At 48.0% G+C, this 58,463-nt stretch overlaps 1 protein-coding gene and 1 long non-coding RNA gene across 6 annotated transcripts; one reads left to right on the top strand and one right to left on the bottom strand.

Annotated features, from left to right (window-relative positions):
- The first annotated feature begins 1,034 nt into the window (after positions 1-1,034).
- On the top strand, positions 1,035-25,838 carry LOC114019999. 4 transcript variants are annotated; one of them, XR_006287699.1, is made up of 6 exons: positions 1,035-1,152; positions 1,706-1,858; positions 2,771-3,000; positions 3,796-3,906; positions 4,149-4,247; positions 4,594-4,792. It is a non-coding gene; the product is annotated as an uncharacterized LOC114019999 (long non-coding RNA). The 4 variants fall into 4 exon arrangements; XR_006287698.1 differs by lacking the exon at positions 1,035-1,152 and adding an exon at positions 1,194-1,247; XR_006287700.1 differs by lacking the exons at positions 1,035-1,152; positions 4,594-4,792 and adding exons at positions 17,216-17,258; positions 18,505-25,838 and having other exon boundaries at positions 1,317-1,858.
- Positions 22,338-42,112, bottom strand: CCR7 (C-C motif chemokine receptor 7). Of its 2 annotated transcripts, none has more exons than XM_007072702.4 (3): positions 41,966-42,112; positions 32,935-32,984; positions 22,338-29,511 (listed from the first exon to the last, which is right to left on the bottom strand). In XM_007072702.4, exons 1-3 carry the CDS (start codon positions 42,024-42,026, stop codon positions 28,444-28,446), a joined length of 1,179 nt encoding a protein of 392 aa, XP_007072764.3. In that variant the 5' UTR covers positions 42,027-42,112; the 3' UTR covers positions 22,338-28,443. The 2 variants fall into 2 exon arrangements, with proteins under 2 accessions (XP_007072764.3, XP_037743024.1); XM_037887096.2 differs by lacking the exon at positions 41,966-42,112 and adding an exon at positions 38,975-39,619.
- Positions 42,113-58,463: the final 16,351 nt, after the last annotated feature.

Raw genomic sequence — 58,463 nt, forward strand, 5'->3', positions numbered from 1 at the left:
CTGTGTTTTTGCCATCTCCATTTGGAAGGGGTGGGATCTTTACAGTCTGGCAGACCTCACCCTCAGGAAGATTTTGCTGCTATTCAGCCCATTTGGTAGGTTTTCTTACTTCCATCCCTATTCCTCCTAGCTGCACCATTAGTCTGTTGCAAACAAGTTACTTGGTCCTTTGGCAGTGTTGCTGTTTGTTAGGTCATGCAGCATCTTCATGTGAGAGTGCAACACTCCATATATCATTCATAAATAATATTCAGGCCCACCAGCTGGTTAGAGATGGTAAAATCCAGCCTCATGTGCAAGGCAAAAGGGGCAGTGTGTGCACTGATGTGTTAGCAGCATATTTCAGCATAGCTCACTGGATGTGAAGCACATACACCACGGTTTCTCATGTCAGCCCTCCAAGAATACAGCATTTTCCCTTCCATGGGGGTGAAGCCTTGGTTAGCGTTAAGGAAATTATGCTCTAAACATGGCCCCAACCCTATAGCCCCATGCTGTATCACGGCACACCTAATTCCTTAGCCACTGCACCATGCCACGCAGCTTTGCAGGGTTAGCTCCCGGGCGTCAGACCCTGCCACGGGGGCAAGTTATAGCGAGATCGCTCGGGTGACAACAGCTGGCTCCGGGGCCCAGAGCCAGGCCAGGCAGCTGCTGCAGCCAGTCACAGAGCTGGGCGAGCGGCCCATGGCTTCAGAGCCCCCTGTGAGCGTCCCACGCTCTCATAACCCCTGGGGATACCCCCCCCCAATGACTTGCTGGGCCAGGGGGCCATGCCCGTCCCCACTGCTGCTGCCCCCGCCCCGTCCTCCCTTCTCCAGGCTCTGCCAGGACCCCAGGGCGATGCCCAGCCCCGCAGCCTGCAGCGCCAGCTTGTGCCCTGAGCCCCCAGGCCAGGGCCCCCCCCCCTTGCTCCAGCCCATGAGCCCCCAGCACAGGCCAGGGCCCCCCCCCTTGCTCCAGCCAACCCTGCTCCAAGCGCCACCCCGCCCCCTTTAAAGCCTCCTGCGCCGGACGCCCCGCCCGGGCTGTTCCAACAAACCCCGCTCCCGGGGGGGGGGAGGAGCTTCCCCCCTTCTCCAGGGTGGGCGCGGCGCTGCGCGGTCACGTGGTTTTGTTGTGGCCCCGCCCCCCAGCTGTGTTTCTGGCCAGGTGTTTGCGCTGGGGACACATGGGGCCGGGGCCGGGGCCGGGGCCGGGCCCTGGCGGGGAGGAGGCGGAGACAAAGGCCGGCCCCGCTCCGGCAGGTGGGGGCTGGTTGGGGGGGCTCTTTGTGGGGTGCAGAGGCTCCCTGGGGGCGGGCTCTGGGGGGAGTCCAGGGGCTTCCTGGTGGCTGGTTAGCAGGTGGCCCCCGGGGGCTGGGCTGCTTGTCCACACCCAGCTGTCAAATGGGGGGTGGAGTTTGCACCGGTGCACCCCCGTTAAGCTGGTAACTTTTTATTTAAAAAAATAAGCTCTGTCCCCGCTTCGTCGTGGGCCCTCCCCCCCCCCGGCACTTGGCCAGGGCTCCTCTCCCTCTCCCTGGGACGTTGCCGGCCCCCACTCAGCCCTTGGCCATTCCCTGGGGCAGAGGCTTGTGCATGCGGCTTCCAGGGTCTGTTTTGTGGCAGGCTTTGGGGGCGGGGGTGGCGGTGCAGGTGTCTTTGTTATAAGGCGTTAATTCACCACATGTGACCCGTCCCCTTGGTAAGAATAACCAGCCCAGTCTGTTTTCCTTCCATCTACGATCGGGCTCTGGGCTCATCCCCGGCCCTGCCGGGGCGCTAAGCAAGGTGATCCCGGGAGTGTGAAGAGTCCAGAGCGCTGATGAGCCTCAGGAGATCAATTCCCAGCACTGCCAGAGACTCATCAAGTGAATGTGGGCAAGTCAGAGAATCCTAGACCTGTAGGGTTAAAAGAGACCACAAGGGCCATCTAGTGTGACACCCCCCCCCCCGCCTTACTCCCTTTGTGTCTCAGCTCCTCGTCTGTAAAATGGGGACAGTGACCTTTCTTTTCCCTACCCCATCTCATCCGTTTAGACTGTAAGGGCTTTGAGGCAGGGGCCGTCTCTTCCTAGGGATCTGTATGGCCCACAGCACAGTGGGGCTCTGCTATTGTATGGGCCTCGTAGGCATCGCTAGACGGCAAGTAACAGCCTGCACCCGTCACTGCCTCACTGCTCACCTGTGAAATGTGCGGTGCTTGTGTAACCCACACACCTCCTTGGTGGGGTGCTCTGTCCCATCTCGTGGCACCGAGACCACTTAGAGAGAGAGAGACAATGAGTCTGCTCTACAGCCTGAGCTAACAGCCAGCTGGCTATTAGCTCATGCACTAAACTCCAGAGGCCCCAGGTTCGATCCCACTTGCCGACAACCGGGGTCTGTCAGTGTTACGCTTGCCGTCAGTAGCTACATTGGGTGCCAGGGTCCCCAGCACTGGGGTTCAGCTCTTCAAGCCGCCCTTTATTGAGGGGCTTTTCAAAGCTTCAATAGAGCTTATTTAATCTGGCTCCGTTAACCCTCCTCACATGCACCGAAATCTGCTCCTCTGTTCCATGCACATGCTGACTTATTACTGGGTCACTCCTAAGCACTGGGCTGCTGGCAGCTTCCTGGGTTGGGAAGGGAAATGCCCCTTTAGGGGGGTGAAACCAAGCTTATGTGGAATTTGCAGACTTACCAGGAGAGTGGTGGGCAGTTCTATCAAAAACCCACCCCCTGCCTCTCACAGCAGAAGTGGGACTGTAAAGCAAATTGGCTTTTTCTTTAATTCTAACTTCTTTCAGTTGGGAAAGAGACCACACTTCTTAGCTGTCCCTTCCATGCTGGGAGTGCTGACTGCTCTGACTACACGGAATCTAGTACGTTTCATCGGATTTCCACTAATCACCTGAGGTGCAGAGGGCGGGAGGCTACAAAAGGACCCTGCTGAGCTGGTGTTAACAGGATTTCAACCTGTCTGGCGGTGTTCAGCCTGGAGTTCTGATAACCACGGAACTGCAAACTGTTCTCAGTGGTAAGCCCCATGTCCATGTCGCTACAGCCGTCCTTTAATCACCTGTCTGGTCTTCATCTTCATAATTCATAGCCAAGTGTTTCTTTTGCATCCTGTTGCTTCTGTTTCTGCCTGTTGTGGGAGTTTAAATTCTTTTCCCTGTTACTTTATATTTCACTTATGTCTAGAGGCTCCAGTTGCTAGGCCCTGTGGAAACACATCACTAGTCTCTTCCCGAAAGAGTTCAAAATCCGGACAGACAAAGAGTGGGAGAAATAACGAATATCCTCGCTTTACAGGCGAGGAAGGGAGACCCAGAGGCAGTAAGCGGCTTGCCTGAGGTTGCCCAGTGACAGAGCTGCAAATTAAACCCAGATCTCCTGAGTCCCCGTCAAGAGCCAGCACCCTGAGACCAGCCTCTTTCCCACCCTTTTATTTCTTCACATTCTGGTGGAGAAATTGTCGCAAACTTCTGAAGTGGGGAGATGACACTGGCTTGAGGTCCCCTCCAGAATGAGCAAGGGCCTTGCTCAGGATGCTTAGTGGCGTGTGGCTTCGTGTGCAACTTTGCGTGGTGTCACGGTTTAAAAAGTAAAGCTTCTGTGTAGCTGGGACTTGGGAAGGTCCTTGCTCCTGTATGGTTTCCTCTGTGCCCTTCAGGGTGCTGGCCACACGTTTCCTAGAGCTTGTCTATGTGGGGACATTGAAGGAAGATTAAGCTAAAGTGAATTAAGCCCACTTCACTTCTGAATGAGAGCGTCTACACAGGATGCTTTAACTGTAACTTCACGCCTTTCATTTGTCTTCTCTTTCCAGAAAGTCCCCATGTAGACAAGCACCAAGTCTCGGTCTCCTTTTTGCAGAACCGGACAGTGGACAACGTTTGTGCCGAGGTGGCTTGAAAACCAGTAGGACTTAAGAGCCTAGGTACTGGTGAAAATTTTACCCAATGTTGTTTAACTTATGAATGAAAAATAATGTACGTAATACAGCCAGAGCTTTACCAAACTCTTGGTGGGTGTAATAAATACAGAGGAAAACAAATGCTGCTTCTCTTTGCAAATGCTCTCTGGAAGGAATTGACAGCATCACTCTCCTTCCCCTTTACATGGATGTGCCAATGCCCATCGGAAACTGAAACTGAACTGCCTTGCGATGTTGCCTTTCAGCAAAAGCGGGAAGGATGCGGTTGCCCGGAAGCATCACATCAGTGGTGAATGTTGGAACCAAGAGAGAGACAAGGACCCCGAAGAATGGGAGTGTGGCAGGTAAGAGAGAGAGTGACCTTTTCCTTGGGTCCTTCGGGGCTACTGCCCTGGCTGAGAGGGTCAGCCACTCAATACAGGGTTCTCTCATGGATTGTTACACTTTGGGAGGTGGCGAGAGACTCTCCTGGGGCTGACCGGAGACCGCAACAAAGAGAGAAAGGGTCCCTAGGGTCATCCCATTGAAGTAGTAGTCCCTGTCCCTGGCTCTAGACGTTCCTACTAACTGAAATGCAATGGACCATAATCTGCTGTATCTAGGGTGTTGTAAGAGGCAGTGTGCTCAAAGTGTGACGCCTCCTGCATGTGGCTGCCATCTTTCCCATAATCCACACCCTCTTCCTCACAGGGCTGCCCGGCTCTTCGTGAACCTGATGAGTCCCTGCCCACAAAGGCGCACGCACGACGAGTTCACTGTTCTAATTCCAGATGGGCAGAGCCAAGGGCCAGGCTGCCAAGGGCGCTATTTACTGCGAATAAAATGGAGCAAACGCTGCCTCCTTTGATACCAGTGGGGCAGTGCTGGCCATGGAGATTGCAGGTTCCAGCATGAGTAGCGTATCTTTCTGCCTCGCTCGCGATGGACCATTGCCTAGTCCCTGAAGGCTGCACCCCCAGATTGTCTGTCCGTAAAGACATCTGTGGGCTGCACTGTGTCTGCCCCGATTCAAATAGGCTTAGAGCCCAGTCCGGCGGGGGTGGGGAAGGAAAAACACTCTTCATTGTTTTTCATGAGCTGGGATTATTTGGATTTCAGGTGTCACTTCCTGCCGACATGGGGCTTAACTGTTTTAATCACGCCCTTACCGCATAGGTGGTGATTGGGCCATGCCAAGTCACTTGCAGGTGGGAAGTGTGAAAACCGGTTTGCACAATTTACACCTTATCAGCCAGCTCTGAAGAGGCAGCTCCTCCCATCTCGAAGTTAGGTTTGTCTGTTTGCTTTTGGAGATAAGCCTCAGTCCCCAATAGCTATGAGAGAGTGAATGCAGTACTCACTGGAGAACAGCTTTACGATTTGTATTTAGCTAGTAGGGAAACCTGCATGATTTTGCCTCTTGGAGAAAAAAAACCAGGACAGGAGGAGAGAAAGAATAACACATAATTCTTAACTAGAATCCCCCCTCCCCAAACCCCGCAGTGCAAACATCCCTGTATTTTGGATTGGGCCCACATTGTGATACAGGTGAACGCTAGTGGCGAAATTTTAAAAAGGATATTAATACTGTGCAGGGGGACAGGATTTTCTTGCTGGGTTTGCACCACAGGAATGATAAACAAGCTATTGAGCTTGCCAGCGTGTCCCAGTGGTGCTCTAGCTGCGTGGCCGAGCAGTTACGTGTAGCTTGTGAATATACCATTTGTACCCAGTGGGATGTGGCCCCGCTGTCCCCCCAAGTTGGCAGCCAAACTTCTGTTTCCTTTTGAGAAAATGATGTCTCGAATAGAGACTGAGCCCTGGCGTGAACAAAAACCTTCTAGCACAACAGTTCTGCCCTTCCAAGGAAGTTGATCATGTTTATTGTCCAGGTGGAAGATGTTTTGTCTTGTCCATTCCCGTTCGCATACCCAACAAAACCCCAGTTCTTTTGCCTTGGGGAGGAAAATACTCTGACTCTTGTGCTGTTCTGAGCAGAGGGATTAGTGGAGGGTTATTTTGGGTCCAAAGACTAGTCCTGCTTTGCCTTTCCTGTTTGGCTTCTTGTCCTGCTGTCACGCTCGAGCAGGTGTTCATTCTCCAGCAGTTCGGGTGAAAAAGATTACAGTAAGATATTGGGCATCTCTGAACCTGTCTGCTCTGCTTGGGCACCAAGACTAGATCTTTGCGCTTCCTCCCTAGTGCTCAGACATCCCACAGGTTCATTATCATTAGGGTGGATCGCATCACACAGTGGAGATACAGTCAAAGTAGAAACAGTCTTTCTTCCCCCTCACTTGGCTCGTGGGGTGGTGGGTGAGGTCTCTATCTAAGCCCTATCTGAAGCCATAGCTTATGTCATGTGGGAAACTTGTTAACTTTGTGTGTTGTGGCAGCACTAGGAGCCCCAGTCGCAGACCTGGCCCCCGTTGTGCCAGGTGCTGTACAAAGACAGAACAAAAGAGCTCACGCTCTGTGTAAGACAGACAGGTGGGGGGAGTACAAGGGAACAGTTAGACCACAATGGTCAGCGTGGTGTTAGAGACAAGCTGCAGACACAGTGTCCTAAGCCATAATCCGTTCCCTGCTCTGCCTTCCCAGCATGCCTCACCTCCAGGTTTCCCATTGCTGGAGCACACACTAGAAAGCAAGAGGAGAGGGGAGGGTGGGTCACTGGTGGTAGAAACTGTTCCGTGTAACCTCTTGGAAGCTGCAAAGGGAGGCTGAACTCCTCACCCCGCTGTGTGTACATTGTTATTCGAGGGTTGCATGCAGTCAGGGTGGAGGGGGAGGTCAGTGAACAAAACAGTAAAACACTTGGGGTTGGGGTGGGTGGGGGAATATTTCTAGATGACAGACTTCACACACACACACACATTGTTTTGGCGGGTGGTGGGGTGTGGGCAGAGCGCCTTCCAGGGAGCTGTCCGCATAGGTGGAGTAGAGACGAACGGTAGCAGTTGTTTTTCTTCATTTGAACCTCTGCAAAAAGCCACAGCTAAAGGGCACCTCTTCTACGCAAGTGAGAGAGAGATTGTCAAAGCCAGCTGCCATGGAGAAGGGCGGTGTCAGTTTGCAGCAAACGTGATCATTTTCCCCTTAAAGCATAGTAAAGGAACACTCGGCAATACAGAACCAGCCCTTCTGATTTCATGAATGGCAGAGTCTATGTGTAGATGAGGAGCAGTATGGTACAGTACAACCCCAGCTGTGAGGATGGATCGTGGAAACATGGGAATCCTTCAGAGAGAGGGAGCTGTACTAGAAGCTTTGACAATAGTGGCTGCAGCTGAAGTTAAAGGCTTGCCAGCATTAGGCTCCATTGAAGTTGAGCATCTAAAACTAACTTCTAGTTTCTGCATATTGGACAAGAACTGCAGCTGCAGACTTTACAGCAGTGGTGGGCAACCTGCGGCCCATCAGGGTAAGCTGATTGTGGGCCGCGAGACATTTTGTGGACAGTCAGTGTCCACAGGCACGGCGCCCTGCAGCTCCCAGTGGCTGCGGTTCACCGTTCCCGGCCAATGGGAGCTGCAGGAAGCGGCAGTCACCACATCTGTGCGTCCTGCAGCTCCCATTGGCCGGGAATGGCGAACCGCGGCCACCGGGAGCTGCAGGGGGCCGTGCCTGTGGACATTGTCCACAAAATGTCTCGCGGCCCACAATCAGCTTACCCTGATGGGCCGCAGGTTGCCCACCACTGCTTTACAGGGACTGCATGTGTGAACATTAGCAGCTGGGAGGAGGGTCAGTTTTTATTAACTGGCTGCAAACTATCCTAATCTGGTAACTTTTTGCCAGCTGTATTCACAGTCTTTTGCCTAAGAAGATAGACATTGCTATGCTACACTGGATCTTACCAACAGTCTGTCTAGCCTGGTATCCTGTCTTTGACAGGAGACTTCACAGAAAGGTGCTAGAAACCTTATAATGGACAATTATGGTATCATCCACGTGTAGGAGAAGTTTTTTCCTGACCCCTATCAGTTAATGGCTGTCCTGTCCTGAAGCCTGAGGATTGTGTTTTCTAACCATGTTTTAAAATACTAACCAAGGTGTCTGTGGATGTTCTCTTCCATATAAACCTTTCTCACTGTTGAGTCCTGGATCAAGCTTTTGGCCTCAGGCAGCGAGTGCCATGGGCTAGCTATTTTTTTCATGCAGCTTATTTCTTTTACCAATTTTAAATTTGATACATTTCAAATTTGCTGACTGGCCCCTGGTGTTTCTCTGTTGCATTCCCCTCTTATTTGTTTCAGAGTAACAGCCGTGTTAGTCTGTATTCGCAAAAAGAAAAGGAGTACTTGTGGCACCTTAGAGACTAACCAATTTATTTGAGCATAAGCTTTCGTGAGCTACCTCTGAACTAAACAACCCCAGCCTTTCCACCCGTTCTTCATAGGAAAGTATCTCCAGGTTTTCTAATGTTTTTTGTTGACTATCTCTGAACTCCACCTATTTCAACTGTGTTTCCTTTTCTGAGAGCGGGTGTCCAGACCATAACACGGGAGCCCAGAGGAGGCGACCCTCTTGAATGGCATTATGTCGTGTTTTGGTGTTTTCCACCCCATCCCATCTGGAACAGCTGGAAGGATACGCCTTTACTTCAGATAATACTGGGAAGAGGGCAGCGCTGGGCTAGAGGGCTGTAGAATATATAGAAATTGAGAGCACCAAAGGTTACATTCAAGGCAACATGTTTTCAATGAGCTGCATAAAACTGTTGTTTAAGCCCGAATTGCAGCGCTAACCTCCCAAGCATAACACGATGCTTTAGAAAATCCAGCTGTTCCTTATCTCTGCCCAGGGGGTGTGTCACAGTCAGCTGATGCCTCCTGAGGAAAACCTTTATTTGTAGAACTCATTTGATCAGCAAGAGCTTTAATGTAAGTCAGATTCCTTCCCTCCATGATCACCAGTATAACCTAACTCTGACACCTTAGAAGATTCTGCCTTCAACTGAGGGACGCCACCAGAAGTGGATACGCTCTGAAGCTGCTGCAATGATGCTGGTTTTCTGCAGACTCTGTAGTGATCAGATGAACAAGGGGAGACTGAAGTCTCTAAAGTGACCTAGGGACCTGAACACTCCAGTTAATGGATGGTGACGTGTCTAAATCCCTGAGCCTGCTCCGAAAAATCTTGTCTGCCGAATGCAAGCAGAGCAGTCTGTGTAGGGACCACTTACCGACGTTTCCCACAAGGTGTCAGCATCCCTTAAAGAGAGCTCAGTCAGTGTTCCTGTCCCACAGCATGCAGGCTGTTTTACCCAAGCAGGCCTTCGCCTGGTCCCAGGGAAGCTTTCCAGGAGTTAATACCCTTGCATCTCTTTATTATCTAACACAGTGGGAAGGGAGCAAGTTGAAGAGAAGAATATGCCGTAGAAATGTTCATGCGGCTGTACATTCTGTAGCTGTCAGGATCCAAAGCAAGGTCCGTAGCCACGCGCTGACTGCTTTCCACGTGCAAAGAGCAGAGCAGTTGCATCAGCATGTGAGTTTTAAAGCATAAACTAGACACTGCTTGATGTGTTCTGTCTGTTCCTGGAACCGGACAGGTAACAGGCAGCCTTTTGCCCTACTCCTGAGACAGCAATTCAATAACTAGGTTGGGAAGTTGGCTACCCTGGTGGTAGCACTTGCTTCCAGAATTGTTGGGCCTCTTACACGAGTTACTGCACAGCGTGTTCTGAGTTTGTGCCCAGGTTTAGAAGCAGCTGCCTGCCACTGGTTTTTTTTTTTTTGCAGCTCTTTGCTTGTTTTAGCAGGCACTGCATTTGCTTGCTAATGCTCTGTTGAGCGTGAAAGACCATCCTGTCACTTGCATTTGTTTATTAGTTACAGTCTGATAAGCAAGCCCGATTGTTTTCCCTAACTAAGACACCCTCTCTACTCAGAACAGCAAACAGTTTGTGTGTGCGAGAGCAAAAGGCAATCCAAGGGTCTGCCTTGTTTCTAATGGCTTCTTATAGCAGCTCAACGTAATTGCCACTTAGAGACCATTGTCTGGTATTGTAATGTCTCCTAACAGGCTGATCGGGGATCTGAATTGGAGACTGCCCTTGGAATTCAGATCTTATGCAGTTAGCCAAGCTGTCCCTGTGTGGCTAGTGGCATGGTCCCGGTGATGTGGCTCTGGATAAGGATTTCACTTAGCATGAAGACAGCCCTGCATTGTAAGAGTGCAGAGAATGCTGAGCCAGGGCTAATGCTGCTTTCATTTCAAAGTGAACTCTGGGCTGGATCAACCAAAATCCTGGCAGTAGAACAGATAAGGACAAGGCCAGCAGCAGCATGTGCTTCCCCTGCAAACGCCTCAACCTGCACCTAGAGGGGGACATTTAATCTCCCTGGTCCTTTAGGGACCTTATCCTGCAAGGTGAATGGTGACCTCAACTCTTGTCAAAGTCCGTAGGAATTGAGCGTGCTGGGCATGTAGCAGGATTTGGCCTCTCTATGGCCCAGGGGAGGCACTCTGGCCTGCACTCCCCAGGGGTCACATCATAAATGGCCCGCTTTGGCCTTCAGATCTCGGCATTTATCTTCGGCCTCTCTGCTGAGCCTGCCAGTAAAGGGGCCAGCTATTAGTGCCACTTCGGGTGCGGACCCCTGTCCCAATGGGGGGCTGGACTGAAACCCCTCCCCGCCCCCATTCATCCCACATTGGCCATGGATGGGTTGGATTCCAACCTGTGCCTGACCTGAATGCCTGATATGGTGAAGAGCAAATTGTCACATGGGAATTTGCAGACAGCTTGGGAAATCTGTTGTCTGCACAGTGTATATAGTTGTATTCTGTCCAGTCAGTTTTCAGTCTTCTTCGCGGGACTCCTTAGACACAGTCTGCAGACAGAGCACGTGTTGAAAACCACTGCCCTAATCTGTGCATTTTATCTGTATTCTGTCTTCAGATAGCTTCCCTTCACAGGAAGAGTGACATGTTTCCATTTCAGCCGCTGGTCACTGCAGAATTATTGCAGTGGACAGCTTAGGCCATGACCCACATACCAGACACACGTCTGCGGGGCTTTATGGGGAAAGAATCCTTTTTATTAGTGATATAAAACGAATTAACTTGCAAGCGGGAGATCACCACTTCTGCTGGGCAGGGGTACACCCCCTGCCCTCCAAAACATTGGTGTGAGAGCCAAGGGATTAGCCAGAAAGCCTGGTGAATTGTTACAGACCTGAGGCGTCCTGCTTAATCACATCCTGTTTGTGTATCCACGCCCGCACCCCTGTGTATTGATCCCCGCCAAACAATTCTTGGATGACTGGAGGGAAATACATGGTGTTGCTGGCGTGTGACCGGTTTAAGTCTGTGCTGCAGTTTTGTCTGCTCCTGACAGACAATGGCTCTGCTGCAAGAAAGAAGCAGAAGCCTCCAGGCACCGTTTCTATCCCCCATGCCGGTCACTGGAGCTGCGGAGGGGACATTGGGGCGTTCCCTGCACCACGTTGATGCAGGAGCCTGGATTGCAATGCACAGCTCCTTCCCTGCTCTAGTCTAGGGGTGGCTGGGAGCTCTCTCGAGTCAGCATCTTCAGGCACAGTCCCAGCTGCTCGGGGAGAGGGCAGAAGTGGGTCAAATGAAGGGCCTCATTGTATTGGTGAGTTTCAAAGGGCGCATCTTGTCCAGTCCTCTTTGGCCAGAAGAACAATGGCTCTGAAACAGGGGCTGGTGGAAGTGGCTCTGGTTACGACCAAATATAAAGGGGCAAATACATCTCCTCGCTCAGTCTTCTGGGGACACCTGTGGCAGGACAGTGCAATGTTCAACCATGCAGTTCCCTGAGTAGGATGCTGGGCGAGAAGCTGGGGGTCGAAGGCTGTTTCAGGTCTCGGTGGTGGTGGCTAGCAGGCCTGTTCCTGTATTTCTCACTGTCTGCGGTGCGCTTTAAAACAGTCCCCAGTCTGACGCTGGAGCTTGCTCGGACATCGCAGCCATGTGGCATGCTCCTGCTTGTAGGGTTATCTTGGGGCTGCATCAGAAGCAGCTGGCACGGAAGACATGGTGCTAAATTATCATTTATTTGCCAGCTCTCTTGCCGCCTCTTCTAAAGCGCTTGTGAAGTCGGGCCCTTGCGCAGCACTGCTCCGTGCGAGGAGGTAACCCTGTGGTTAGGGTTGGGGGTGTTGAGTGTATCTTGTCTTGACGCCTGAGGCACCTCTGGGAACGTTCAGCTACGCCGAACAAAGTGCTCTGCCACTGAGTTGTCAAAACCTCTTCAGAGGAGCCCTGCGTGGCTGCCGGCAGAAGCTGTACGGCCCACACTTGCTGTTAGCTGGGTTTAGTCATTCTGAGAGAGGCTGTTTCCCCCTTGTCTTCTCCCTCCCAGCCCAGACACCACTGTACCGACTGTTTGTGCCCGACTGAACGCTGCGTGTGGGGTCCTTGGGAGCCTTCACAAACTCTTCCCACAAAACCACCAACCCTTACTTGCCAGGCTCTGCTGGCGGGACGTAGATAACGTTTAAACGTTGCCTGTAATGGCAGCAGCCAGGGTCTGCCCGCGCTGGGACCAGGGCCCTCCTGCGCTGGGCAGCTTGCGAACATGTATCGAGCGGTTCCCTGCAGTCTAGAGTAAGGACGAACAAGATGTAAAGTTGGTGGGGGTGGGCGGGGGTAATGGAGGATGGGGAAGGGTGGTGTGGGAATCTCAAAGTTGCATAGACCAGCTGTGCTCGTTAAATAAGAGTGAGTGATGGCTACGCAAGCCAGTCACCATGTAGACAAAAAGAAAAGGAGTACTTGTGGCACCTTAGAGACTAACCAATTTATTTGAGCATGAGCTTTCGTGAGCTACAGCTCACTTCATCGGATGCATACTGTGGAAATTGCAGAAGACATTATTATATACACAGACTCCATGAAACAATACCTCCTCCCACCCCACTCTCCTGCTGGTAATAGCTTATCTAAAGTGATCATCAAAAAGGGCCATTTCCAGCACAAATCCAGGTTTTCTCACCCTCCGCCCCCCCACAGACAAACTCACTCTCTTGCTGGTAATAGCCCATCCAAAGTGACCACTCTCTTCACAATGTGTATGATAATCAAGGTGGGCCATTTCCTGCAGGAATCCAGGTTCTCTCACCCCCTCACCCCCCTCCAAAAACCACACACACAAACTCACTCTCCTGCTGGTAATAGCCTATCCAAAGTGACCACTCTCCTTACAACCTGCATGAAAATCAAGGTGGGCCATTTCCAGCACAAATCCAGGTTTTCTCACCCCCCACCCCCCCACAAACTCACTCTCCTGCTGGCAATAGCTCATCCAAACTGACCACTCTCCCCACAATGTGCATGACAATCAAGGTGGGCCACTTCCAGCATAAATCCAAGTTTAACCAGCTTTCACCCTGACCACTCCACACGATCCATCGTCTACAGCCAAGCTCTGCGATACAACCACATTTGCTCCAACCCCTCAGACAGAGACAAACACCTACAAGATCTCTATCAAGCATTCTTACAACTACAATACCCACCTGTGGAAGTGAAGAAACAGATTGATAGAGCCAGAAGAGTTCCCAGAAGTCACCTACTACAGGACAGGCCTAACAAAGAAAATAACAGAACGCCACTAGCCGTCACCTTCAGCCCCCAACTAAAACCCCTCCAACGCATTATTAAGGATCTACAACCTATCCTGAAGGACGACCCAACACTCTCACAAATCTTGGGAGACAGGCCAGTCCTTGCCTACAGACAGCCCCTCAACCTGAAGCGAATACTCACCAACAACCACATACCACACAACAGAACCACTAACCCAGGAATCTATCCTTGCAACAAAGCCCGTTGCCAACTGTGCCCACATATCTATTCAGGGGACACCATCACAGGGCCTAATAATATCAGCCACACTATCAAACGCTCGTTCACCTGCACATCCACCAACATGATATATGCCATCATGTGCCAGCAATGCCCCTCTGCCATGTACATTGGTCAAACTGGACAGTCTCTACGTAAAAGAATAAATGGACACAAATCAGATGTCAAGAATTATAACATTCATAAGCCAGTCGGAGAACACTTCAATCTCTCTGGTCACGCAATCAGAGACATGAAGGTCGCTATCTTACAACAAAAAAATCTTCAAATCCAGAGTCCAGCGAGAAACTGCTGAATTGGAATTCATTTGCAAATTGGATACTATTAATTTAGGCTTAAATAGAGACTGGGAGTGGCTAAGTCATTATGCAAGGTAGCCTATTTCCCCTTGTTTTTTCCTCCCCCCCTCCCCCCCCCGGCCTTCTGGTTAAACTTGGATTTATGCTGGAAGTGGCCCACCTTGATTGTCATGCACATTGTGGGGAGAGTGGTCAGTTTGGATGAGCTATTGCCAGCAGGAGAGTGAGTTTGTGTGGGGGTGGGGGGTGAGAAAACCTGGATTTGTGCTGGAAATGGCCCACCTTGATTTTCATGCAGGTTGTAAGGAGAGTGGTCACTTTGGATAGGCTATTACCAGCAGGAGAGTGAGTTTGTGTGTGTGGTTTTTGGAGGGGGGTGAGGGGGTGAGAGAACCTGGATTCCTGCAGGAAATGGCCCACCTTGATTATCATACACATTGTGAAGAGAGTGGTCACTTTGGATGGGCTATTACCAGCAAGAGAGTGAGTTTGTCTGTGGGGGGGCGGAGGGTGAGAAAACCTGGATTTGTGCTGGAAATGGCCCTTTTTGATGATCACTTTAGATAAGCTATTACCAGCAGGAGAGTGGGGTGGGAGGAGGTATTGTTTCATGGAGTCTGTGTATATAATAATGTCTTCTGCAATTTCCACAGTATGCATCCGATGAAGTGAGCTATAGCTCACGAAAGCTCATGCTCAAATAAATTGGTTAGTCTCTAAGGTGCCACAAGTACTCCTTTTCTTTTTGCGAATACAGACTAACACGGCTGTTACTCTGAAACCTGTCACCATGTAGACAGGTTACCTTGCTCCAGCCAGAAGCAGAAAGAAGTGTGTCTTCCCCTGCCTTGTAACTGGGGTGGGTGGCGCTTCGGTGAATTGAAATTGAAGGTTGTCTGGGATTAATGTCGGTTTACAGGTCTCTCTGACTCCTCCTCCTCCTCCTTTCTGGAACTCCGCTGTGAGGAGTTGAGGGTCTGAGATCCCTCCTGCTGACGTATGGAGGGGCTGTGGGGCCTACTCATATGGTTGGGTGCTAATCACTTCGGGCACGTCTGAAAATTTTACCCAAATTCCAAGTGACTTAAAAGCATAACTTCCCTTGACTTCGGTCAAGATTTTCAAAAGTGACTTGGGTTGTTTGTAGTTTTTCGGTGCCATGCATGAGACACCTTAAAGGGGCCTGACTTTCAGAAGGTGGGCGGCTTTCTCAAAAACAGGTCCTTTGACCTGCTTTCCATTGGGGCACCAAAAGCTGGAGGCACCTGAAATCTCTAGTCACTTCTGAAAACGTACAAGGCTTCATCCGTACGCTAGTCGGGTGCCAAAGTTGCTTTTGAAAATGGGCCTTAGGCTCATCGCTCATGGGGGTCTTAGGCACTCCTGGAAACGTTACCCTTCCTCACGAACTCCCGCCTGCGCTGTCTGGAGCGTGGGAATACTTGTCGCTGAAGTAGAGCGGGGCTGAAAAGGTGCAAAATAGCATTTCTGGAGAAGAGTTTGCAGAGGCTCTTCTGAAATTCTTCAAGCCTTTCCGTGCAGTTACGGAGGAGCCTGCTGCTCTGATATCAAGGCAGCTGCAGAACAGGTAATGGATAGCCGCAATGTTTTATTCAGTAAAACTTAAAAATTGGTGCAGCTTGGATGGTTCTGGGTGTCTTCTGGGGTTTTACCCCTGTACTGTGGTGTGTGTCAGAGATTCATACAGATCCTCATCCAAGGCTCACTGAAGTCAACAGAGAGACTCCCATTAACGTCAGTGAGCTTTGGATCAGGTAAATGGTGAAACAGGCGGGAACGAGAACCAAGTAGAGGAAAAAACTCAGCAACCTGTTTCTTTAACAGTGAAATACCCAAGACTTCAGTTCGTTAGCTGATGCCCATCCTACTGCTTTGCACGTGAGCTGGCTTGGGTGTTTCCTCCCTTCTTAAAACTTCAGATCTACTCCTAACTCACACGTTGTCAGAAACGGTAGGTCCAACCTCCGTATGGCACCTGGCACTTGTGTGCCCTGCAAAACTGGGACTTTATTATCGAACAAAGACACACAACTAGCTAGAAAATAAATAGCTGTTCAATACCTTGTTTTAGACAATTAAATGAAAAACAAAGCAGCTAGAAGGGAAGTGGTAGTTTCAGTTCCCACAATCTGCAGCTTTGCATTTGTACTGCAATGGCAAGAACGCCAAATCCTGCCGAAAATCGCTCTCTGTTGAGAACTGTTGAGCTTCTACTCGCCAAGGCAAGATTTGAAGATTTTTGTACCCGTTGTTGGCATGAAGGCTGCCTAAATCAGTGTTGGGAGAGACAGCTGCCTTCTGTGTCTTAGGTGTTGGTGACCTCTCAGCTGTTTGCAGGAGAAATAGACCCTTGACACAAGATCTTGCTGGATGATTAAAGTAAAAAATATCTTCCAGCAATGCTTTATCTGTAACTTAAAATTCTGTGTGTGTCTGGTGACTTGAGATTTTAATACACTGTTGCCAAAATCAGATAAGTTTGCTTTTCTGTCTTAATGAGCAAGGGGAAATCTCATGCATTTAAGAATACCTAGCTCTTACTTACCTCCTTTGTAAAGTATCATTATCCCCATTTTACAGATGGGGAAACTGAGGCGTATAGTGTGACTTGCCCAAGGTCACATGGGAAGCCAGTGGCAGAGCTGGGACTAGAAACCACATCTCCTAAATCCCAGTCCAGTGCTCTGTCCTATAGGCCACACTGCTCCTCTACATACCCTGTCTTTGGGTGGAAACATTGAAGCATATCTAAAATTCTTCAGGACTGTATAAAAACTGAAGCCAGCTTAGCAGTGTCCTCTCCAGCTGTCTTCATTTGGGGTCAGCGATCTGGTTGCCCCAGAGAACTGCAGTGCACATGCACTGTAAGGGGCTTTCAGAGCAGAAACAGCTCAGGTACTGGGCCATGATTGTCAAATAGTCTACTACCTCTAAACAGCAAAGCTTTACTGTGCATCTTCCTATGTCTTTGCTATTCTTACCTTTTGAGCTCGAGTCCCATAATTAACACAGAATGACTCCAGCCATAAGCTACCAGTTTAGAAAGACATCTTTAAAAAAAATTGTCAAGTTTCCCCCTTTTCACATATTTTGTTTTATGGTCACCAATATTCTCAGCCCTGAGTGCGCTGTATTAAATGCCTGTTCTCTAATATCTTGTTCTCTTCCAGCTCTCCCAAGCAAACTCTCATTATATCAGGAGCCATAAGGAGGGTAAGGCTGTATCTTGTAGCCTAGCATTAAATGTAGCATTGTATTGCTGTTCATACCCGTAGCTTTTTCAGTGTGTTTTGTGGGGATCTGTTTCCCTCCACGGACCTGTACCTCTTGTAGGAACAACCAGACAGAGACTTTTGTGTATTTCCGAGCTTTTCTTCTGGTCCCTGCATGTGTTGGCTCAGGAGTTCCCGACCTGGGCTAACTTCCCAGGGGGGAGGCCAGGGCCGGTTGCAAGCAGGATTCCTACCATGCTGCCCTTCCCATATTGCTAACTGGGAATGATGGTCCTGGCTAGATTGACGGGGGATCCTTGATACACAAAGGGCTCAAAACTGCTGTATTAAATCCATCAAATGCAGCTTAAAGAGGAGACAAACTCCTCTGTAGAGCTGCTAATAACAATAAAAACTAGTAGTAACAATAAAAATTCCTCTTATAAAGTGTTCGTCACCAGTAGGTCTCCAAGTGCTTCACACTCCTGTATTTCTCCTCACAACCCCCCTGGGAGGCAGGGCAGGGCTGTTATTCCTCATTGTACAGCTGGGGGAACTGAGCCATGGAGAGGCTAGGTGACTTGCCCAAGGTCCCATAGGAAGTCTTTGCAGGGTCTTGAACCTAGGCCTCCCACATCTTAAGCTAGTGCCCAAACCACTGGAACATCCCGCTACTGGCTGGCTGATAAGCATAAGAGCAGCCAGACTGGGTCAGACCAAAGGTCCATCTAGCCCAGTGTCCTGTCTTCCGACAGTGGCCAATTGCAGCTGCCCCAGAGGGAGTGAACAGAACAGGGAAACATCAAGTGATCCATCCCGTCGCTCATTCCCAGCTTCTGGCAAACGGAGGCTTGGGACACCATCCCTGCCCATCCTGGCTAATAGCCACTGATGGACCTATCCTCCATGAAGTTATCTAGCTCTTTTTTTGAACCCTGTTATAGTTTTGTCCTTCACAACATCCTCTGGCAAGGAGTTCCACAGGTTGTCTGTGCGTTGTGTGAAGAAATACTTCCTTGTGTTTGTTTTAAACCTGCTGCCTATTTCATAACATCCTCCCCACATCCCAAACTCTGACACTCCCCACCCGCCATTTGACAAACTGAACCAGGCCTGCATTAGGAGGTGGGGAGGAGAGGGGAGCTCTTAGCCCACCACCTGCTGCTGAGTGTGTTACTGCTCCTCCTTGTGACCCACCTTCATTTAGTCAAGGTCTGTCCGATTTAGCCCCTACTCATTCTTTCAAGGGCGGCAAAGACTTCCCTCCCACCACTGCCCAGGTGGCTCACGAGAAACTGCAGCCCTGCCTGGAGAAGTTTGCCCCACAGCAACGCATCAATCACCACATCCCACCAGCCCCGCAAGTGACCCGGCAGGAAGCAGCACCTGGGCCTGAAAGGATGAGGATGAGCACGTGAGAGAAGGCTAAAAACAGACTGGGGAGCAAAACCAAATCTCATGCTGAGCCACACAGAACAACAGTGTCCTTTGTATTTAGTGAGGCTTGAAACCAGTTCACCCTTCATTTCTCCCTCCTCCCCCAAGGTTCAGTCAATGGCTAGAGCTTTTGAGACTCCCTTGTAAAATAGAGAGAGCTATGTTTGTTTGCGGGGGGGGGGGGGGGGGGGCAGAATCAGGGAGCCGGCCTTAGTAAGCTGGAGCAGTCTGTTCATGTCTGAAGCAATATGGATTGAATTTGGATCCCAGCCTTTAAAATGGTGACGGCTTTCTCTTAAGCTCTCGAAGTGACTCGGAGAAGCAGTAGTGGTTGTCATGTGGAATCCAGATGGCTGAATGGACAGGTAGCCAGCTGTCCTGCTTTTTATGTGGTGCAGGTGGGGTCTCCTTAACGGGGACAAGAGGTGCAGTTCTTGGCTGTAGGAGGATGGGGTGGACGTGCTTGGCATTGAACACTCGCCAGAGAGGGAGGAAAAGAGGGCTTTTTGTGACTTGCACTGTTTTCTATGGCTCTGGTGTAGTGACCGTAGACTGAAGGGACAGGGAATGGGGGAAGGACCAACAAACTGGTTGGCTACAGAGCAGCCTCAGTGACAGCAAGGCTGCTTTTCAGGCTTCACTGGCTAGTGAGATAACTCGGTGCTTTGAAAGAGAACGCACCTGTTTGAATTCTGCCTTTTGGAGGGGGCCAGCTGAACTTTGAGACTAATTACATGGTTTCGCCTGGTCCCTTCTAATGCACTGGGAATTTATCTTCACACCGCTGTGGAGCTGTTCTTTGTGGCCTGGACTCTGTTTTATTTCTCTTTCTGTGCCTGTATGTTTGGGATTTTTTTTCTACATTTAAAAATAGCAAGTCCGTTAGCAGAAGAGTTCAGTATTAGTCCAGATTAATTACCGACTGGTTTGGTTTTGCCTTGCCCTGCCCTGAACGTCGCTTCCAGAGACTGAACTGTGCCTCTACTTTGTTGTTATGCCGTGTGTATTTTGACAGACGTGTGGTCAGGAGCTGGGCTCTGAAAATGCCTGAACTTGAGTGTCATGTAGCTGGTTCCAGACCCCATCTGTCAAATGCTTGTGTGAAGTGTTACTAGTATCTAGTTAAACCTGGAATCCCCTCTTCTAAATTCAGGCAGCAGGGCCCCTAATTAACTAAAATTATCTTGTCTGCATCATGCATAAAAAATTCTTTCTGGTGATCTTGTGGTTGGTTTGGTTAATTGACTTTTTAAATAAAGGTTTAAAACTGAAATTCACATGAATCCCCTGAGCAGTTAAGTCACTTTTCTCTGTAGTTTGCCAATGGAGGGCATTAAAAGCTGGGCCACCCCTGGGCAAGTGGGATGGTGGGGTATATACAGCTTCTTCTCCGGCTGTAATCTGAGAAGGTTGTTAATGGACCTCGGCTGTAACATTCTAAATGAAGATCTGAACTTGCCCAAAGATCCAGGGTTTTCAGATTGAGAAGCTGGGGTCAGATCTACCTCTAGCAGGACAGGTCGGCTTTCTGTACCCACACCACGGGAGAGACCGATTGTAAACTGCGGCCTTGCAGCAGCTCAATGGTCAGGCAGACTTGGAGGTCTGATGGATCTGATCCAGAGTCTGTCGAAAGGCTCCCATTGAGTTCAGTGGGCTTTCAGTCAGTCCTTACGCCCTGACCTTGCAGAGACTTGCTTGAGGGAGCGGCATATGCCGCGAGACACCCACAGGGCAGGGCAGTAATTGCAAAATTAAGAAATTAGTATATCATTGCTTTCTAGAGTTGCACCTGCTTACCTAGTTGGTAAATTTGGCCTGAGCTGTATTAAAAACCCTCTTCTCGTATATTTGCCACCTCAAACAGTATGGTGGTGGTGCATCCTTTAGATATCTCTTATTGCTACCTGAGGTGTGGGCTGACTTTGAAACTGGTTGAATGCTTTAGCGCTAGAGAGGTAACTTGCGTTGCTTGGTGAAAGCCGAAAGGAGCCTTATTCTCTAGGGGCTGAAGCCTAGGGGTGTGGGGGGGGGGCCTTCTGGTGTCACCTGAGGTTTTGTTCCCCTTTGATTCCATGCACCTCAGGATCCTGACTGTGACTCACACCTGACCTGCTCTGTTATGAATGGCAAAAAGGATATTTTTGTTTGGCCTCGTGTTCATCCGAAGTAATACCTGCCCCGGAGCAGGTGACAGTGTGGCTTGTTGACCAGGGATTTAGAAGAGAATGCGTTTCAGTACAAAACCTAAAAAAAAAAAACCACCTGCTTTTTATTCTTGTATTTGACCAAAGCAAACTCATGCCTCTGAGCTCTGCCAGGGACTGCACGTGTGCCCTGCAGTTGGGAATCCAGCCATTTCTATCGCTGCATGCTTAGGGCTTGTTCACTTTTCTCTCCGTTGGTGCTGCTCCCAAAATGCAGTTTTGCTCGGACCACGTCACTCAGTTATTTCAGTGACTTGAGATTGGTTTGCTCACAAGGGATGGAGACCACTCTCTGTTTCAGGTGCAGTCTGTATTTTATAAGACAAATTGGACGCTGTGGTTGTCCCTGGTATGTGAACAGACCTTGCATCACGTGGGTCCAACACGGGGAGCTTGCCATTAGTGGAATGGCTCTTTGCAGAGGGGACAAGGGTGTGCCCTTTGAGAGCCCAAAACTGGGCCAGAGCCTGCTGCCTCATGCCTGTCAGTCATCACTCTGCGTCCCGAAAAATGACAAATGCTGCTGCCCTGTGTCTGCCAGCAGGTCCTAGGGATTCTCTGCTGATGCGGTCCCTGTGCATCAGAGATCAGAATCCAGCCCAGACTTTGCAAGTGCACAGCATGCTTGCAAAACGCTTCATGTTCAGTTCTGGATAGCGCTGCGTGCCCGTAGTCAGTTAAGCACCTTAATTCACGGTTAAAATGTTAGTTAATGGGATGCAAATTACAAAAAGGCAATTTTAAAGAAAAAATCTTTAAGCCTAGTTTTGTTCAGGGCCCTTTGAGTTTTTTAGACTGTGTTGGTTAGATCATCTTTTTTACTGAGGTGTGTATATAACTGAATACTTTATAAGATGTGGTTGGTCTTTTTAAATCTCTTAGGTTATTTTCACTTGTAAAATAATGAAGGCTGATGGACTGAGAAGCATCTTCCTGTTTGTTTATTGTTTTTGATTGATCCCATCCACGTCACAGGCCAATTTCATTTTACAACAGCAGTAACTCCTTCTGATTTAACTGTCATGTCGCCACAGGATTGTTGATGTGGTTAAGGGTTAAAAATATCCCAGGGTAAAACTGCCATAGTTAAGTTATAAGACAATTTTTATAATGGATATCAACCCTCATGCTTTAGGTAATAAGCCAACCTTGGAGGTTAGGAATAATTTTCCTCTGTGTATAGATTGTGGGATAACTGTCCATCATGGGGTGTTTTTGTTCTGTTTTTGTTTTGTACCTTCCTCTGTGATATCTGACACTGGCCAAAGTCAGAGATAGGAGACTAAAATAGCTGGACAACTGGTCTGATAGTTTCTAGGAATCCTGTATTTAAAAAAATTACCAAAAATAAAGGTGAATTCCAGCCAGGAGCAATGCTGTCGTCATCTCATCATGTGAACAACTTCCACAAAGTGACCAAAAAATAAGACCTCCTCGTTACTGAATTTGTTTTATTAAAGATAAAATTGTTAACAGTACAAAATACCCTCTTACATATGCAGTAATAAAAAAAGGCATCAGATTTACACAGTAACTGAGCAGCATTGAGGCAAATGGGTTAGAATAAGGATAAACACCACTGTTTTAAAATACACCGGTAAGTTATTTTACTGTATTTATCACCTATAGGTGAAGGAAAATAAGATCTCCAGATCAATTCCCAATTAAGGATATTTTACACACCTTTTTTATAGAGTAATATTGATGTGAAGCTAGGCTGGGCAAAGGAAACGAACCAACAAAACATCTCTCTAGAGGACTAGAAGGATCGAACATTAACCTTTATGATCAGTACAAGCTCCATGTCATGGAAAATATACCGGTGGAGGGAAAAAAACAAGGTGTGTTTTTTAGTTAACGGTAATGTTACTTTTTGCATCACTGGCAAAAACTCATCTTGACACAGTCTGTTTTCAGTTTAAAATGTGGTTCAGAACAGGTTAGAAAAAAAGGTCTGTCAGGGATGGGATGGGTAGGTAGACTTAAGCCTGCCCCAGTGCAGGGAATGAACTCGAGGATTCTTGAGATCCTTTCCAGCCTGACACTGCTGTAATTCTATTGGGCCCCTAAAGTTAGGCTCCTGAGTCAATATTAGACACCTAAATAGGTGGCCTGTTTTTGTGTTTTGTTTTTTGAGTAACTAGGTACATTGAGATCAACAATGTCTTCTATGGAAGGTACATTTGGTTCTTCGCGTCTCGAGTCAGAAGGGGCCTCTTTGATCACCTAGTGCAGTGGTTCTCAAACTGTGGGTCAGGATCCCAAACTGGGTCGTGACCCTATTTTAATGGGGTCACCAGGGCTGTCTTCGACTTGCTGGGGCCAAAGCCCGAGCCTCACCACCTGGGACTGAAACCCTTGGTCTTTGGCCCTCTCACCGGGGGCGACAGGGCTCAGGTGAGCTCGGCTTCGATCCTCCATCCTGGGGTCATGTAGTCATTTTTGTTGTCAGAAGGGGGTCGCAGTACAGTGAAGTTTGAGAACCCCAGACCTAGTGTGACAGAGGCCACAGGACTCACCTGCATTAATTCCTCTTGAAATAGAGCAGATCTTTTAGAAGAAAAATCCAATCTTGATGTAAAAATTTCCAATGATGGAGAATCCACCACAGCCCTTGGTGAGTTGATCCAGTGGTTAATTTCTCTCTCTCAAAAATGTACAGCTTAGTTCCAGTCTAAATTTGTCTAGCTTTAACTTCCAGCCATTGAATCTTATCAGACCTTTGTCTGGTAGATTGAAGAGCCCTGTATTATCGAGATTTTGTACTCCGCTTTATGAGAGCTGAAGTGCTCAGCACTCTTAGACATGTGGCCTGACTTGCCAAATGCCTAATGTGGACTTAGAGCCTAACTTAAGGCCCACCACTTGCAAAAGATCTTGGTCCAAATGTTTAAGTATCTGGCTCTTCTGTATCTACATAATTTGTGTGTAACTTTACCCAGCATTCTGCTAATATTCCTTTAATAATCTGTCTCATGTAGGCACTGATGCCATAAGGGCTTGAAGTATGTCCTCATTTCAGAGAATGGAATGAGGATTGAGAATCAACATGGCTTTTATAAAGGAAAATCCTCCCTCACCAATCTACTAGAATTCTTTGAGGGTGTTCACAAACATAGGGCAATCGAGTGGATACAGGGTAGTTGGACTTTCAGAAAGCCTTCTGACAAGGTCCCTCACTAAAGGCTCTTAAGCAAAGTAAGGAGTCGTAGGATAACTGGTTAAAAGACAGGAAGCAAACAGTAGGAATAAAGGGTCAGTTTTCATAATGGAAAGAGGCAGATAGTGGGGTCCCACAAGGATCTGTACTGGGACCAGTGCTGTTCAACATACATTCATAAAGGGGTAAACAGTGAGGTGGCAAAGTTTGCAGATGGTACAAAATTACTCAAGTTAGTTAAGTCTAAAGCTGATGTGAAGAGCTACAAAGGGATCTCACAAAACTGGACAACTGGGCAAGAAAATGGCAGATGGAAATTCAGTGTTGATAAATGCAAGGTAATGCACATTGGAAAACATAATCCCAACCATAGATGCACAATGATAGGATCTAAATTAGCTGTTACCACTTAAGAGCAAGATCTTGGAGTCATCATGGCTAGTTCTCTGAAAACATCTACTCAGCATGCAATGGCAGTCAAAAAAGCAAACAATGTTTGGAACCATTAGGAAAAGGATAGATAAGACAGAAAATATAACGCCACTATATAAACCCTGGTATGCCCACAACTTGAATACTATGTGCAGTTCTGATTGCCCCATCTCAAAAAACATATATTAGAATTGGAAAAAGTACAAAGAAGGGCAACAAAATGGATATGGGTATGGAATGGCTTTCCTAGGCGGAGAGATTAAAAAGACTGGCCTAATCAGCATGGAAAAGAGATGACTACGAGGGGAGATGACAGAGGTCTATAAAATCATGCATGGTGTGGAGACAGTGAATGGGGAAGTGTTATTTACCCCTTCACTTAACACAATGAAATTAATAGGATGTAGGTTTCAAACAAATAAGAGGAAGTATTTCTTCACAGACTGCACAGTCAACCTGCCGAACTCATTTCAGGGAATGTTGTGACAGCCAAAATATAACTGGGCTCAAAAAAGAACGAGAAATTCATGGAGGGTAGATCCATCGGTGGCTATTCGCCAAGATGGTCAGGGACACAACCCCATGCTCTGGGTGTCCGTAGACCTCCAACTGCTAGAAGCTGGGACTGGATGACAAAGGATGGATCACTCAGTTGCTCTGTTCTATTCACTCCCTCTGGCACTGGCGGAAGACAGCCTACTGGGCCAGATGGACCATCGGTTTGACCCCATATGGCCATTCATATGTTGTTGTTATAAGACTTGATAAAATTACAATTGCATTTTCTTGGTGACAGTTTTTTTAAATGAAAAATGAATTCGCTTGAACATGTTTAGGCCAGAAAAAACTTAGGGCTTGTCTCCACAAATGGTTCTCAGCAAGCCGCAGCGGGACTCTACCCAGCACTTGTCTGCCACAGACTGACTGTTGGCGTAGGCCTTGGTAGTTCACGTTAACCGTTTGTTAATGTGCTTTGATCTAGTCCCATTTCAAAGAGGATTAGATCAAAGCACATTAACAAAACTGTTAATGCAAATCTGCGGTGTGTACTCGAACAAATTAGTCCACAACAGATTAGTGCAGGGAAGATTCACCCCCCGGGTTCCCATAAATGAATTGTTTGTATCGACAAACCCTGTTTCTAGGCAGTACAGCCTTACAGAATACATTCATGTACAAATTCACCTCTCTTGTTCTACATATAGCAACTTTATCTGAATATACAGTACAAGTCAATCCTATTGATGCACCAAAATAAGACCCTGTATTAGACTTATTCCTTGCTCTGGCAAACACATTGAGAGATGATTGGTAGCTTTCCTGAATAAGGAGAGCAGGATCAAACCAAAAAAAACTAAATATCCAGTGTGTCAGTTCACAGCCCCTATTACTTAGGGCTACTAAGAAAGCAGCACTCATTAGGCAAGAGACATGGGCACCATGAAACACTACACAATCCTATTTGATTGTTTATAATCCTAAATACATCAACTGTGCAGAGCAGAATTTGTTTTCTCCTTTAAGGCAGTGTATCCTTTACTGAAATCTCTTGCCCCCGATCAAAAGCTTTCAAGAGGGTTATTTTTATAGTGAACTATTGTGTAGCCGGGTGCAAGAAGGATCAGCTAGAGGCTGTTTGGCTTCTTGCCAGGGAGGGCAGAATTTGGGTTTAGTGTGCCAAGAGGATGGGAGTTAGGAGCTTCCTTCTGTGTCACTCGGATGTTGTAAGACGGCCCCTCCCACAGATGCTGGGGTAATGCCAGGACCTTTTGCCCTCGGTAACTGGTTCAAGGGAGACCTGTCTCTCTGTGTGCTTTAGTGATTACATCTCTGTAGTCAGAACAGCTGCAATGGCAGACTGAATTACAGAGACTCCTACTCCATTGACATTCAGCCATCCCATGACAGCAATTCCCAGGATGTTCCTCCGCAAATTTGAGTCCTTCAGGCTTCCACTAAATGCACCAACTGGCATTACACTCTGGGCTTCTTTTCCATGTCTTAGTTTACATGACAGTAATCTATTGCTTATCTGCCGCGGCCACGTGGCTGGCTGCCCCTTTCGAATCAAGCTGTAACAAAGAGCACCGTTAATAGCACTGACTGTATGAATATAAGATGCGCTTTCAGGAGTTTATGGAGGTTTATTTTTTAAAATTTCCCTTGCTTTATCAAAAGGCACCTATTACAGCTTCTTCTAGGGAAAAGAGAGGTTGGGTGGCGAACTCGCATCCACATGTTCCTCTATTAAACTGAGGTCAGCAAGTGAGAATAAAGAACGCTCCTCCGTGAGGAAAACCTGCCTCCCATCTCATGAAAAGCCTGAGCAGCCTTTATGACAGGCTCCAAAGCTTGGCATACATGAGCGGTCAAATCAAGGGCAGAAACAAATTCCAGATGAGAGCCCTCCACTGAGAAATATATATTATATAGCTATAGGGGCCCTGGACTCATTCCTGCTAAGCACTTTGGCCCAGTCCAGCAAAATGCTTATTACACATGTGCTTAAAGTCAGGCATGTGAGTAATCCTATTTGACTTCATTGGGGCGGCAGGGGCTGGGGACTGTCCGGGTGCTTAAAATTAAGTATATGCTTAAGTATCATGTTAGATTGGGGCCAGAGTACTCTGGCCCCATTTTCAGGATCATGCAGTTGTGCCCCAGATATTTTCAACTGGTAGTTTACAAACACCGAGGGCTTGTCTATGCAGGGACGCTCAGGAAAGTAAATCCAAATTAACTACAGGTGTGAAGTTAAAGCAGATTAGTTAAAGTGCATTAATGAATTAAATCAAATCAAATTAAGGCTATTTTAATTCAGAAGTGTCCACATAGGGGTTTAATGTGGTTTAACTAATCCATTTTAAATTCACACCGTTAGTTAATTTGGATTATCTATCTGGAGTCTCCCCTTGTAGACAAACCCTCTCATTCAGTACTGAAGTGGCCGCGGTGCAGTTTAGCTTAATTCACTGCCATAGCGAAGAGGCTGCCTCCAGTGATGCACAAGCCTTAAACTATATGGAACTTTACAGGTGAAACCCAAAATCTCAGCACAAGCAAAGTGAATTGAAAGCCATTGTTTCCCCCCGGCAAACTTTCGAGATTTTGCATTAACATTGACTGTTCTCAAACTTATGCATTTTAAAAATCTGTAGTTTTAGGGTTAATTATGCAAATCTGACTTTTGGAGTGGGGAGAAGGGAACTGGGAGTTGCAGGTTTCAGAGTAGCAGCCGTGTAAGTCTGTATTCGCAAAAAGAAAAGGAGTATTTGTGGCACCTTAGAGCCGAACAAATTTATTTGAGGATAAGCTTTCATGAGCTACAGCTCACTTCGTCGGATGCATTCAAAGTCTAAGGTGCCACAAGTCCTCCTTTTCTTGATGCTAGAGATACTGATTCATTCCAGCGTTCCAGCAACTGAAGCCTAATCAAGAATCAGAAGTCAATGCTAGCTTATACCATGTATTGTGCTGAGCTTGGAGTTTGAGGCACGGCTTGGTCCCTTTCTGTCTTACTAGCTTGCTCGTTGCTACAAAGTTTGTGTGCGTAAGAAAGAGCAAAATGCAGTCTTGTTAAATGTGGCATTCAAAGCAAGGTGGTGCTCCGGAGAGCTGAGCTGTAACACAAATAAGAAAAAGGTTTTATATTGGAGCAAGGAGGAATGATGCCCAAATGGATCTGAGGGGAAATAGAACAATTAACACGAGGTCTAATTGCTCCCCAGTTTAGTACTCTGTTGTAGCCTTAGCCGAGTCTCTCCAACATGGAGTACTGTATACCTGCCTGGATTTCCTGAAATGTGGGGAAGTTAACAGTTTTTGTTCTGCACGGATACAGCTCTCTGGACAACGTGAGGTTGGACCTGCTCAAATCAGTAATTCAAGATGGCTGCAAGATGCAGGAATACACCAACCTTGGCCCGGTCAAAGCAGGCACAGAACACACCTCATGGTGAGAAAGTGGTGGTTGTCTCTGTCTCCATAGCAATGGAGAACCGCCTGTTCTCCCTGCAGGACGACAGCTGCCAGAGCCGCTCCTGGCTCAGGCAACCCAGCTCCTTGAGAAGCTTGAAGAGGTCGTTGCGGAATTTGACGCCAATGAAGGCATAGAGGAAGGGGTTGAGGCAGCAGCGGAAGCAGGCCAGAGTGTAGGTCACGTCGTCTGCCACGTCCAGCTGCTTACTCTTCTCACACTGGCTGTCAGTATTATTGAAAGCTGAGATGGTCTTGGCCAACATGACGCCATTGTAAGGCAGCTGGAAGACGATGAAGACTATCACCACAGCGATGATGACCTTGATGGCCTTGTTCTTCTCAAAGTTACGGGCCTGGAGCAAGGTCTTGACGATGACAAAGTAGCAGAAGGACATGACCAACAGGGGTACTAGGAAGCCAAAGACCATCTGGGACACTTTGATGCCGGTGTCGAACTTGTGCAAGTCGGTGGTGGCAATGATGGAGCAGCGGGGGGTCTCGGATGAGTTCACTCCACTGTGGACCAGTTCTGGGATGGAGAGGACAAAGGCCAGGATCCAGATGGAGAAGCACGTGATCTTGCTGATGAAGATCATGCGGGAGCGGAGACGGTGGGCGGAGGCGGCCTGGACGATGGAGAAGTACCTGTCAATGCTGATGGCCAGGAGCAGCAGCATCCCGCTGAAGAAGCTCATCTTGCAGATGCAGTAGACGGCTTTGCAGGCAAACTCCCCAAAAAGCCAGTACTTGGCTGCACTCGTGGCCCAGAAGGGGAGTGTCAGTAGGAAGAGGATGTCCGCTAAAGCCAGGTTCAGCAGGTAGATGTCGGTCATCGTCTTGAGCCTCTTGAAGTAGATGTAGGTCAGCATCACCAGCCCGTTCCCCAGGAGCCCAACAAAGCAGATGAATGAGTACATAGCTGGGAGGAATGCAGCGCGGAAGCTCCGGACCTCCGCCTTCTCACAGAGACTCTCGAACATGTTGTAATCGACAGTGACGTTGGAGTCATAGTAGTCCGTGACATTGTTGCCTGTGCAGAACTAGAAAGGGAAGGAAACAAGAGTGCTCAAGGCCTTACCCTGCAATGAGGTAGATCCCTGGTAAATAACTCATTGCAGGAGCGAGGCCTGAACTGGGAACGTAAAGTGAGTAAAACCGCCAAGCCTTTAAAAGCGGAGAAATCCCAGATCACTTCCAAGCCTTTCCCTGGCAAGCATCATGAGCTTAACTGGTCAGAGCTTTTCATAATTTTTTTTTTTTTTGCGGGGGGATGAAAAATGGAAATTCTATAGGAAATGCTGGAGTTCAACTAAAATGTTTCATGTTTTCGTAGAAAAACCAGAAACCTCAGAAAAAAAAAATTCGTACTTATTGGCTGAAATTTTTCAGGTTTCAAAAAACTGAAAATTTTTCAATTTTGAATGAAGGCTTTTAAAAAAGAAAAAAAAAACTTGACGAAAATGACTTCCTCTTCATTTAGACTATTTTGTGGGAACAAAAACGTTTCCTGACCAACTCTGGTCACAAGGAATTTTCTGCCTTTCGTCCTTGAAAGTTCACCCTTGGGATAATGGGAAGTGCATATAAACTCTGTGTATAACAAATGGCATGGAATAGACAGAGCGGTGCCATTTAATAATAGCTGGCTTTTATACATGTGGCCATGATCCAGGATGGGGTCTTCTAGGCACAACCATAAATATATACAATTAAAATTATATAATGGCTTTTGAACTTTTGGGGGATTCTTAGTGATGAAACTGCTAAATGAGAGTGATTGCAGGAGGTAAAGCAAGAAGTCACTCTTGTTTAGCAGTTTCATCACTAAGACTCCCCAAAAGGTTCAAAGGCCTCTATGCTTCTGGGGCGAAACAGAGCAGTGGTGTCATGAAACACACAGGAACACGTCAGGGTAGGAAACGTATGCAATAGGCCCTGTAAATGGAATATAACAACCCAAGTAAGCCTAGCCAGGAAACATTAACATCGCTGTTCTCATAGTGTCCTGCAGGTTCTTCAGCGACTCCCCCAAAGGATAGAATTTTGGATAAAATTAGAACGGACCTTGACAGGTCCCTAAAGGCCAAACAGAACTGAACCTCAATTTGAGCAATTCAGACTTTGGTTGGCATAACACTTCATCAACAGGCACCTCTGCAAGGGAGAAGCAGCTAATTACTGCAAGAGAGAAACCGATCCTGTGAGGCTTCCAGCCCCATGGGCCAGAGCTGAGAGGCCTGAATCAGTTGCAGATGCGCATTTTCACCCACATCCTTTGAAGGCTGTCAGTTGCTAATATCAGTGTAGCCTCTGCACCAAGGGGAATGTTGCCCTCGTGAACAGAAGTCCTGCTGGCACTGGGTGAATTTGCTAAAAGACCTGAGGGGTGGCATTAGTCCGGAGAAGCTGGCCAAAGCTTCCCTTGACCAAGAAAGCAGCTGGATGCTGAAGAGGGAGTTGGATTCCTTATAGATATTCAGGATGAGAGGGTCAGGCTGGCACTGCCCAGAGCTCATTCCTTAAAGAGGCTCCTTGTTTCAAGTGCTGTGCTCAGGGGTTTTAAAGCTTCAGCCTATGGTGTATTAAAATGTTGGTGTGTGTTTTTTTTTTTTAATTTAATCTGTGTGCAGGAGCGCTTTGAACTCCTAGACTCCTTGCTCTGCTGGGACCAAATTTCACTAGCCCCTCAGTCATCCCACTAAAATGGAGTGTATTGTAGAAATGCTAGCATGCACAGCGACTGAATTACAAAACAGCATCTGAATGTACCACAGTCACTTCACGGATATGGAATGTAGACATGGCGGTATTGCCAATCACAGGTATTCAAAGATTGAGTCAGGTCCCCCCAAAGTTATGAAATGGGCGTAATTTTTTTTTCTTCAGATGGAAGGTTCCTATTTGATTTCTGGAGCCTTTAAGGGTCACATTTCCAAGGTTTCCTCGTCAGCCAGGAGGATTACAAACATTGGCTTTTTGAAAACGAAAGCTGAAATGCTCACATAATTCCATGATGCCTGGGCCGGGGCGCTAAGAAAAACCACCACGTGGCATGCGATTCATGATAGAATGGTGAGAGTAGGCAACGCTGGAACAGTTTTGCAAGCCCAGTTCTCCTTAGATGCTTTCTGGCTCTCCTAGACCCCCAGGCTGGATGGGTGCACTGTCATCGTGTAACACAAGCCAGAGAACTTGCATAAAACAACTGCTACCCTTGCTCTCCCTGTTTCGAGTAAGCCTGTGAAGTAGCAGAAACGAAGGACTTTGGTGTGGTTGTGGACAGGGCTGCTGGGGGGATAGGCTATGACTGGGGCCCCCCACCTCAGTGACTTTCTGTAATAAAACAATAAGAGGGTCACTAAAGCCCAGACAAAATCCAGGGAGTGAAGCTGCCAGGAGACGAGTGACACTTGATCGGAGTCTCCTGCTGCTTGACTCAAGTTTTGTTGCAACTGCTTCTCTCTCAATTTGCCAGACTAGAGCGGCCTAAAGAGCAGCATGAGCTTGTGATGTCTGCACGCTGCTGTTCTCTGTCCCACTACCCTCCCTTCCTCTCTGCTCTGTGCAAAGATGAAAGGCTTCCCCTCTGGGTGGCGTCTACCTGTCTTATCTCTGCAAACCTTTGCATGCTCTTCGTGGCAGCCAGGCTTGGCTTTTACCACATCCTGCATGTATCTGAACCCCTGCCACCTGAAGTGAAAGGGGAAAGAAACCCACCGCAAAACCTTCCTTGCAGAGTCTGAGCCTGTGGGGGGGGGGGGGGTGAGGCACACTCCCAAAGATGTAGCAGTCCTAGAGTACAGCTGGTCCTAGATTAAGTACGGTGCTCCTGGCCCAGAGTTCACTAGCAGGTCAGAACGGACAGTTCAGTAATGCTAGATTCTTTGACGGGTTTCCTTTTTCCAGCTCTAGTTTTACTCTGAACTGGAGGAAGAGAATGAAGGAGGAGTTCATGGCAGATGAGGAACTTCCTCCTCCTGCAGTGTGAACCGATCAGGTCCCAATCCTGACGGCCTTTCTCACATGATCAAAGGCTGCAGTATCAGGTCATTATGACCAGATTTTTCCAAAGAGGTCAGCACCCAACAGGTGGGAAACCTGGCCATTTGTTTAGGTGCTGAAATGGGAGCAAGGCTGTTGGTATGGAAGCCCTTCTGGAAATCCCAGCCTTAATGGTCAGTTTGTATTACGTTCATTATCTTTAGTTCTTTTTCTTTCTTTCCTCAGATCTCACTGACTCTGGACAGGTAATAATTCAGATAGTTGTTCTGTGAATTCTCCCCACTTTGCTCTCGGTGGCCACCTGAAAACCCTTTAGGATTCGAATATGAAAAGTCGTTTCTATCAGAATCACTTTTGCTGCTGCTTTGTCTATCAAAGTTATCCATACCTTCAGCTCTCCATTCAGTACAGGAACGCAGCTAGATTTCAACCAAGTCCCTTTTTTGTTTTTAACCTCTTACCTGAAAAATGAAGGGAAGACTCAAAACAACTGTCACCTTCACCTGTTTACCTAGAGAAGGAGGAAGCACAATATTAGTGATTGTGATTCATAGATTCATAGATATTAAGGTCAGAAGGGACCATTATGATCATCTAGTCTGACCTCCTGCACAATGCGGGCCACAGAATCTCACCCACCCACTCCTGCGATAAACCTCTCACCTATCTCTGAGCTATTGAAGTCCTCAAATCATGGTTTAAAGACTTCAAGGAGCAGAGAATCCTCCAGCAAGTGACCCGTGCCTCATGCTACAGAGGAAGGCGAAAAACTTCCAGGGCCTCTGCCAATCTGCCCTGGAGGAAAATTCCTTCCCGACCCCAAATATGGTGATCAGCTGAACCCTGAGCATATGGGCAAGATTCACCAACCAGATACTACAGAGAATTCTTTCCTGGGTAACTCAGATCCCACCCCATCTAACATCCCATCACAGGCGATTGGGCCTATTTACCATGAATATTTAAAGATCAATTAAGTGCCAAAATCATGTTATCCCATCATACCATCTTCTCCATAAACTTATCGAGTTTAATCTTAAAGCCAGATAGGTCTTTTGCCCCCACTGCTTCTCTTGGAAGGCTGTTCCAAAACTTCACTCCTCTGATGGTTAGAAAATTAAGAGGGGTACCCAGGTAATGTACATTTGTCCTGGAAATAAAGTTTGAAAATGGTTTCCAAGTTTTAACATGTAACATTGCACAGCTATAGCGTCTCTCATCCATGAATCCCAAAGCATTTGACAAACCTTATTAAGCCTTGTACAGATGGATAAACTGAGGCATAAAAGAGAAGTTAAGGTTCAGATCCTAAAAGGTCTTTATGTCTCTAATTCCCACTGAAATCAGTGAGAGGCGCCTAAGGACCTTTGAGTTTCTTGGCTTAGGTCAGAGGTGGGCAAACTACACCCTGCAGGCCACATCCAGCCCGCGGGACTGTCCTGCCCAACCCCTGAGCTCCTGGCCAGGGAGGCTACCCCCCAACCCCTCCCCTGCTGTGCCCCCCTCCCGCACAGCCTCAGCTCGCCACGCTGCCAGTGCTCTGGCCTGCTGCTCCTGCCGGGCAGCGTGGCAACATGGCTGGCTCCGGCCGGGTGGTGGGGCTGCAAGCTCCTGCTGCTCGGTAAGGAGGCGGGGAGAGGGGGAATTTAATAAGGGGCAGGGAGTCCCGGGGGGGGGGCAGTCAGAGGACAGGGGGCGGTTGGATGGGGCGGAGGTTCGGGGGGTGGTGGTCAGGGGATGGGAACAGGGGGGCTCGGATAGGCATGGAAGTCCCGGGGGGCCTGTCAGGGGGTAGAGGTGTGGATAGGGGTTGGGGCAGTCAGGGAGTGGGGAAGGGGTGGGGGGGAGTGGAAAGGGAGGATAGGGGGCAGGGGCCAGGATGTTTGGGGAGACACAGCCTTCCCTACCTGGCCCTCCGTACAGTTGTGCAACCCCAGTGTGGCCTTGGGGCCAAAAAGTTTGCCCACCCCTGGCTTAGGTGACAAACCCCAAGTCACACAGCAAGTTAGAATAAAAGCAAGAAATAGAAACCAGGTGTCCTGCATCCTAGGCATAAAGAATGAAGTTAAAAGACTTGTAGTTAACTTGTGCTTGGTTTATCGCATTGTCTGGTTTATTTTTAGTTATTTCTTTACAAAAAGGCTATCCCTCTTGCAGGGGACGAGGACAGTCAGCAACCAGCCACACGTAGCTCATACGTGCCTCTTAATTGTTCGGCTAAAGCTTACTTAATGTGAATAAAAAAAGTACGGCTGTGTCTGTGATAAATTTGGCCCAGCTGTGACCTGACAGAAGACTACAGAGCAAGGAACTGAGATCACCTACAGGATACATTTGATTGAAGTGGGCTGAAATTTATTATACTTTTCTAAGTGTCAGAGCCAACTTCTGCTTTGAACCCAGAGGTGCTGCCTGCTGAAGACGGGGAAGGAAAAAAGAGTAAATTCAGAGCCAGGAGTGACGTGCTGGAGCAATCGCAGACAAGCAGCTCTTCCTCTGTGGTTAATGGAGGCGCAGAGGCCAGTGAAAGCATTTTGCTTTCCGCTGTTTAAAACGGACTCCGGTTTCTTACCTCAGCCTCCAGTCATCAGCTACCTAGGTTAGAAGTCGATCCTGCAAGGCGTGAAAGCCCTCAGTTCCCTCTGGCTCTGAGGGGAGCTGTGGATGCATCCCACCTTGGAAGATACGTGGTCTCTTGGGGTATATTTACACAGCCCGCGGCAGCGAGCCTCCCAGCCCATGTTGACAGAGCCCCTGCCCAGGGTATCCTGTTAGTGCTCTACTGTGTAGACAGTGCTGTGGAGTTGCGGCTTTGGCTCTGAAGCCCAACTCCCTACCTAGGCTTCAGAGTAGGCTGTGTAGACATACCTTGGTATGACTGGGCCCTTCCCGCATCTCTCTTAGGAGTAAGTGGGTTTGTTTGCTAGGATGTCTGCAACCCCTTAGTAATATTTAGCACTTGCTTCACACTGCTTTTTGCAGGGATCAACCAAGTAATGAGAAACAGACCCCATCTTACCAACAGGGAAATTGAGACACGCTAAAGTCAAGTGATTTGCCCAAGGTCACTTAGCAAGTCACTGGCAGAGCCAGTGATGAACCATTGGTTCACAGCCCTTTGTTTCTTCCCACAGGCCATGCTGCCTTTGTACCTTTAAACCCATTCATTACTGAGTTTGAATTATTCATTCACTCCCACTGTTGTTACCATCCTGCTCTGTGTTCAGCTCTATTCTTTGTGGGATTGCTGGCTGTTGTTTCTCAAGTGTCTTTGCAATGCCAGTTTGTGCCTGCCCGGGGCTCAGCTCTTGGAAGCTCTTGTGCAATTGCTCCTATGCACTGGGAGGGTTGATATCCATTAGTTCATGAGTCTGTTGCCACACTGCCCTCTGTAGGTCCTAGGCCGGAGTGGCATTATTCAGATAAACGGTTAACTCAGTATTGGGTGATGATCAGCAAAGGTGTTGTAGAGAGAACAAAGGAGGCCTGATCTTCCCATAGAGCGATGAGAAAGTCATGCTTCTCTTTCTCCCCAGAGCCTTCTGTGAGCTTACCACAAAGTTTCTCAGAAGCCTGGGCCTTGGCTGGAGATGGGACATTGGCAGGGAGGGCGAGGGCTCCGAGGTGGCACTGAGCTTTCTCTCTCTTGGGGTTGGCTGGCTGGTTAGTGCTCCCATGCTCAGGGTGTAGCGGATCACCATATGTGGGGTTGGGAAGGAATTTCCCCCCCAGGTCAGATGGGCAGTGACCTTAGAGGAGTTCTTCACCTTCCTCTGCAGCATCTAGCTGTGGGTCACCTGCCAGCTTCTGTAATCAACCGTCTGATATAATTATATCCTGTACATGCACCCACCCTCCCTCTATTGGTTTGTACAGGATCCAGGACAATCCCCATCTGGAGGGTCCTAGGTGCTACAGCATTAGACATAACACAGAAGCACAGACACTTTGGTCTCCATCTGTTTCTTTGACCAAACTACATGGGGTATCAGGGAAAGCTGCACATGACCAATGAAGACAAGTAGAACCAGAAGAGCGACCAGGCTGGATCACACTAGTCGTTCATTCAGTCCAGTATCTGATCCCTGACAGTGGCCAGGACCAGATGCATCCAAGGATGGAGTATAACACCCCCTCCCACCTCAAAACTGGCAGCAAGAACAGCTTTGCTCACCATTGAGAGCTGCTACCCCTCACTTGGAGCTACACCACAGCGTATGGGGCAGGAAACATGGAGGGTGCCCACAATCAGTTGAAACAGCTGGTGGAATTTAGTGAGGCAGAATCCAGTTACCTGGCTTTGGAGGGGACACGGAGGCTAACACCCCAACTCTTCCCAGAAGCCCCGTGGGATCTTTAGTGATAAGTGAGGCCTTTGTCTTTTCTTAATCTCCTCCAAGACCACAGCTCCAGCAGCATGGAGCCTCCTAGCACCAGGCTGTGGCGGGAATTCAGTAATTGAGAGGGCACTGCATCTCTCATCCAACCGCTGACCAGATCTGCCCACACTTTAACCTCTGAGGAGTGACATCACAACCCCACAGTGGTCTGGTTTTTCGCTTTGGAGAGTGATAATGAACTGAAAACAAAAGTGACTCAACTAACCATTTTCGGATAGCTCATCTACCTAACTTTCCTTTAAAGAACCCCTGTTTTGCTTTCTTTAGGAGTTTTCAGTGTCCCTTGACTTCCAGTACCAAGAAAAACTGCTTAAACAACCCCCCTGGGGCAATTGACAAGCCAGAAAGAACCAAGGAGACAACGTCTTCCTACCTGGCTTTCCCTCACCAGTTTGTTGAGTGAGTCCCACTCTAAGTGTAGTGGGCATGAAAGCCCACTGCCCTCTCTTGCGAACACCACTGCTGGGAACCAAGCTTTCCAAAGCACTGGGGAGAGATGAAGTGGCTGGCAGGAGAGGAGTGGAAATGAGCCAAACGGCCCTTTGAACTCTGGCGTTTCATGGGCACATTTAGAACATTTTTTTTTTTTTTTGCCTGTGGCTGTTCTTGGTTCTGGGTATTTTCCTAAAGTTTCATCTCTCAAAATACTAATAGAAACTCCCCCCCGAAAGTCCCTGTAACAGCAAAACTCGCAACCATGCTAAATAAAACAAAATAAAATATCCAGGGGAGGGAACTAGTTCAGACAGGAGGTCCAGTGCCCCCCACCAGCTCCTTTGGCTGTTCTCTGTTCGTGCTCTTCATCCACTCTGTCTTTCAAATGCACCACATCATTCCAGAAGCCCTGCACGGAGAGACTTCCGGCTCAGCCTGGTTCCTCCTGGATCAATAAGGGAGCAGCGATTCCCCGCTGAGGTTCCTACCAGCCTATCTGTGAGGAGGTGGGTCCCAGCTGGGAGCTCCTCACTCCTTCCGGAGACAGGGTAGGATTTTTTTTGAAAATGCTCAGCATTGGCCCATCTCTGCTCCCATGAAGTCACCAGCAAGATGCCCATTAATTTCAGGGGGCAGGGAGGTAGGCCTGCGCTGAGTGCTTTTGGCTCTTTCCCCTCAGCGTATGCATTGTGCTCTGGATCGTCTCATTGCACAAGGGAACAGATCTCAAGCCAGATCAGGGAAGATACTGCAGCAGGAGGTTAAAAAAGAGGCATTTGTGTTCAGCTGTACAGCCTACGCAGGAGTAAAGAGATGGAACTAGGAACAGGAAACTTTAGGGTGAGCATCAAAGAAAATGCTTCCAGACCATGGGATGTATCTGGCTGTGGAACGGCCTCCCAAGCGAAGTAGCAGAAACCCCATCAACTGGGGCATTTAAAACTAGACCAGACCCAGCCCTGCGGAATGGACCAGAGAACCATCCTACCCAGACTCTTGCGCAATGAACCACAATTGAGCTAACAGGTCTGCTCCATCCTCACCTTCTAAGAATCTATGACTCCGATTGGGATGGGCTAAACTCTCATCCAGAGATGGTCGTTTTACACCCATTTTGCACTGTAAATGGCTGCACCAGGTGCAGGGCACCAGGGAGCTGGCCACGCCACTGGATTTTCAGACGATGGCTGGAGAAGACTTTGAACAGTAGCAACAACAGATCCAATAAACTCAGCAGAAAACCTGCCTGGCTCTTACAGAGGAGAGTCTGCTCTGGGGCTATGGCCACAGGTGAATGATCCTTTCGCACTAGCCAGAAATACAAAACCTGAGTTTCCAAGTCAGGGACCTAAACCCACATTTAGACTAAGGGCACATTTACACGGCAAGTTAGCACACTGAGATTAGGCATAACCGTGGTAGATTTAATCTAGGTAGTGCAGGTAACAAGACCAGTGAAGATGTCCCAGCACAGGATTCAGTGTGGGTTAACCATCCCAATTCAAGCCCGTTGGGGACTCGGGGTACATACCCAGGAATGGTCACGTGCTGAAGTCCATGCCACCACATCTGCACTACTGTTGTCCTCACTAGCGGGATTAAAACTGGCATGGGAAGGCATAACTCTGTGCGACCAATCGTACGTTCATGTGGGGTGTAGACATACCTCTGGGCTAATGCAGTGTGTGTTTGTGGGCTTGTCTTCATGTGCAGTGCTGCTGAGGTGCTTTAGTAAAGACACGACTACACCAACGGGAGAGCTTCTGTCGAAACAATGCTGTCTACACCAGGGGCCAGGTTAGGGTTGCCAACCCTCCAGGGTTGTCCTGGAGTCTCCAGGAATTAAAGATAATCTTTAATGAAAGATTATGTCATGTGACGAAACCTCCAGGAATACGTTCAACCAAAATTGGTAACCCTAGGCTGCCAGGTTGGTATAACCCCGTCGTTCAGGGGTGTGGATTTTTCACACTCTTGAGCCATGCAGTTATACCGATATAAGTCTGTAGTGTAGACCTGGCCTGTGTTTCAGATAGGATGTCTGCTACGGCAGAAGCTGCTTCTGACGCCCCCCTCACACTCTTCAAACTCTGTGACCTTCAGGAAAACAACAAGTTGTTTCTGAGAAAGAATGGTTCATCATCATTCATTAGCATATTTAGTCTCTCTCGCGGAGGTGTTAGTGCCTCTCTCTCTCTCATTCTGTCACTCAGCTCTTGCCATCAAGGCCTACTTCCCTCATTTCAGTAGCGAAACAGACCAGTGGGGCAAAACTGGGTCTTTCATCTCAGGCACTCACAACACATTGTGATAGAAGGGAGAAATTTCTTTCCCCACCCCCTCACGGAAATTGTGAACCAAACGAGCGGGCTGCAGAGATAAACAGATTAGCAGAACATTCATTCTAAAAAAGAATTGTTGTTTTCTGCCATAAGTGCTGTATCAGTAATAATCACTAAGCCCCAGTCTGAAAGAGCACTTTAGCAAAGGCGTAGTCCCAGTGGCTCCAGTTGTGCTGGTAGTGAAGTTAACAGTGTGTTGAAGTGTCTTGCTAGATTAGGTCCTGAGTCCCTTGAGCTGGACCTTGCTATCTTTACACAACTGAGCAGGGATTTTTAATGTGAGTACATTTTGCAGGTTAGGGTTTCTACTGCATCATCTAATGTCTTGTAGGCTTCCACAGGGCATGGACAATAAGGTGACCTCCCTGTTGTCTCCCCATATTTATTTCAGTGGAATGGCATTCTGCACCTCCCTCCTTTCCCCGCCATGCCAAGGCTCAGGATTCTCTATCCCTGAACGGCACTGGCCCTTCTCGAACCACACGTGTTCTGTGACAGTTGCCCTATACCTTGCCCTATGTTTGCCCGTTTATTATTCTCAATCTATGTTCACTGTGGGCACTTGCTACTGGAGTTTCAAAAACTCCTTAGAGAGGAAGCATGGTCTTGTGGTTAAGACTGGAGTGAGATATAGGAAACCTGCATTCGTTTCCCAGCTCCACCACCATTTCCCTGTGTGATCTTGGGAAAGTCACTTAATTTTTCTGCACCTCAGTTTCACCATCTCTAAAAAGGGGAAAATACTTCCTTGCACCCACCTTTTCTCTGTCTTGCCTATTATGGGTGGGATTTTCAAAGAGCATAAGGGAACTCAAAGATCCCACTGAAATAGTTAAGGGGCAGGGACTATCTTTATATGCATGTACAGCACCCACACAATGGGACTCATCTCAGGTGGGGCATTTAGATGCTACCGTGAGGAACGCCCTAATAACGTCCCCCAGGCTGCTGTGCTGGCAGAGGCCTAAATGCACAGGGAAGCCTTTTAACTCCCTACTCATTCCAGACTTTGACTTGAAAATATGGCACGAAGATAGGGCAGCAGGACCCACCTCCTCGCTCAAAGCAAAGCTCAACCATCTACTGATGCTGTCATGCTTCACTCTTCTGTGCTCTGTGGTTTCTGTGGGCAGTACCTCAGAGCAGAGCTTGCCCTGAATCTGTACCACTCTCCTAATTATAGCATTGACCATCCATTCATTCCCAGAAAATCATCAGGTGTCTTTCAATCCCACTTCACTTAATTCATTTGCAAAGTGGTTCGACCTTCTGCTTTCTTCTGATGGCAGAGCTGTTACCATTCTGCGTTCTCTGTTGTGTTCTCTTCCCCACCCCTCCACCTCTCTTTGCCCCTTTCATTCATTCCGGAATGATTTTTTGCAAGTATTTTGAGCACTAAAGAAAGTGAAAAGAAGTATGTTTAAAAGCAAGCACCAGGAGGAAGGAAATTACTTGAGTAAAGCCTGGAGTCGAAAGGATAAAAATATTTGCACTCCAGTTGTTCAGCCACATCTCTGACCCACTACTCTCTAGTTTCCTATGATTAACCCTGTGGATGCAACAAGACCACTGAAGGGAAATTTGAAACAGGTTCTTGCAAAGCAGACCTTCGCTGTAATCAAACACTCAAGGAGAGTCTTAAATGCTGACAGTAACAAGCTGCAAGTTCTCCAGGAACAACACTGGTGCTGTATTTCCAACAGCAGAGAGAGCCAGTGCCTGCTGCTGCTCATTTTGATGCCTAACGATGAAATAATCCATGGAAATAGAGCTCCAACTAGATTCAGTCCCACACTGAGTGAATCCAAAGCAACAACTCTGCATGGATCCAAGGACCTAAAAATGCTTTCCCTTTGAGAGAGGGAAGCATTGTAAAATTATCCCCACCTCACACATAGGGAAATCAAGGCAGAGAGAAAGGAAGTGACTCGCTCAAGACTGCACAGGGAGTCTGTGGCAGAGCCAGGAACAGAATCCAAACATCCTTGCTCCTACTCGAATCGCTAGACTATGGTCAACGACACTCGGGAGAAAGGGTCCCCTTTGTCATTTAAAAATAGGAAAATTAAGTAGTTTTAAAAATCTGGTTAGAGAGATGGTTTCCCGTTTGTTTTCAGATGTGAAAATTGAGGAAAATTAAAACAATTTAAAAACAATATTTTAAATAGAAATTTTTAAAAAAAGTATTTCAGTGTAATGCATGGCGGCTCCTTTCCTCTCAGCGTCATTTGGAATGACGTGGGGAGCATCCCTAATAGCGCAGATGAGAACAAGACTATATGGGGATACCCAAAGGATGGGGAAGATGCACTCACCACTGTCCATGGTCTGCCTTCTGCTAGCGTTACAATCGCAGGGTGGGTGAAAGCACCACATACGACAGTGTGGTGTCAGAGTGCAGCATTTGTCAAGGGCCCCGTTTGGGGGACTCTGGCTTTTATACCCTTATCACTAAGAAGCACATGACATGCTTGGAGGCTGCTGAGATTTTGATTATGCTCCTCCTACTCACCCCCACTAAGCCAGCCACACTGTACCAGCCTGGGGACCACAGAGTGCTTCCTGGTGCACTGCAGTATTGCCGAGTGGCGCTTTCCCAAAACAGAGATCTGTAAATAACAGCAGAGTCTGGCGCATGAGGTTAGTGACCGTATCTAAGAGGGGAGGGCTTGTCATTCTTTCGTTATTTCGCCTCCCTGTAATTCATCCACACTGAGGTGAGAACAGACTGCAGAACATTTAGCACATCTACCAGAACCCAAGTACTGATGAGAAACAGAAAAAAACCACTCCTCCCCCCCACCATCTTTTCCTGGGGAGACCACTCAACAGCTGCCTGGGAAGGGAACAAGTTTTCTCCAGTGGTTTGTTTACAGCAAGGAAGCCAAGGTAAATCTGTCTAGGTTATTATATTAGCTCCCATCACCAAGTTGATCTCCCCACTGTCTCTAAATGCTCAACAGCTTCCAAGCCTGCAAATAAATTTCCTCCTCCTCTGTGGTTTGCATCATCAGCCGCTAAATATATCACCACACACTATCTGCCTTGAAAGTCTCCGTGGGTATGTGATTCCCCTGCTCCTTCCCCACCGCCACATCACTCCAGGAATTTCAGAGTAATCACAGATTCCTGACTAAAGGTCCAGTTTCCGCAACAGCGTCCTCCCCTCCTTGTGGGACGGTGTCACTGCAGGAGCTTTGGACTCTGAAGGACATGGTATTCCTCTTTTGGCCTGATTCTTCCTTCCTGGCTGCTCCCTCCAAGGCCCATCAGTGTACAGGATGGACACCAGGAGTTCCCTGAGCATACTGCCTTGCAGAACTCCCAGCCCCTGTGAGTGAGCATGAGGAGATGGTCCCTCCAAGTTAACAACGAGGCACACTGTAAAGGTGGAGAGAGTGGGAACTTTGCATTGTGGTTGCCCGTGCTGGACTGTATCACCTGCTCTTTGGAGGGACTTTGTTCTCAAGGGCTGTCAGTCTTGTGCTGCTCTCCCCTAATTGTGCTTCACTTAATCCTAGTTGTCGCTCTCACAACGGGCCAAATAAATCCATGATGCAACCCCAGTGACTTCAATGCATTTACACCAAAGATGAATTTAGCCCAATAACTAGAACCATTACACTAGCAAATCCAAAAGTTGTTATCCTGCAAGCATTATGAGGTGAGGGAGGGAGGGAAGGAGAAGAAAAAAATATTCCCAATAATTTCTGTGCAAATTCTGTAAAATTGCTTTTTTTAAATAAGACACTGCACGTGGCACGTGCAGAACACACAATGTGTTGTGGGGCTGAAGTTTTAATCAGTCCTCACTTGGGATGATCTACAAAAATTAACTTTTGGCTTCCTAAGCACATACCACCATGATGTGAGTCACACTCTCTCTCTCCCTATTTGTCTAGGTATATGTAGGTCCATTTAACAACTGAGTCTTTGACACTTTCTTTGACTACACAACTTGCAGAAGCAGGTGTGCTACCGCTGAGAGAGAGATTCCCCCCCCCCTTTTTTTTAAAAATACCTCTTCCTGGAACAAGGTCTGAAGAGGAAAACCACATTGTAGGGCTAGGTAAAATATTTAGAAACGGTAGGTGGAAAGGTTTTGACTTGCACACTTTACTTACTGTATATGGGAATGAGTGGAGTTGGTAGGATGGTCACATTCTTCTCAACCCTCTCTTGGCCAGCACAGTTACCAGATATATAGGAGCCAACCTGAGCTTAATGCAGTGTCAATAGAGAAAAAAGAAAAGGAGGACTTGTGGCACCTTAGAGACTAACCAATTTATTTGAGCATAAGCTTTCGTGAGCTACAGCTCACTTCATCGGATGCATACTGTGGAAAGTGTAGAAGATCTTTTTATACACACAAAGCATGAAAAAATACCTCCCCCCACCTCACCTACCAACAGGAGAGTGAGGTGGGGGGAGGTATTTTTTCATGCTTTGTGTGTATAAAAAGATCTTCTACACTTTCCACAGTATGCATCCAATGAAGTGAGCTGTAGCTCACGAAAGCTTATGCTCAAATAAATTGGGTTAGTCTCTAAGGTGCCACAAGTACTCCTTTTCTTTTTGTCAATACAGAGTGGTTCTGGCTGTGGTCAGAGACAATGAGAGTGGGACAGTCAGGCAGATGTTTGCAGTTTCTGCTGCAGCTTCCTGTATGCTCGTCACATGGGTTATCTTCAAAGCTGCTGTTCCTGCTTCAGGATCAATTGTAGGTTGTCAGAGACGAGTGAATCTATGTAAATAACTTTCTGCAAGGTGTGGCTAGAAATGTTAAAAATAAAAATGCACAATGTGTTTTCAATGTAAAATATTATCACTCCCGTTGCTTAGCAGCCATGTTCATGGTTTGTTCCCCCCCAAAAAAGAGATTTGTTGGTGACCATTAGCTCAGAATCCTAGCAGACTGTTCTTACTGTCTTATCTGCAAGCACGGGTACACTCGTCCCTCGGTGCCCCTCCTCCATGATTGTCCTGTACAGGTTACCATACTTTTCAGACAAAAACAGCATGGAAGAGGTTAACATCCCAATGGCAGATGATAGGTTCTGCCTGTGACTGATTTCAGTAGTCCCTTTGCTGGTGGTGTCTGGAGATGGATGTTCTGTAGGGAAAACTGATAAAGTGTATGGCAATTCAGTACCCCCTCTATTCCTCTGTTGTCCTTGATGCTACTAACTTGGACCAAGGGGAGTCATAAGGAGGAAAGGATAGACTGGGAGTGCTCCCTTTATTGAGGAGATATGCCTGCTTCTGTGCTCAGTGGTATGGTTCCTTGCTGCTCCTTGATTACCATATGACAGCACTAGCTCAAAATGCTCTTTACCATTTTTCAGGTAGCAGGGTCAGGACAGGGGCTCAGGCCCTTCCTCCCTGATGTGCTCCAATCCACAGTGACCCATGCTTTTCCTATCTCCAGGCTGGAGGCTACTTGGAAGCTTCTGCTTGTGAGTGGAGGATCATAGACCACCTACGCTTCCCATCCAGTTGTGGGTGTAATTCAAAGTGTTGATGATTACCTGTTAGAGGGGCTAAGCGGACACTTGAAGTTCAGATTATGCAAAGTTTTAAGAAACTTTTCATGTTGGGCCTGATCCTGACCCAATGAAGTCACTGCCAACTGGCCCTTTAGGAGAAGAGAGAATGTACTACATTCAAATCCAAATTAAGATTTTTTTTCAAACAAATCATATGAGAGAGGATTCAGGAATTGACAGATATCATTACGCTAGAACTGCCTTTTACTACTGCCCATCCAGACGGCAAGAAATGAAGAAATCAGCATTACAATTCATTGCATGAAAACTCAATTCTAAGCCCTGGTCTACACTAGGACTTTAGGTCGAATTTAGCAGCGTTAAATCGATGTAAACCTGAACCCGTCCACACGATTAAGCCCTTTATTTCGACTTAAAGGGCTCTTAAAATCGATTTCCTTACTCCATTCGTGACAAGTGGATTAGCGCTTAAATCGGCCTTGCCGGGTCGAATTTGGGGTACTGTGGACACAATTTGACGGTATTGGCCTCCGGGAGCTATCCCAGAGTGCTCCATTGTGACTGCTCTGGACAGCACTCTCAACTCAGATGCACTGACCAGGTAGACAGGAAAAGAACTGCGAACTTTTGAATCTCATTTCCTGTTTGGCCAGTGTGGCAAGCTGCAGGTGACCATGCAGAGCTCATCAGCAGAGGTGACCATGATGGAGTCCCAGAATCGCAAAAGAGCTCCAGCATGGACCGAACGGGAGGTTCGGGATCTGATCGCTGTATGGGGAGAGGAATCCGTGCTATCAGAACTCCGTTCCAGTTTTCGAAATGCCAAAACCTTTGTCAAAATCTCCCAGGGCATGAAGGACAGAGGCCATAACAGGGACCCGAAGCAATGCTGCATGAAACTTAAGGAGCTGAGGCAAGCCTACCAGAAAACCAGAGAGGCGAACGGCCGCTCCGGGTCAGAGCCCCAAACATGCTTCTATGATGAGCTGCATGCCATTTTAGGGGGTTCAGCCACCACTACCCCAGCCGTGTTGTTTGACTCCTTCAATGGAGATGGAGGCAACACGGAAGCAGGTTTTGGGGACAAAGAAGATGATGATGATGATGAGGTTGTAGATAGCTCACAGCAAGCAAGCAGAGAAACCGGTTTTCCCGACAGCCAGGAACTGTTTCTCACCCTGGACCTGAAGCCAGTACCCCCCGAACCCACCCAAGGCTGCATCCTGGACCCGGCAGACGGAGAAGGGACCTCCGGTGAGTGTACCTTTTAAAATACTATACATGGTTTAAAAGCAAGCATGTGAAAGGATTAATTTGCCCTGGCATTCGCGGCTCTCCTGGATGTACTCCCAAAGCCTTTGCAAAAGGTTTCTGGGGAGGGCAGCCTTATTGCGTCCTCCATGGTAGGACACTTTACCACTCCAGGCCAGTAACACGTACTCGGGAATCATTGTACAACAAAGCATTGCAGTGTATGTTTGCTGGTGTTCAAACAACATCCGTTCTTTATCTCTCTGTGTTATCCTCAGGAGAGTGAGATATCATTCATGGTCACCTGGTTGAAATAGGATGCTTTTCTTCAAGGGACACTCAGAGGAGCCCGTTCTTGCTGGGCTGTTTGCCTGTGGCTGAACAGAAATGTTCCCTGCTGTTAGCCACGGGGAGGGGGGAGGGTTGAGGGGGTAGCCAGGCGGTGGGGGGAGGCAAAATGCGACCTTGTAACGAAAGCACATGTGCTATGTATGTAATGTTAACAGCAAGGTTTACCCTGAAAGGGTGTAGCCACTGTTTTATAAAATGTGTCTTTTTAAATACCACTGTCCCTTTTTTTTTCTCCACCAGCTGCATGTGTTTCAATGATCACAGGATCTTCTCCTTCCCAGAGGCTAGTGAAGATTAGAAAGAAAAAAAAACGCACTCATGATGAAATGTTCTCTGAGCTCATGCTGTCCTCCCACACTGACAGAGCACAGACGAATGGGTGGAGGCAAATAATGTCAGAGTGCAGGAAAGCACAAAATAGCCTTGGAAACAAGCAGGGAGAACTGGAGGTCCTGGTGATGTCAAGGAATTAGGATGTGATTGGAATAACAGAGACTTGGTGGGATAACTCACATGACTGGAGTACTGTCATGGATGGTTACAAACTGTTCAGGAAGGACAGGCAGGGCAGAAAAGGTGGGGGAGTAGCACTGTATGTAAGGGAGCAGTATGACTGCTCAGAGTTCCGGTATGAAACTGCAGAAAAACCTGAGTGTCTCTGGATTAAGTTTAGAAGTGTGAGCAACAAGAGTGATGTCGTGGTGGGAGTCTGCTATAGACCACCGGACCAGGGGGATGAAGTGGATGAGGCTTTCTTCCGGCAATTCGCAGAAGCTACTAGATCGCATGCACTGGTTCTCATGGGCGACTTTAATCTTCCTGATATCTGCTGGGAGAGCAATACAGCGGTGCATAGACAATCCAGGAAGTTTTTGGAAAATGTAGGGGACAATTTCCTGGTGCAAGTGCTGGAGGAACCAACTAGGGGGGGAGCTTTTCTTGACCTGCTGCTCACAAACCGGGAAGAATTAGTGGGGGAAACAAAAGTGGATGGGAATCTGGGAGGCAGTGACCATGAGTTGGTTGAGTTCAGGATCCTGACACAGGGAAGAAAGGTAAGCAGCAGAATACGGACCCTGGACTTCAGGAAAGCAGACTTCGACTCCCTCAGGGAACTGATGGGTAGGATCCCCTGGGGGAATAACATGAAGGGGAAAGGAGTCCAGGAGAGCTGGCTGTATTTCAAGGAATCCCTATTGAGGTTACAGGGACAAACCATCCCGATGTGTAGAAAGAATAGTAAATATGGCAGGCGACCAGCTTGGCTTAACGGTGAAATCCTTGCTGATCTTCAACACGAAAAAGAGGCTTACAAGAAGTGGAAGATTGGACAAATGACCAGGGAAGAGTATAAAAATATTGCTCGGGCAGGCAGGAGTGAAATCAGGAAGGCCAAATCACACCTGGAGTTGCAACTAGCAAGAGATATTAAGAGTAACAAGAAGGGTTTCTTCAGGTATGTTGGCAACAAGAAGAAAGTCAAGGAAAGTGTGGGCCCCTTACTGAATGAGGGAGGCAACCTAGTGACAGAGGATGTGGAAAAAGCTAATGTACTCAATGCTTTTTTTGCCTCTGTCTTCACGAACAAGGTCAGCTCCCAGACTGCTGCACTGGGCAGCACAGCATGGGGAGTAGGTGGCCAGCCCTCTGTGGAGAAAGAGGTGGTTAGGGACTATTTAGAAAAGCTGGACATGCACAAGTCCATGGGGCCGGACGCGTTGCATCCAAGAGTGCTAAAGGAATTGGCGGCTGTGATTGCAGAGCCATTGGCCATTATCTTTGAAAACTCCTGGCGAACGGGGGAAGTCCCAGATGATTGGAAAAAGGCTAATGTAGTGCCAATCTTTAAAAAAGGGAAGAAGGAGGATCTGGGAACTACAGGCCAGTCAGCCTTACCTCAGTCCCCGGAAAAATCATGGAGCAGGTCCTCAAGGAATCAATCCTGAAGCACTTACACTTCAGAGGAGAGGAAAGTGATCAGGAACAGTCAGCATGGATTTACCAAGGGAAGGTCATGCCTGACTAATCTAATCGCCTTCTGTGATGAGATTACTGGTTCTGTGGATGAAGGGAAAGCAGTGGATGTATTGTTTCTTGACTTTAGCAAAGCTTTTGACACGGTCTCCCACAGTATTCTTGTCAGCAAGTTAAAGGAGTATGGGCTGGATGAATGCACTATAAGGTGGGTAGAAAGTTGGCTAGATTGTTGGGCTCAACGGGTAGTGATCAATGGCTCCATGTCTAGTTGGCAGCCGGTATCAAGTGGAGTGCCCCAGGGGTCGGTCCTGGGGCCGGTTTTGTTCAATATCTTCATAAATGATCTGGAGGATGATGTGGATTGCACTCTCACCAAATTTGCGGATGATACTAAACTGGGGGGAGTGGTGGATACGCTAGAGGGCAGGGATAGGATACAGAGGGACCTAGACAAATTGGAGGATTGGGCCAAAAGAAATCTGATGAGGTTCAACAAGGATAAGTGCAGGGTCCTGCACTTAAGACGGAAGAACCCAATGCACCGTTACAGACTAGGGACCGAATGGCTCGGCAGCAGTTCTGCGGAAAAGGACCTAGGGGTGACAGTGGACGAGAAGCTGGATATGAGTCAACAGTGTGCCCTTGTTGCCAAGAAGGCCAATGGCATTTTGGGATGTATAAGTAGGGGCATAGCCAGCAGATCGAGGGACGTGATCATTCCCCTCTATTCGACATTGGTGAGGCCTCATCTGGAGTACTGTGTCCAGTTTTGGGCCCCACACTACAAGAAGGATGTGGATAAATTGGAGGGAGTCCAGCGAAGAGCAACAAGAATGATTAGGGGTCTGGAACACATGACTTATGAGGAGAGGCTGAGGGAACTGGGATTGTTTAGTCTGCAGAAGAGAAGAATGAGGGGGGATTTGATAGCTGCTTTCAACTACCTGAGAGGTGGTTCCAAAGAGGATGGTTCTAGACTATTCTCAGTGGTAGAAGAGGACAGAACAAGGAGTAATGGTCTCAAGTTGCAGTGGGGGAGGTTTAGGTTGGATATTAGGAAAAACTTTTTCACTAGGAGGGTGGTGAAACACTGGAATGCGTTACCTAGGGAGGTGGTAGAATCTCCTTCCTTAGAAGTTTTTAACGTCAGGCTTGACAAAGCCCTGGCTGGGATGATTTAACTGGGGATTGGTCCTGCTTTGAGCAGGGGGTTGGACTAGATGACCTCCTGAGGTCCCTTCCAACCCTGATATTCTATGATTCTATGACCGGGAGGAGAGGTGGCAGGCTGAAGAGAGTAAGTGGCGGGCTGAAGACAGGGCTGAAGCTCAAATGTGGCAGCAGCGTGATGAGAGGAGGCAGGATTCAATGCTGAGGCTGCTGAAGGATCAAACCAGCATGCTCCACTGTATGGTTGAGCTGCAGCAAAGGCAGCTGGAGCACAGACTGCCACTACAGCCCCTGTGTAACCAACCGCCCTCCTCCCCAAGTTCCATAGCCTCCACTCCCAGATGCCCAAGAATGCGGTGGGGGGGGCCTCCGGCCAACCAGCCACTCCACCACAGAGGATTGCCCAAAAAACAGAAGGTTGGCATTCAATAAATTTTAAAGTTGTAAACTTTTAAAGTGCTGTGTGGCATTTTCCTTCCCTCCTCCACCACCCCTCCTGGGCTACCTTGGTAGTCATCCCCCTATTTGTGTGATGAATGAATAAAGAATGCATGAATGTGAAGCAACAATGACTGTATTGCCTCTGGAAGCAGTGATTGAAGGGAGGAGGGGAGGGTGGTTAGCTTACAGGGAAGTAGAGTGAACCAAGGGGTGGGAGGTTTCATCAAGGAGAAAAAAACAGAACTTTCACACCGTAGCCTGGCTAGTCATGAAACTGGTTTTCAAAGCTTCTCTCATGCGTACCGTGCCCTCCTGTGCTCTTCTAACCGCCCTGGTGTCTGGCTGTGCGTAACCAGCAGCCAGGCGATTTGCCTCAACCTCCCACCCCGCCATAAACGTCTCCCCCTTACTCTCACAGATATTGTGGAGCACACAGCAAGCAGTAATAACAGTGGGAATATTGGTTTCGCTGAGGTCTAAGTGAGTCAGTGAACTGCACCCCGCGCCTTTAAATGTCCAAATGCACATTCCACCACCATTCTGCACTTGCTCAGCCTGTAGTTGAACAGCTCCTGACTACTGTCCAGGCTGCCTGTATACGGCTTCATGAGCCATGGCATTAAGGGGTAGGCTGGGTCCCCAAGGATAACTATAGGCATTTCAACATCCCCAACAGTTATTTTCTGGTCTGGGAATAAAGTCCCTTCCTGCAGCTTTTGAAACAGACCAGATTTCCTGAAGATGCGAGCGTCATGTACCTTTCCCGGCCATCCCACGTTGATGTTGGTGAAACGTCACTTGTGATCCACCAGAGCTTGCGGCACTATTGAAAAGTACCCCTCGCGGTTTATGTACTCGCCGGCTTGGTGCTCCGGTGCCAAGATAGGGATATGGGTGCCGTCTATGGCCCCACCACAGTTAGGGAATCCCATTGCAGCAAAGCCATCCACTATGACCTGCACATTTCCCAGGGTCACTACCCTTGATATCAGCAGATCTTTGATTGCGTGGGCTACTTGCATCGCAGCAGCTCCCACAGTAGATTTGCCCACTCCAAATTGATTCCCAACTGTCCGGTAGCTGTCTGGCGTTGCAAGCTTCCACAGGGCTATCGCCACTCGGTTCTCAACTGTGAGGGCTGCTCTCATCTTGGTATTCATGTGCTTCAGGGCAGGGGAAGGCAAGTCACAAAGTTCCATGAAAGTGCCCTTACACATGCGAAAGTTTTGCAGCCACTGGGAATCGTCCCAGACATGCAACACTATGCGGTCCCACCAGTCTGTGCTTGTTTCCCGAGCCCAGAATCGGCATTCCACAGCATGAACCTGCCCCATTAGCACCATGATGCATGCACTGGCAGGGCCCATGCTTTCAGAGAAATCCGTGTCCATGTCCTCATCACTCACGTGACCGCGCTGACATCGCCTCCTCGCCCGCTATCGCTCTGCCAGGTTCTGGTGCTGCATATACTGCTGGATAATGCGTGTGGTGTTTAATGTGCTCCTAATTGCCAAAGTGAGCTGAGCGGCCTCCATGCTTGCCTTGGTATGGCGTCTGCACAGAAAAAAGGCGCGGAACAATTGTCTGCCGTTGCTCTGACAGAGGGAGGGGCGACTGACGACATGGCTTACAGGGTTGGCTTACAGGGAATTAAAATCAACAAAGGGGGTGGCTTTACATCAATGAGTATTTCAGGCAGGACTTCACGGAGGGTTCCAATAAGAAATGGTGCACCTAAGTTATTGTTCTTATTGGAACAAGCAGGTTGGTCTGGCCTCTGATTGATACACGGCTAGATTTACCTCACTGCACCTTCTCTGTGAGTGACTGCAGTGTGACCTAGAGGAATGAGACCCCTAGACGGGGGAGGGGGGGAAGCAAGTGAGTACAAAACAAATCTGGTCTATTTCTTGTTTTGATCCACTCCATCTATCTTTTACATCTTTGGCTGGCAGCAGACGGTGCAGAAGGACTGCAAGCCATCCACATCTCATGGCTGCTTGGCAGAAGACAGTGCAGTAGGACTGCTAACCATCCTCATCTCTTGCCTGCCTGGCAGAAGATGGTACAGTAGGACTGCTAGCAATCCGTATCACCTGCCTGCTCACCATAAGATGGTTCAATAGGACTGACTGCAGGAGTAAAGAGAATGACCTGGTCAAGTCACTCCAAATTTAGTCCCTGTGCCCATGTCTGCCCAGGCGCTCCTGGCCGACGTGGCCAGGAGCACCTCGGACATGACGATGACGGCTACCAGTCATATTGCACCGTCTGCTGCCACAAGGCAATGGGTTGATGCTGCTGTGTAGCAATGCAGTATCACGTCTGCCAGCACCCAGGAGACATACGGTGACGGTTACCTGAGTGGGCTCCATGCTTGCGGTGGTATGGCGTCTGCACAGGTAACTCAGGAAAAAAGGCGCGAAATGATTGTCCGCCCTTGCTTTCACGGAGGGAGGGAGGGAACGGGGGCCTGACGATATGTACCCAGAACCACCCGCGACAATGTTTTAGCCCCATCAGGCATTGGGATCTCAACCCAGAATTCCAATGGGCAGCGGAGACTGTGGGAACTGTGGGATAGCTACCCACAGTGCAACACTCCAGAAGTCGACTCTAGCCTCGGTACTGTGGAAGCACTCTGCCGAGTTAATGCACTTAATGCACTTAGAGCATTTTCTGTGGGGACACACACACGCTCGAATATATAAAACCGATTTCTAAAAAAACGACTTCTATAAATTCGACCTAATTTTGTAGTGTAGACATACCCTAAGACTGGTTGAGAATTTTCCATTAAAATGATTTTTTGCTAGGAACTCCCCCCACTTTCCACAAAATTAGAAGCTTCTACAAGAAATTAAAAATAAATCAAAACAATTTGGTTCAACCTGACCAGAATCATTTTGGTTTGCTGTAACGAACTGAAACATTTTGTTTTGAATCAGTTTAAAATTAAATTGCACCTGCCTAGGATGTTGTAGTGCTTCATGGGAACAGTAGTTCAGATACTTCATGTCCTCATTCTCTTCTATGGGCTGTATTTCTTGGCTGGACTATATCCCTTGTGATGTGCTGAACCATGTGGTACACCATGGGAATCAAATACCTGCAATGCATCATGGGATATGTAGCCTGGCCCACAGAGAGTAATGATGGCAGAAGGCACCAGAATTACACCACTCAAGAGGCTCTGTGCCACCACAGATATTAAACTCTCTCTGCATATCTGACTCAAAAGGAAATGATTCATGATTTCCAAATGAAAATTTTTCTGAATTTTTCACTCCACAAAATTTTTTGATATTTTGACTTTTTGTCCCAAACAAATGTTGAAATATCAGAATTTCCCATCAGCTGGAAATTCCCATTTTTGCTCACTGCTACCTATTTCCATGTACTGAAGTGGAAAGAATCAGCCAAATTGCATTTCATGGATTATCTCATAAAATGCACGGGACTAGCAACATTAACAAATCCTTTCCAAATAAGGGACTGAAATCATCCCAGCACAGAGTAAGGCTGGGTATCAGAAAAAAGGTTTTGTATTGCCAAGTAAAACGCTGAAGGCCAAATTAAAATCTCAGACATACTGGTCCCTGCCCTACCTCCAAGCCCTTTCTGTACTGCCACACATTGAGGTACTGTGGAGGAATGCCTCTTGCTATATGGTGGCCCAGACTACTACCCACCTTCTGCTTGCCCTCTGACCCATCTGGGAAGATTTCTCCCATAATCACTGAAGGAAGCCCAGATTCATCTAGGCTGGGAAATCAATAGGTCACTGAGCATAAGGGGTAGAAATTTCAACAACCCCTTAAGTGCCCAACTCCCACTGACTTTCAATAAGAGTAGGGTATCTAACTGCCTTTGTCATCTGCCCCCTAAATGAAAGTGCAGTGAAGCACTTGAAACTTTGTGGAGACAACTCTGCATTCTTCTCCCTATGTGCACAGTTACGCTTTCTGCGCTTGAGAAGCACAGAAAAATTCTCTATGCAAAATAAGATACACAGGAGAGCTAGAGTGTCACATCTCTGGATCCTCTCACCAGAAGTTTTGCTTCTAACTTCTTAAATGTCCCTGACAGTTCTCACGCTGGTTATACAGAATTTCAGGGGGGGAAAAAAACCCTAGAAAAGTTCAGTTTCACTGAAGTCAGTGTGCCCTTCAAACAAACAAAATAGCAGAAGTGAAATCTCAAGGGAATTCTTGACATTAAAAGCCATAGGGAGCTGGCATGCATCAGCCATGTGGTAATTTTGTGATTTTAGGGGATACCCTGAAAGATCATGTGAATGTTCTGTCCTAATGTGGTTGTTACGGTGACATCCATCCACACAAAGGAGGAAGCAAGTGCTTGTGCAGCAGGCACGTCTTGCAGATAATCAGAGTCAGACAATTCGCCAGAAGGATTCTGAATGCCAGCTAACCACGAGTCCATTTGACTCAGCATTCTCTGTTGGCCAACCACATGTAAAGGGCGCATACATGCTGTCATTGGGAATCCACCTCCCTCTCAATTATGCCATTTCGCTTCTCTTCAGTTCTCTTTTTATTTCAAGGGAAATAATTTGGTGTGGGATTATATTTAGTATGCATTTTAGGGAATAATTTAGCACAAAGCAGGAGATGAGTGTCAGGACTCTTGGGTACTGTTCCTGTTTCTTCTACTGACATGAGCAAATCACTTGGCAAGCTCTCCGCACATTTACCCAATGTCTATACGTTAAGGAATGTGGCTCCCAGACTCTCACATTTGTGTCATGATATGAACTAAGCAGAGCTGTTTTAGACTAAGCTGCCAGGCCTGTAGCTGCAGGGAGGCCAAAAGGCCCATGCTTCACCAGGAATGGGACCCTAACCATGATGGGATTTAACTAGCAGCCAATGTAAATCCCAAAGCGCTGGCTAAATGTGTAGAAAACCCTGAGTTTTAGTTCTGCACATTGTAAGGGCTTTATACATCTTTCCAGACAGAAGGTTAATGCAAATCGATGAGATGGACAATGGTACAGGTGGGAGAGATTCACCAGAGCGAATATAGGACTGCATGCAGACATTGTTCTTTATAATTTAGGTGGAAACAGTAAACAAAGAGAAGCATGAAGAACTGTTAATAACAAGCACCAATGTGGTGAAGTAGTTGACAGCTCATTGGGTGCAGATGGCATACAAAAGATGGGCTTTGAGCTTCATTTAAAAAAAGCTGAGCAACAACAGAGAGTTCCAGAAAGCTGGCGTGCTGGCAACAAAGAATGAACCTCCAACAGGACATTGTGAGAGGAGACACTGAGAGGAGACCAGACTTGGCAGAGCACAGGGTGGTTGTAGAGTTTTATAGAGAGATGAGATCACAGGCATAGCTTGGGCCATGATGCCTATAAAGGACCTGGAAGAGAAGAAGCATGGTCTTGTAGATGAGGAACCAACAGAGGTCCTTACAACGCAGGTATGAGCATGAGGGCCTGCTGCAGCCTCCTGAACTTAGGATATAAAGCCTGGTCAATTTAAGGCAGCTGTAAGTGTCTGCACTAAAATGTAGCTCTCACCGATGCAACTTACCCACTACCCCAACTCCACCTCCGCAAGAGGTGTAGCGCTTCAGTTGATGTAGTTAGGTCGACACAATGTCAGCGTAGACGCTGCGTGGCTTACGTTGACTGTTTCTGCTTTTCAGAAACAGTCTCACAATGCCCCATACCGGCAGTTAAATCAGCGCAAGCGCTTTTGGTGAGGGCGCACACCACCAACACACGGAGCATAGTGTGGATGTGTAAAACTGATTAAATTCCTGTGGTGACTGTTTGTCAATGTAACTTAGGTCGACTTAATTTTGTAGTGTAGACTTGCCCTTAGAGATGCAGAATGTCCCAAGGGGAGGGAGTTTCAGACATCACAGTGAGGAGGATAAATGCGTGAAGGAGCCATTCAGTTGAGTGAGTGGCAAGGAGAGGCAGGCTGGTCTGGGCTGCAGAGGGAATAATGCAGTAGTTAGGCTTGCAAAATGTGCAAAGGAAAGTGAGGGCAGTTAACTACTGGAGCCAAGGAAAGTGCTAGCTTCTCCATCACCCAAAGTCTTTAAGTAAAGACAGGATGTCTTTCTAAAAGATCTGCTCCAGTTAGTTGTACCACAAATCACTGGGCCGGTTTCAGAACAACTGGGTGAAATTCTCTGGCCTGTGTTATGCAAGAGCTCAGACTTGAATGATCATAATTGTTCCTTCCAACCTTATATTCCACAAATCTATGAAATCTCAGAGTCAATGATGCTTCCAAGATTACCACTTTTTCCTCAACTCTGACCTCCACCCTATCAGTGTAATGACTTATGAGACACTAAGGGTATGTCTACACGACGAAATTAGGTCGAATTTATAGAAGTTTTTTTAGAAATCGGTTTTATATATTTGAGTGTGTGTGTGTCCCCACAGAAAATGCTCTAAGTGCATTAACTCGGCAGAGTGCTTCCACAGTACCGAGGCTAGAGTCGACTTCCGGAGCGTTGCACTGTGGGTAGCTATCCCACAGTTCCCGCAGTCTCCGCTGCCCATTGGAATTCTGGGTTGAGATCCCAATGCCTGATGGGGCTAAAACATTGTCGCGGGTGGTTCTGGGTACATATCGTCAGGCCCCCGTTCCCTCCCTCCCTCCGTGAAAGCAAGGGCAGACAATTGTTTCGCGCCTTTTTTCCTGAGTTACCTGTGCAGACGCCATACCACGGCAAGCATGGAGCCCGCTCAGGTAACCGTCACTGCATGTCTCCTGGGTGCTGGCAGACGTGGTACTGCATTGCTACACAGCAGCATCAACCCATTGCCTTGTGGCAGCAGACGGTACAGTACGACTGGTAGCCGTCATCGTCATGTCCGAGGTGCTCCTGGCCACGTTGGCCAGGAGCGCCTGGGCAGACATGGGTGCAGGGACTAAATTTGGAGTGACTTGACCAGGTCATTCTCTTTAGTCCTGCAGTCAGTCCTATTGAACCATCTTATGGTGAGCAGGCAGGTGATACGGATTGCTAGCAGTCGTACTGTACCATCTTCTGCCGGGCAGGCAAGAGATGAGGATGGCTAGCAGTCCTACTGCACCGTCTTCTGCCGGGCAGGCAAGAGATGTGGATGGCTTGCAGACCTTCTGCACCATCTGCTGCCAGCCAAAGATGTAAAAGATAGATGGAGTGGATCAAAACAAGAAATAGACCAGATTTGTTTTGTACTCACTTGCTTCCCCCCTTCCCCCGTCTAGGGGACTCATTCCTCTAGGTCATACTCATTCCTCTAGTCACTCACAGAGAAGGTGCAGCGAGGTAAATCTAGCCATGTATCAATCAGAGGCCAGACCTGCTTGTTCCAATAAGAACAATAACTTAGGTGCACCATTTCTTATTGGAACCCTCCGTGAAGTCCTGCCTGAAATACTCATTGATGTAAAGCCACCCCCTTTGTTGATTTTAATTCCCTGTAAGCCAACCCTGTAAGCCATGTCGTCAGTCGCCCCTCCCTCTGTCAGAGCAACGGCAGACAATTGTTCCGTGCCTTTTTTCTGTGCGGACGCCATACCAAGGCAAGCATGGAGGCCGCTCAGCTCACTTTGGCAATTAGGAGCACATTAAACACCATACACATTATCCAGCGGTATATGCAGCACCAGAACCTGGCAGAGCGATACCGGGCAAGGAAGCAACGTCAGCGCGGTCGCGTGAGTGATGAGGACATGGACACAGATTTCTCTGAAAGCATGGGCCCTGCCAGTGCATGCATCATGGTGTTAATGGGGCAGGTTCATGCTGTGGAACGCCGATTCTGGGTTCAGGAAACAAGCACGGACTGGTGGGACCGCATAGTGTTGCATGTCTGGGACGATTCCCAGTGGCTGCAAAACTTTCGCATGCATAAGGGCACTTTCATGGAGCTTTGTGACTTGCTTTCCCCTGCCCTGAAGCGCATGAATACCAAGATGAGAGCAGCCCTCACAGTTGAGAAGCGAGTGGCGATAGCCCTGTGGAAGCTTGCAATGCCAGACAGATTTGGAGTGGGCAAATCTACTGTGGGGGCTGCTGTGATGCAAGTAGCCCAAGCAATCAAAGATCTGCTGATATCAAGGGTAGTGACCCT

Source organism: Chelonia mydas, chromosome 27 (assembly GCF_015237465.2).
Source record: "Chelonia mydas isolate rCheMyd1 chromosome 27, rCheMyd1.pri.v2, whole genome shotgun sequence".
Taxonomy (NCBI): domain Eukaryota; kingdom Metazoa; phylum Chordata; order Testudines; family Cheloniidae; genus Chelonia; species Chelonia mydas.

Excerpts from the sequence above, each read along its gene's own strand:
- CCR7 (XM_007072702.4), bottom strand. The coding sequence starts at position 42,026 with ATGTGGTGCTTTCACCCACCCTGCGATTGTAACGCTAGCAGAAGGCAG. Across the intron at positions 32,985-41,965 it reads AAGGCAGACCATGGACAGTG|GTAAACAGGTGAAGGTGACA; the intron begins GTGAGTGCATCT and ends CTCCTTCTCTAG. Across the intron at positions 29,512-32,934 it reads GTCTTCCCTTCATTTTTCAG|TTCTGCACAGGCAACAATGT; the intron begins GTAAGAGGTTAA and ends TTCCCTTTCTAG.